The sequence below is a fragment of the Schistocerca gregaria genome, chromosome 3 (genome assembly GCF_023897955.1).
Source record: "Schistocerca gregaria isolate iqSchGreg1 chromosome 3, iqSchGreg1.2, whole genome shotgun sequence".
Lineage (NCBI taxonomy): Eukaryota > Metazoa > Arthropoda > Insecta > Orthoptera > Acrididae > Schistocerca > Schistocerca gregaria.
The window spans coordinates 637,519,804-637,591,892 of NC_064922.1; positions in this window are offsets into that span (position 1 = coordinate 637,519,804).

Below are 72,089 nucleotides of genomic sequence, written 5' to 3' on the forward strand. Positions count from 1 at the left end.
CACTTCGTTAGTGTTTGGATTTCCGAAAAACACTGTAACACACATTTCGTTCCAACCAAAGAACCAAATACAAATATACAGAGATGATTATAAAATGCTTTTATAATCAAATATTTTCGTAAAAATTTTCATCACTTCTTTAACCCCCCATAGGGACTGAATTTCCAAAAACAAAGTAAAATGAATCTTTTTATTTCCAACCAAGGAGTCAAATTCCATTTTCATAGATGTAGCCTTTCAAGGCTTCAGTTGTCCTTTAATATTAATTTATTTTCAAAATATTTTCACCTATTATTCTACCCTCTTAGTGGTTGAACATCCAAAAATGCTGTAACACTTTTTTTGTGTCTGACTGAGAAACCAAATACCAATTTTCAAAGCTGTGGCTTTAGAACTGCATTAATAGGGGCATTTTTTAAAAAGCTTCTCATCCCCTATTTCACCCTTTTAGAAGTGTAATTTCGAACAATTCAGTCTTAAACTATGCTCACACTATAACCCCGATCTCCTCTCCAAATTTCAAGTTCCTGATCTTAACTCTTTGGGCAGGGCGATGACTATTCTGTGAATCAGTTTTTCATTTTTACGCAAGACGACTTTTTTAACAGCATTTCCCCGGTTGAGAGATATTACCCAACAGCGATCACGAAAGTAGTTCAAATCTCACTCTCAGATACCACCCCAACCGCCGCTCTCGTCTAAATGATGGGAGGAGATAGAGAGCGAACATGTGCCCTACTGAATGGGCGGTTTGCTTCCCATTACCCGTTCGTGATACCGAAAAAAGGAGCATCTCCTTCTTTAGAAATTGCTCCTTTCGGGTTTCGGAAGTGCTTTTAAGAACGATTTTAGAGCCGCAAAACTGCGAAGAGGCAGATTTCGGCAGAAATTCCGGCTTGAGTTAATATCCAGGACGAGGAGGTTTCATCCAGGCGCATTCAGCGGCAGGATCTGTGCCGCTTGTGTCATAAACAGAAACGGGACTCCGGGACCGCGCCCTGCTGAGAGATGGGTTTTTAGCTTCGTAATTTTCACCTGTAAAGCTCCGTTCCAGGGCCGAAAAGAGAAACGCGTCTCGTTGGAGAGGTGCGTGCGGGTGGCGGCCCGTCTGGAGGGGCTTTGCGCTCTGCTCCCCTCTCACTTCCTCCCACTCATCTCCGACTCCCTACTCCTAGTCTAAGCGAGAGAAAGAGGCGTCCACGATGCGGGTCACACGGGCTGCCATCTTCGCCTTTGAGACTTTCTTCGACTGCACTCTGCACCACAGAAACAACTCGGAAGCTCACACCATTCAGAAGTGAACCTACCGTGATGACAAATGCTACTCTATGAGAAACTGTTGTGTCATTCCGCGCTCTGTTGGAATGTTCGTTTCCCCTGCATCTGCCAAATTAAGGCTAATGGGAACAAGTGTGTACACTGTTGTGACGATGTAACAGTTCAGTTAAGGACGGCGCAGTGAATGGGGATAAACCAAGAAACAAGCTTCTCAGGACTCACTTCTGTGTCTACTCATACACGTTTTATATATCAATCATCTTGTACTTCACATTCCTGAAGCACTATTCGTGCTCTTGCGGACGACACCAGTGTCGCAATAATTCCGTTAGTGAGAAAGCAACAGAATACAAAGTTGATGATGTTTTTCATAATTATGAAGTGGAAATGGACCTATCCCATTTATCTGTATAGCAGATAGTCCCGACAAATGATCTACCACATATATAAGAATCAGTAAATGAGGTATAAAATTTTTTGGGTGTACACATTGGTGAAACCTGAGCTCCGCAAGACAGACTACCAAGCTGCTAAATCAATGACGTTTAGGCATTTTAGCAAATTGTAAAAGTGCTAGACTTATTAAGGTGTGAATCAGCCTCTGTACGAAATATGTACCTTCCCTACTAATAAGGCCTTGGTACATATTTTGTACCATTCCTACGAATTTTCTGGGATAACTCATTGCTTATAAAAAAAAATTAAAGAGGACAGGAAAGCGAATAGTAAGAATAATACATACTATTTATGAAGAGTGATCTTGCAGGTACCTCTTCAAGGAGTTGAATTATTTGCATCTCTGCAATATATATGCTAATACAATTCGTCAACAGTAACCCTACACAATTTGAGGTTAAAAGCGATGTCGGTGCCTACACTTGCGGAAGAAAATTTGTACGTCATTACTAATTATTCAAACTGTAAGTGGCTTAGAAAGCAGTTCAGTAATCAATAACAAATTTATTTCATCTGCATAACAACATAAAATGTCTGACAGGTAGTTCAGCAAGTTTTAAATCTAGCCCAAAGTTATTCATTCTAGACAAAAAAATGATACATAAAAACCATGAGCAGAAACAAAGAGTAACTATAGTTCATTAGTAGGACCGAAAAATGGGACGCTAAATAATGACAAACCGATATAACTAGGAACTTGTGCTTTAGGAACTTGTAAATGTCCAGCAGCTACCCCATCACACAATGTAACCAAGTATACCAAAATTCTAACCTGTCGGATATGATGGTCGAGCGGCTAAGGTGATGCTCCAAACCCTAAACGTCATCTGATCGAATCCCGTTGTGACCACGAAATTTATCGTTCGTCCGTTAACGTTGCCTCCACCTTCAAACTAAGACAAAATCCAAGACGCGACACACTATAAGAGAACCCTCCTATTTTACGTGTATTCTGTCTGTCACTTAGTGATTTGTCAAATTTAGTGTAATCGAACATAATACTTACGTTTGTTTAACTGTGACAGAATGACGCCAGCTATCTAATGTACTTTACTTCCTTGTGCTTAATAACGTGCTTAATTGCCACCTTTAACCATACATTTAGCATACATGATGAACAGTTCTGGCTTGCTTAATTTTACACTCAAAAACTGCCTGTTGTTCGGCCGATAGCGTGGCTTTTTCTGCGTGGCATCACGTAAAATTGTGCCCTCGCCACACGCCTATTACAAAACTGTGCCGTCTGATTTCACCCAATTCACTATAGGCATTTATCTTACACTGTACAAGATGAGTATTAACTGGAACATTAAAAACCTTTCACCGCATATAGCTCAAAATGAAATTTAGTATTTTGAGACGAAAATACCACTTCAGCTATAAGTCATTTATTTATAGGCCCGACCGAATTCGCAAGATTTTTTCCTGCATCATCAGGTGCAATAAAATCATGAAATAACGTAGAAGGCCCCCGTGGTACCTCGAGTAACAGAATCTGGTGAACTAGTACGAATCTCTATCGCCGAAGTAGGAGTCAAAGCGCAGACGGCATTTGAACGTACACGGGTAATGTGAAATTTGAGCGGTGTACGGTTCCACATTTGCCAACAGAAAGCATGTGCTCTAGACCGTGTACTAACAGGCGGTATGTCACGACGCAAGTGCCAGTTGCTGCCAGTTAGGCCGGCAGCTGTGGCCGAGAGGTTCTAAACCCTTCAGTCTGGAACCACTCGACCGCTACGGTTGCAGGTTTGAATCCTGCTTCGAGCATTGATGTGTGTGATGTCCTTAGGTTAATTAGTTTTAAGTAGTTCTAGGTTCTAGGGGACTGATGACCTCAGATGTTTAGTCCCATAGTGCTCAGAGCCATTTTTTTGGCTGCCGGTTACCGTGTCGTTCGAAACACAAACGCCATCGCAAACAACGCTAGATAGAGATATGAGAAGTGGTCTGCTTTCGGCAGACGCTCCTGCCGACCCTGTGCAGATCAGTGCTCTACATCCAGAACGAGATTACATTTATCCCCTTAGATAAACAACAAGTGCCTAGAGTCTCTTGCACAGGCAGTCGATGAAGTCATTTGGCTCATGATATTCCCAGAAATGTCAACAAAGTGAAGGAGAGGCATGAACTGACTCATCTACAATGTGTAAGTTCCTCCCCTATTACCCTTTGTTTATTTGTAAGAAGCAGAACATAAGAATACCAGTTCGAAGAAAATACTACCTTTATTCATTGATTCCATACAACATTTGTCGTAAGACTTGTTGGTTCTGGTGTAGCCACGTGCCACCACTATACAAATAAAATACGAGCATATTACTCAACGCATACTTTTAATCAGTCCGTTTGTCCTCCCAGACACACACTTTCGCATACTACTGCAGCTCCATGGCGTATGCCAAAAACCCGGTTCATTGTTGTAGCTAACAAATAGTAAAACTTTCTCACGTTCTCTCAACAGAAAACTCTCCCTCTCTCCTTCTCTCTCTCATACACACACACACACACACACACACACACTGTGTGTTTCACTAATGGTTATCGGGACATAATGTTAAGGCCAATTACCTGATGACCAACTGGCGAAAACGGTGCAGCACTACTTACCGTCAACATACGTCTTACATACAGTGGCACACAGACCCGCCAAACGAGCAAAAAGAGAATGAACAAAGATAGTGGACACGGACCATTACAACAACGGCATATAGTCTATAGAGATTCAACAACAGATTCTTCCCGACCATTTGTTCCTCATCTCCGCATTCGTGCGAAAAAATATAGTTATTATTAACAGACTAAGAGACAAGCCCCGTTAATACTAATACAACAAAACGTTTCTTAAAAATAAATGCCTTCAGCATTGATGTCGACGTTGTACGTATACTAATAGAATATGATAATCAGTCATCAAAAATAATTACAGTGTCAACGTTTTCAAAGCAAAGGATTATATTTCTCTTAGGGTAGCTCTTTGCTCCATCAGTAGGCCAATGACGAATACATCTGCCATTTCACCAGTCTTTCTAAAAGGCTAGTTTAAAATTTGAAGACCTTTTCTTATGTTTCTGTACCTCAGCGGGTGTCTGAGGCAAATGTAAAACTGATAATGCATGGTACACTATGTGATAAAACGTATCCGGGCGCCTTCAAAACATATGTTTTTCGTATTAGGTGCATTGTGCTGCCACCTACTGCCAGGTACTCCATACTAGCGACCTGAGTAGTCATTGGATCGTGGGAGGGCAGAATGGGACACACTATGGAACTCACGGACTCCAAACGTGGTCAGGTAATTGCATGTCACTCGTCTCATCCGTTTGTACGCGAGATTTATACACCCCTAAATATCCCTATGTCCACTTTTACCAAAGTGACGGTGAAGGGGAAAAGTGAAGGGATACATACAGCACAAAATGTACAGGCCGACCTCGTTTGTCGACTGTCAGAGACCGCCGACAGTTGAGGAGGTCGTAATGTGTAAAAGGCAGACGTCTATCCAGCCCATCACAAATGTATTCCAAACTGCATCAGGATCCACTGTATGTGTGATGACTATTAGGTGGAAAGTGAGAAAACTTGGAATTCTTGATCGAGCGCTTGCCCATAAGCCGGTAAATGCCAAACGACGCCTCGCTTGGTGTAAGGAACGTGAACATTGGGCGACTGAACAGTGGAATAACGTTGTGTGGAGAGACGAATCACTGTACACAATGTGGCGTTTCGATTGGTTCAAATGGTTCAAATGGCTCTCAGCACTATGGGACTTAACTTCTGAGGTCATTAGTCCCCTAGAACTTAGAACTACTTAAACCGAAGGTCATCACATACATCCATGCCCGAGGCAGGATTCGAACCTGCGACCGTAATGGCGATTCGATGACAGGATGAGGGTATGGCGAATGCCCTGTGAATGTCATCTACCAGCGTATTTTGTGCCAACAGTACAATTCGGAGGCGGTGGTGTTATGGTGTGGTCATGTTTTTCAGGGAGGGGGCTTGCACACCATATTGTTTTGCGTGGCACTATCACAGCACAGGCCAACATTGATGTTTCAAGCCCCTTCTTGCTTCCCACTGTCGAAGACCATTTCGGGGATGGCGATTGCATTTTTCAAAACGATCGAGTACCTGTTCGGAATGCACGGCTTGTGGCGGAGTGGTTACGCAACAATAAGGCCCCTGTAATGGACTGGCCTGCACAGAGTCCTGAGCTGAAACCTTAAGAAAACCTTTGGGATGTTTCGGAACGCCGAATTCGTGCCAGTCCTCACCGACCGACATCGATACCTCTTCTCAGTAAGGACAGCACATCAGTTCTGGAAAAGAGTGGACTATAATAAATCACTTACAATTGAGGAAAAATATGTATAGGGCAATTAGGCCAGTCTATCAGCACATTATGCATCAGTTTCTGGGAACGTCATACAAACTCGAGAGTTAGAGAAGGTGAGCATACTTGCTTAATGATGGTCACAGTTATGACATGAGACATGAAGTTCGACACCATGTGCACAAAGGGAAGTAGATGAACCGCCTTGAACAAATCCAAGATAGTAAACGCTTGCAATTTTCCCATGTTTCATACAGAATGATCTGACTCAGTTTCGGGAACTGTGTAACCAGTGCTGACTGAAGATTCGGAAAACTAACTCAGACCGTTTTCTCTTACCCCTTCTACAAATACGCTGCACATTTTACTTTATTTCTCTAACTGTGGTTTCACATGCCCAACAGTTTGCTTTGTATACTTACAGTTGTTCTACTTACGACGTTAGCCTGTGTATATATCTCTATTGTTATGTAATACTTGATTAAGACAATATTATCTTTTTCAATCAAGGTCTTGAAACATATCACCAAAGGTTACCGTATGTTGCTCTATTTATTTTCACTTCTTAGAAACTGTAGTTTTTCAGTTACTTAATTAATTCATAGTGACATACTTTCTCAAAGATAATTAAAATTATTTCACATTGTTTATGGAAATGCTGATTTTTACTTTAAACTTTGGTCAAACTTTAGTAACTATTATCTTTGACATCGAACTGAGAGTTTTCTTGGCTGCCACTACTTTAACATCTTTGTCTTCATGATATGAATAGCCACAAATATTTATCTTTGCACATGATGCCCACACCGACTGAAGTTGATTAGTTAAATAATAAATACTGTAGAACATTAAGTATGTATTATATTTTTCATTCAATATAAAAATGAAGTCTGCTGCACTCAAAAAATTGTGCATGCTGTTCTCACTTAGGCACCGACTCATGTAGACAAGAGCGCGCACGCACGCACGCACGCACGCACACACACACACACACACACACACACACACACACACACACACACACACGCGCGCGCGCACGTGCTTGTCTGATATACGAACCTAAGGAGTATTTCGTACGGTGGCATGCATTTTGAAATCTGTGTTAGTATCCCCCAAAAGCAGCTCAACCGTAACTAACAGTATTTATGCTTGTATGTTGTCTGCCTGTCCTTTAAGATTTGGTTAGCAATATTCATCTTGACCTCAAAGCCCACTTTTTGTATCGGAGTTCGTGTCAGGCTGGGTTTTTGGGTAAACACTCTGCCGTGTGTAAGCAACCACATTATTGTTCTTTTTTGCCCTTACGGATGTCAATGATATTTCACTTTCAGCAATAGTTGCCTTGGCATTCTGCCACATGGAAAGTAAATGCTGCGTGTTAAGACAAATATATTTTCATTTGTTCCTCACGTTGAATATATTTCAACAAAATAGGACATTACTAGCATATACTATTGTACATGTAACTGTCTGCAGTACAGGTGATACTTAATTACAGTTCGTCAATGCACTGAACGAAGAAGGTTATGTTCAGTATTTCGACGAAGGAAGTAGCGGTTATACCTTAGTGAACAATGGCTGGAAATGTGGTTGGTGCGTGGATTTCACCTACAGTGAACCTGAACAATGTATGGAATCCATAACGTTAGCTGTCATTATACTGTGCAAACAACCTGCGGACATGCCTATCTTTCTTTCTTTTTGGCGACGAACTAGACTGCGTACATGTTATAGTGTACTTACTTGTATGTACATATATTAGAAAATACAAATATTATGTTGTAATAACTACCTTAAGAGAGTTTACATAACCTTAAATTTTTGGCAGGAGCTAATGCATGACGTTTGCCTATAAATACTGCAGATTTTGCAAAGTTGATCTTAGTGTCAGGCTGATTCCTTTGTTCTTCTGTAACCTATGAAACAGATTATGTCCAGAGTCTTTTAAATGACCATTCGCAGGAACATTATGTTGTTTTTAAATATTTTCTTCTTTTGTTTGTATTATCTTTAAACAACATTTACTATTACGAATTTGACAATTTCCAAATACACGCCAGACTTCTTGATTGAGCCTCATTATCTATCAGAGAACAGCTTGTACCAATCTCCATAGATGCCTAACCCACTCCTTGGCTATCTGATCCCACTCTAACGTTATCTGAAGAACCTTGAGGCTATTTGACGTGCTATTACTAGAACAGCATTCATTACCTTCTAGAATAGGGTGTGGTATAAATTAACCATAATTGAAATTATTTTTGAGCTTAAATTTCTATTCTCTTTTCTGGAAATAGTTATGTAAGCGATGATTTATGGCCTTCATGGTTAATAACAAATGTTGCATGATTTGACAATATGAAAAATAGTTAACTTCGTGTTATTTTAAAAAGTCGATTTCATTTTCGATAGTAAATGAGGAAAATGATAAACGAAGATAGAAATTTTGTTTACATGAAGACTGAGGATTAACAATAATATGTTTACTATAAAATCGTTTTTTAAATATTTAAGTTGACAATTTTTATTACTTAATTTCACTGTAAGAGATCGATATTACGAAATTAATTGATGTGAATAGTGATGTATATTTTCAGAAAAGGAATTTTTGGCAATCAGAAATGTTCAGAGATATCTTCAGATGAGAAATATCTAATGTAAGTGTGAAAATTAACACAAGTCTGGCCACAGTTTATACGGAATCTAATATTTCGCTTAACGTGTGAAAGCTTCATTGACAAAAGGTCCCCTTTCATTACATTATGACGTATTTGCTGTTTCAACATCCTTATTCTGTTATTAAAGCTGAGAAATCGTCTGATACATCGTACTGTTGTTAATTAGCATAGACTTCGTTTTCTGCGAAGAGAGTAATAGGAAAGGAAGCCTTCCTTCAAAGTAAGTTTCAGAAAACACTCAAAGAGTCCTACTGGCCGCTGGAGAAGAGTTGCAGGAGAGGCCAATCGAGTGTGTGAGAGAACTGTGACGCAGGGAATGTGAGCCGTCCAGCACGACGTCGGACTTGTAACGAATTCAGTGGTCATGCAAGAAACTTGCTGGGCCCAGGGGTTGCAGGAAGCCAAGCGACGAGCAGCTGGCCGTGAATAAACCATGATAGAACAGTCGTCACCCCTCGCACTGCGTCGGATTTATTTCACCAACCGGCGGGAGTCGTTCCGTTCCCCTCGTCGCAGGTCTTGGTTTACTGAAGTGTGGTCCTTGCAGCAGTGATACTACGTACCCCCCACACGGCCGCGGCAGTACGATATGTTATCTGGGTTAACAGAGCGGTAAAATTTTCATGGAGGGCAGTTTCCTGCACCTGCACAGCGTCTCCGTTCCAGGACGCCAACAACACGCCGCGAGGAAGCTCCGACCTGTCTCCAGTTAATAACGTGAAAGCCACCGCTAAAATCTAACATTATCGTGTGGGTAAAAAATGTATTACGTCTCCGTTTTTAATACACTGAAAATATTCTTTTATGTATGAAATTTGGCTCATAAATGAATAACAACACGATCCGACTACTTACAGAGAAATGCGAGGTAGTGGACTATTTTCATAGTACAACGAAAGATTAAAGCTGAAACAGAGATAAATTTTAACTAACGTCCTCAAATATCTTCTCATGTAGGTAAGATAGTTGAGGATCAGATGAAAGTTCGATAAAATATCTAACGAATGGAAAATAAACCGTTTCAGAGTAAAATCTCGAAGGATTCTCCATTGCAACACCTGTCACTTCGACTCGAAATTACATTGGTTAGCTGAAAATAATGTGGCAGTTGTAAGAAGTTTCTGGAGACATCTTTTCTGCTGAATGCAGTTGATACATAATCGAAGCAGACTAGGTACGGCATGTTTCGAAGCTGCAAAGGCTAAGGAGCAGAAGCGCCTTGATGTTGTGTGTTTGTGTGTGTGTGTGTGTGTGTGTGTGTGTGTGTGTATGTGTGTGTGTGTGTGTGTGTGTGTGTGTGTGTGTGTATATATGTGGTGGTGGTGGAGGGGGGGGGGGAGGGAAATACTCTTCTTATGAGTTTACACTTCATTAATGACACAATAATTGAAATGATTCCATACAAGTGACAGCATCTTCTATTAAAATTGGTACGCCAGCTAATGATAGCATCTTAGAGAACTTCTACGTATTAGATAACGAATTTAACGAATTCCTTAGAGGGAAGCCTACTTCTGTCATCCAAACAGTGCATATGAATGTTTGACAAATAAACGCAGGACAACTAAAACAAATTTTATGAGTAACCGAGGTCATGGCCTATTTTTCACTTAACAGCAACTAAAATACAAGACGACAACTTTTCCATTTATATCTACATCTAAATGACTACTCTGCATTTCACAGTTAAGTATCTGTTAGAGGACTCATCGAATCTCCTTCGGTTTATTTCTGTACCGGTCAACTCTCGAACAGTACGTGGTAAAAACTGACAGTAAAATGTTTCCGTACTGGCTCCAATTTATCTTACTTTTGATACGATGATCCTCACATCCAATCTTGGTACGAGATCAAATATTTAAGCATTTTGTAAAAGAAATTTGGTGACTGATATCTCGCGACACGACCTCGCCACTACGAAAATCACCCTTACTTCAGTGACTGCCACTTCAGCGCGCTTGTCATATCCGTGATACATTCTCTAGCCTATTTCGCGATAATAGTAAGTGAGCTGCTCTCTAACGGACTTTTTCGATATGCTCCGTCAATCCCATTGGTTAAAGATCTCTTACCGCACAGTAACACACCACGAAAGTACAGACGAGCGTAGCGTAAGGTTCAAATGGCTCTGAGGACTATGGGACTTAACATCTGGGGTCATCAGTCCCCTAGTACTTAGAATCACTTTAACCTATCTAACCTAAGAACATCACATACATCCATGCCCGAGGCATGATTCGAACCTGCGACCATAGCGGTCGCGCAGTTCCAGACTGAAGCGCCTAGAACCACTGGGCCACTGCGGCCGACGGTAGCGTACGGAATCTCTTTAATGGATCTGTAACACCTTCTAAGGGTCCTGCCAACAAAATGTTGTTTTGTCTTTTCCATAACATTATCTACGTGATCGTTCGAATTTAAGTTGTTCATAATTGTAATTCCTAGGTATCTGGTCATCCAAACGGCCTTACAGAAGCGGTTCAAATGGTTCAAATGGCTCTGAGCAGTATGGGACTCAACTGCTGTGGGCATTAGTCCCCTAGAACTTAGAACTACTTAAACCTAACTAACCTAAGGACATCACACACATCCATGCCCGACGCAGGATTCGAACCTGCGACCGTAGCAGTTTCACGGTTCTGGACTGCGCGCCTAGAACAGCGAGACCACCGTGGCCGGCACAGAAGCGGTAACTCCTCTTCGCGTCAGATCACATATGTTAAGTGCTTTTGGGATTTGTTAACACTTGTATAGGTGACCATCCAGACTGCCGACTGCTGTTGGCAAGCTGGGTACACTCAGCTTTTGTGAGATAAATTGAAGAGCTACTGCCGGCCTCGGTGGCCCTCATGTTCTAGGCGGTGCAGTCCGGAACCGCGGGACTGCTACGGTCGCAGGTTCGATTACGGCCTCGGGCATGGATGTGTGTGATGTACTTAGGTTAGTTCGGTTTAAGTAGTTCTTAGTTCTAGAGGACTGATGACCTTAGATGTTACGTCCCAGAGTGCTCAGAGCTCCGGTCACGAAAATAAAAATATTCTTGCAAATGGGTTTGGTCTTCTGATGCCTTTACCCTGCTGTAAATGACAGTCATGAGCAAATACCCTAATTACCCTAAATCGTTTAAGTAGCTTAGGAAAATATGAGAGCTTTGGGGAACACAAGATATCATTTTTGTGTTGCTCGATGATTTTTTATCTCAACGGAGTTTATAGTGGTTGAGAGTGAAGGACTGGGGTTTCAGTAACAGACGAAGGTGAACTAAAGAGTTAAAAAAAATTGTATGCTGCAGCGTCAGTAATCCCAGAGGCTGGAGTGGGGATTCAGTCATGGCTGCGGGACCATCAGCTTGGCAGGCGACGTCTAGTATCACTGATCCTCCACTAATGGACACCGACTCCTTTCGGTAACTGCGATCGCTATGAGAACGTTAGCAGCCTTGAAATGCGAAAGACACACAAGATTTGAGATTAGCATTGTGAGATTACACAATTCATATAAGACGTATTCTGAAGAATTTTGCATTTAAAATTACATAATTGCAGTATTAAAATTATTATATACCCTTAAAAAAAACTCTCTAAGATCCACAGATTCTCATTTAAGATAACATTTCTAAAGCTGACTGCAAAATCTACCCTTACTCAAAAGATTAACATCTGTCATTTGATAATACATACTCATTTTTACTGACTTGTATCAACACATGGATTATGTTATACCAAATTACCATCTCATAATGTTCACGGACTTGTGAATACCAGTTTCATTCAATCTACTCTCGTAGACGAGAACTACCGCAGAATAACAGTTTATGCTACATCTAGAAGCTAATGAATCTATGATGACCAAACGCCGCAGGACATTACACCACACAATTACTAGTGTCCTAGGCACCACCTTAATGGTACAGCGTTATACGCACTATGCTCTCTACATGCCAAAGCATCAGTCCCAAATAGTTGCATCTCGCGCAAAAGAACTTAAGTAGCTGGTCTTGAGACAAATATATTGGAAGTACACCGGCTTAGCAACACTAGACCTGCGTTGATACCACTTATGCAGCAACTGAGTGGATAGATACGACCAACTGTCAGAGTTGAGTGGAGAGGAGCCTCGTGTAGCCGTGGATGTAGGTAACTTGCAGCAGTCCTCAGCAATTAGGAGGCCTAGGTTAGTTGCAAAGTCTAGCAGAAAGAAGGTTCTGCTGCTAGGTAGTTCCCACGGTAGAGGTGTGGGAGAGAAGTGGCAGGAAGTGATGGGGAGTGAGTACCAGGTCACAGCATTGTGAAGCCTAGTGCAGGGTTGTCTCAGGTGACTGAAAGCATAGGGGAAATATGTAAGAACTTTACGAAAGAGGATCAGTTTCCTGAACGATTAAAGTACTCAGTAGTGAAGCCGCTTTATAAAAAGAGAGAAAGGGATAATGTAGATAATTTTAGACCTATTTCTATGCCATCAGTGTTTGCAAAAGTTATCGAAAAGGCTGTGTATGTAAGGTTAATTGAATATTTTATATAACACAATTTGCTATCAAATGTACAGTTCGGCTTTCGAAGTAGTTTGACAACTGAAAATGCTATATTCTCTTTTCTCTGTGAGGTACTGGATGGGCTAAACAATAGGTTTCGAACGCTTGGCGTATTTTTTGATTTAACAAAGGCATTTGACTGTGTTGATCACACAATATTGCTCCAGAAGTTCGACCATTACGGAATAAGGGGAGTAGCTCACAAATGGTTCACCTCCTACTTCAGCAACAGGCAGCAAATGGTCATTATTCACAATGTTGATAACGGCTGTGATGTGGGATCTGAGTGGGGTACTGTCAAGTGGGGGATGCTCAGGGATCAGTGTCGGGCCGCTCCTGTTCCTTATTTACATAAATGATATGCCCTCTAGTATTATGGGTAACTCTAAAATATTTATGTTTGCTGATGACACTAGCTTGGTAGTAAAGGATGTTGTGTGCAACATTGACTCGGTTTCAAGTAGAGCAGTACATGACCTAAGTTCATGGCTTGTAGAAAATAAACTAACGTTAAATCACAGTAAGACTCAATTTTTACAGTTCCTAACACACAATTCACCAAAACCTGACGTTCTAATCTCACAGAACGGGCATATGGTTAGTGAAACTGAACAGTTCAAATTCCTAGGTGTGTAGGTAGATAGTAAGCTGTCGTGGAAAGCCCACGTTCAGGATCTTGTTCAGAGACTCAATACTGCCATTTTCACAATTCGAACGGTATCCAAAGTGAGTGATATTTCGACACGTAAATTAGTCTACTTTGCTTATTTTCATTCATTTATGTCGTATAGTATTATGTTTTGGGGTACCTCTTCCCATTCTAGAAGGATATTTTTGGCTCAGAAACGGGCGGTTCGGGCAACAAGTGGTGTTGGTTCACGAACCTCTTGTCGACCTCGATTCACGAGTCTGGGTATTTTGACATTGGCCTCTCAGTATGTATATTCCTTATTGTCGTTTCTTGTTACCAATATTAGTTTATTTCAAAGAATAAGCAGCTTTCACTCGGTTAGTACTCGGCAGATATCGAACCTACATTTGGATCGGACTTCCTTAACTCTTGTGCAAAAAGGTGTGCGGTATACTGCTGCATCCATTTTCAATAAGCTGCCACTCGAATTCAAAAATCTTAGCAGTAATCCACGTGCTTTCAAATCCAAACTGAAGAGTTTCCTCATGGGTCACTCCTTCTATTCTGTCGAGGAGGTCCTTGAAAGTATAAGATGATTCTCATTGTATTGCTGATAGCGTTTGGTTAAACTTATGGACTGATTTTCTTTCAGCTTCATGAACGTTTATTTTTATCTGTTATTACTTTTTATGTTGTAAGTTCATGTACTGACACGTTCCATGACCTTGGAGATTTGCTGCTCAATTTGGTCCTAAGGAACTTGACATTTAAATAAATAAAAATAAATAAATAGCTGACCCCTGTACTAGACTAAGGAGTCGTGGTGCACCACATCTAAGAATTATGGGGCGGTCCTATGGCCACAAGAGGATTTCTTGTACTTTCAACTTAATTAAGCACAAAACTGGCAACCGACAGCAAAATGTAGCTGTGATTGCGCCTTACCACAAATTGAAAAGACAGTTCTTGGCTCACAATAAATGTGGCAAGCTGCAAATACAGATCCAGTTAAATTTCATCGGAATCCATCAGGAATGTAATACTTTCACGAGCACTGCCGCTGAGGTCCCAGACCACACCATTTACTGCGCGTATAGCACCGAAACATTATGGCTCTAAGCACTATGGGACTTATCATCGGAGGTCATTAGTCCACTAGACTTAGAACTACTTAAACTTTAATAACCTAAGGACAACACACATATCAATGCCCGAGGCGGGATTCGAAACTGCGATCGTATCAGTAGCGCGTTTCCGGACTGAAGCGCCTAGAACTGCTGTCCACATCGGCCGGCGTGCCGGAAAAGCAAGTCGTAACAACAATAATTGCAAATACAATCTTGCCCGACTAGCACACCTGTATAAAATCTGTAATAACTTTACGCGACAGTAATGTAAAACGGAACTGTAGCACACTTACAGCATTTAGGACCGAGAGATGAAGAGAGATAGAGAATTCACAACCCATGTCTTGCTACCGGCCTTAAGCCAGACCCACAGAATAACAGCAAAACCACGTGACAACACTGGAACACGTAACTGGGGTCAGCACTCAGCGCTAGCATGTGGCGTCAGACACAGACGACACTGACTTTATTCCGAGCTTTTTCATCGTCTATATGAATCACCGCACAAAGCTCGTAGTTAATTTCTAGTGTCAATTGCCCATGTGCTTCCACAAAATTCCAGCCCGGTTCGCAGCGTATACAATAGCACCTCTTTTCTGTATTTTATATTCAAGAAATTGTGAACACTCGCCAAAACAGTGAAACCAAGGAACTCGGAGCAGTTGAAACGATGGAGAAAGATCCAAACTGAGTACCACTCACAATTTCGAGCATCAGAATGCGTCTACAGACAACCAGTAAGTACGACAACTAAACTGAACTAAAACACCTAACAGCAGCGCTGAGTACTGCACAGAACACATCAGACTCAGTACACATGATCGGTCTCCATTCAGTAAGAGCGTAGGTGTCTTTGCATCACTGACCCCACACACAAATGTAGTACTCTCCAATCAAACAGATATTTCAAACGAATCATGCGGAATCACCAGTGCAGAAGCTGCACATCGACGATGACGCCACGGACACCAATAACTAAGATCTTTCCATACTGTTGAGAACAGCGTGAGAGTGTGTTCATTACACACCACGCTTCCACAACAAAACTGAGAAACCTCAGTGCCAAGCAATATCACTGGGAGCTATACTCTGCGTTCTAAACTGCTGACCAAGGCAGGCCTTACACCAATCACGCAAGATACGGTTATACTAGCAGAGGTAAACACTTACTACAGTTCCTTCGAGTGATACAAATGCTTCAAAATCCGACATACTGGCAGGTTTAGTAGACGGTGCTTGGAGTAACAAACTGAGGATAGGAACCCACGTCCGAATTTGTCATCCAAAGACTACACAGTGTCAACTTATAGCGGCTGGCGCCCACCATTACGCAACTCCTTGGGCGACAGATGTAACTGTGCACACTGATGGATCGCAAGCGCTAAGTCTCACTGTGTTGTTTGTTATTCAGTGGCACGATCATCAGTAGAGAAGGTAGGGCTAGCTGCTACGTAGATAGCTTGTATGTAATCACGTGCTGTCTCGCTTGTTTATCGTCTGGGATCCTCTGAAATAGCCATTGTTTATGGCATACAGGGGAATAAACTGCCGATAGACACTCGTGCCCGAAATAGTCATCCACCAGACAACAGAGCATTCGTAGCAGGCAAGACTAGTTCCTGCCTCTCGACTGATGATTGTGGCAATCACTCACGATCACTGAGTAATTCCATCAGCGTATAAAGTAGCGTTGGCGCCTTTAACTTAGATGCTCCGTGGTGTCGTTGAATGACGTTTCCGCTCAAGGATTCCTTTCCTCAATTTGTTCCTCAAGACACCCTCTACAACCATTCGAAGTTTAACGGTATCGTTTCGTAATACCCAGTACGTACGGAAATTCGTTTACAATAGACGTTTCTCAAATTGATAACTTCAGTTCCCATGCACAAACTCAAATTATGACTACAGATAAGCACTATTGGCTATCGATATTCATGTAAACCATTAATCTGTCATCCTCGTAAAATGACATGTGCCTACATATTTATTTATCTGCCTCTTTTTCCATGCACTGCACACTGTACGCGTAACTGATGGATTCAGGGCGCAAACGAATCAAGTCACTTTTCATTTCGAAATCAGTTTCCAGTGCCAGTTAGTTCTTCATCGAAAGGACTACCGTCTAAGGGTATAAAATAGAAATACAAACTGATCAAGGATTTATTCGTCGTTAAAGATTCGACATACAGTGGAAGAAGAAGGTAAGTCAACTTGTAACACGGGAATGAAACACAATAGAACACGAGTGAGAAATGAGTAGCTGCCAGGATCAAATAGGCAAAAATACAAAGCTCAGTAGAAATCTCTTGATGACAATCCAGATATTGAATAACTGACGAAAGGAGAAATCATAAAATCAAAAATAAAAAAAGATGTACCAGGTTAATGGGAATACGGAATTGATATTGACAGAGAATTACAACTGGCAGAGTAAGGAGGGCTAGAGGAAGATTTTAAAGCTGTACGATCATGCATGGTGAAGGGATCGATGGATGCTCCGTTTAGGATAAGTAAACTGGTCTTTGGAGTCCAGGGAAGCTACTGTAAATGTGCAGTAGGCAAGCCAGCCCATTCAAAGATGGGAAATCTCGAAGATGAGCACTATATGACGTAATAAAGTGGAAATGAACGCTAACTTTAAGAAAATGGAATTAAAACCATATAGGAGACACGATGCTGTGGCGAGTATCACAAAAATTGAAAGTTGAATGTCAAAAAAGTCCTCCTGCACTAAACTAAATTCTCTCAGAATTTTTTATGTATTTTAATGAATACAACATGACTAACTAATCCATCTGCGGTGCAAGATACATGAGACGGGATAAATATTTCTAACTGGAAGAAAAGAAATAATTTCTCTTCAAAGAGAGCAGGTATTGAGAAATATTACGTGTGATGGGTACATACTGACACCAATTGTTTTCAGAAGAATGAAAAAGCTGACATCAGCGATGATGTTCAGGTTCAACGAAGCAATACTGAACGCTGTTATCTTACAAGAAAAAAAGGAGAACCTGTGTTTACAGCACCTGTTGACTTAGAGAAAGACTTTGAAAAGTTGTCTGGAATGTAATGTTTGAAATTATGGCAGTGTCATTACAAAACTAATGGAGCAAAAGGTGACGTACGCCTTTTACTGGTACCAGATTACAGTTATAAGTCGAAGCACACGTAAGGAAAGCAGCCGTTGAGGTGAGCGTGAGAGATGGTTATGACTTAGTTGCGATGCTATGCAGCCTGTATTTTGAGAAAGCACAGAATAAAACCAAAAAGATATTTGGAAAGGGAATCAAAAGTCAGAGAAAAAAATAAAAAACGGTTTGGTCACGGCAATGGCGTAGGAAGAATGGCTGAACAATGTGGGTTGTCTCTTGAGATGAGGTTATAAGATGATAATCAATGACAATAAAACAAGACTAATGGAATGCTGTTGAACTGAAACGGTTAATGGTAAGGGAATGAGATTAGAAAGTGACCTGCAAAAAGTCGTAGATTAATTTTGTTAACGATGGACCACAATAGTAATGATGACGGAAACATAAAATATATAAATTTATGACAGGTACAGCAAGAAATTTCTCATAACGGGACATTTGTTAACATCGAATGTAAATTTAGGTATTAATATGCTTTTTCTGAAGGTGTGCTGCTTGCTGTCGGTCAAAAGCGAGGTTGCCAGAGTTTACTGAAGGTTTGTCTCTTTCTCACTCTCTCTCTCTTTTTTTTTTTAGTCTCTAACCAGATACGGAAAAGATATGAGGGGTTATAAACAGTTCAGACAATAAGAAAACAGAAGCCTTTGAAATGTGGTGCTACAGAAGAATTCTGTACATTAAATGGGTAAATCCAATAACTAGTGCGGAGGCACTGAATCTAACTGGAGATAAATGAAATCTGTCGTAAAACTTAGGTAAGTGAAGAGCTCAGCGTATAGGACAAGTCCTGAGTCATCAAGGAATCGATAATTTGGTAATGGATAGAAGTGTAGGGGATATAGATTGTAGATGTAAACCATTGCTTCAGAACCTTAAGAGCAGTTACTATTGAAGATATGCTGGAATGCTTATGCTGATATGAAAAGGCTGTTATATAAGAGAATAACGTGGAGAACTGCTTCGTACAGATCTTCATCTATCAGACCATAATAGCAGCAATAGAAAAAACAACAAAAATACACATTAAGAAATTAGAGGTCGTCTCATGTTTTCGTGGGACAAACACAATGTTACATATCTCCATCCTGGTTAATGTACTGCTGTTAGTGATATATTCTGCGAGCCACTCAAATACCAGCACCAATACTTCAGATAATCGAATTGTTACTGTTACAAGTCGAGTGCACGGTAGAGTGAACAAAGCTTTGCGAAACTCTAATAAAACTTAATTTTCTTGTTCAGTTGGCATTATTGTTTGTAAGAAATGGTTTATGAATAAGACAAGCCGTGTTTCAAATCAGCAATTTATCTTGAATCCATACTAATTTAGTGAGGGGTTTTGTTTTCCACAAAGCACGTCATGAGGTTTGAGCTTAAAATATGGTGTAGGGAATAGATAGTGATCGGTAGTTCCGTGGATTCAGTTTTACCCATTTTGTAAAAAGAGTGAACAGTACTTTTCCTAGTCAAGCAGAATTGTTTCCTGCACAAGAGACTGAGAATAAATAAGAACTTGTCTCCAATGCACTTAGTGTACAATGAAAGAGGATTTCAGTTAGATCTCGGAGATGTATTTGTTTTAAGCATTGTTGCTTTCTTTATCAGATGAATTAATAAAGAATTCACTTATTTGTGAGTAAATGCGATTTTATAACATTTGGGCGGTAGTCTCCTTACAGGTAGGTTCATCTTGAAAATAAGAATTTAGAATTTCTGTTTCCTGTCTGCTGTTTTCTAACGGAGAATGAAATTCCTACACTATATGTCCGAAACACATAGGCAGTTTTTGTGAAATGACAATTCGTTATGAGGTGCATAATATCCTCAGAACAGCGTGTTGGTTTCTAGTTATCACTTACTTCTGTAACCCTCATAGTCACCCTATTAGTGGTTCAATAATTGAAACTATCTGAAAATGCTTTTTTTTTTTTTTTTGGTCTTTCAATTTTAGATGACCGACATTTGACTCAGTGACATTTTCTTTGCTGTTTTGCAACTGTAGCGAAGTGCTGCTTGCTTGAGCTAGTGGAAATTACATTTGTTGCAAGAATATTTATATTATTTTGTTTTTATTGATCTTCCTGTAGGTGAAAACAATGTGCTAACTGTTTCCGTGGAAATGGTGCAATCACGACTGGTCGTATGTACAAATAATCATAATGAAATATTGAAACTTATTGAATTCTTGGTGGGGTTGCCCCAAATTTCCTCTAAGATCCCCTTCGTTAAGATACGTTGCCGCAAGTGTCTTTTATTGAATTTTTACAACCAAAAGAAGCCTCTCTTAAATAGTTTTTGCTCGAAACGTTCAAGAAAGTTTGAGGTTTGATGAATACCAGTGCTAAACTACAAGGATTTTTATAGGCATTGTCACTGAAATCACAGCAGCACAGTGAATAATGTTTTTTACCTTTTGAAATGTCTTTATGTTTTCTAAATTTAGCTATTTAGCACTGGTCACAAATTGGAAAGTCTCGTAGCTAGTACTTAGCCGTTTCATAAAGAGCAGTTTTACACATTTGTATAATTATTCTTTTCTATTGCATTTACACCGCAATTTGTAAAGAGCTAGTAGTTTCATTATCTGACGTGTGCAGAACAGCAGTATATCATTTCAGTATTTTACTGAAACAAAACCGAATCAAATGTTATGAAATATTGTTTTAACAATTTAAAGTACACCAAAGAATAGTACAAGAATTAAGTACTTCTTTAAAAATGTATAAAACAGAGTAGACGCTGAAAACATACAGAACCTTGTACTTTAAAATCGCAACTGTTCCTCACATACTTCCCTCTGACTCTATTTCAGACACTTACATAAATCATTACTCCTAATCGATCGAAAACGTAGTACCTGATTTTTCAAAACTATTTATGTAGAAATTAAATAAAATATATGGAGTTACACGCATTGTTGCAATACAGTATTTTACAGGAGGCAGATAAACAACATTAAGCAGACTCGCAATGTGTCTGGATTAAAAGTTGGATACACAAAACTCTTTAATGAGGCTAGCATAGCTCTTAACCGCTACTGGGCCATGTGATAAATTGCGCAGACGGGTTTATCTAAATAAATTATTCGAAAACCTTACCTATTCATAATGTTAAAGTACGGAAACTCCTCTTTAAGTACGGTGGCCTTTGTAGCATGTAAAAACACAGATGTGTATTTTGAAACTGTACGAGACTTTAACTTTGCAGTCAATTAACTGATGCCGCAACAGATCATCCTATACCCATAATTTGAATTCCTTTTCGAACCAAACCTGAATACAGTAAGAAGTTATTGCTTCAAAGAAGCACGTAATTTTGTTATAACCGTTCGCCTTTTTGTGGTATTAACATGGAACTGTTTGGTTCTAAATTTGGAAAATTGTTTGCTATTATTACCAGTTTAGCATCCTATAAGTGTTTCGTTACTAAAACTTTTCTTTGTCTGCTATTAGATGTTGATGACGCTGAATTATATTTGTACCTTAACATTTGCAGACGGAAATTCTAGTAAAATTGAAATGCCCACATTTAGGTAGTCGTATAGAAATACCTTAGAACACTATTACAGTAAACATCGTCTGGTAATTTTTGAATTTATTTCCCACCTTCAACACCAAAATATTTGATTTTATAACGAGGTTTGCGTCTCTGTTGATGTTCTGGTACCTGACGTTACCTTTCGTCATCAAAAGTTTAGATGGCTTAACACATCTTTCACACATTTCTCGCGATTTTGTGCAACGTAGTATCTACGTATTTCTATAAATCAATAACTTTCTCGCCCGATTTGAACCATTTGTTTTAACTACAATGTTATTTCCACGCATATTTCCTGGCGCCTTGCATAAAACTTGCTCATTTCTTCAGCTGGTGCTTTCGTCTTTTAACCATCCAGTACCGCAGCTGCTTCCAGTCCAACATAAATATGTTCTTCATTTAGGTGACAATCTGTTTTAGCGACATCCAGTTTTATAATACTGTTTAAATCAGATATAGAGCTCACGTACGCTTCTTTGACGAAGTGACATTGAGAAACCTGGAACATCTTGCGAACCATCTCCAGCCGTATGTAAAACTATGATGAATTTGTTGAGCGAAGGTATTCAGATCATGATTTCGAAGAGGACATAGCTCATGAAGAGTAATAACGCATTTTAAAGGAGTTATTAAGACTGTTCACAATATAATCGTAGTATTTTATGGATTCCCAAAACGCTGCATTGGTCAAAATTATTTTGGGGCTTTATAATGATCGTATCCTGTCGACTAAAGCAATGTGATAGCAGAGAGTAATTTATGTTTATTAATCTTCAGGAAATATTTAAACAGTTTCGGACTCACATAGAAGTATGCACGTTTATTTTAAATTTTTAGGTAGTCTTGGAAGAACGTTACGTCGCAAGATGAACTAAGTCATGAGCAACATACAACAACAAGATATGGAAATTTCATTTGGCGTAAGGGGTGAGTCGAACAGCGCCGTATCTGATGTGTTTCCGAAGACGTAAAGAAGTCGTACTTCATAGCTTGTAAATTCATCTTTTTTTCATTAACCGATGTCTTTTGCCATCCTGTCAATTATATGGACCACATAAAAAATCACCATTCCATGCTTTTCGAAACTTTTCCAAGAATTTAAAAATGAGTGAAAATGTTATATTGACAGACAAGCGTTTTTCTATAGACAGATCTATTGTTTCATCTGTTATGGTGTAAAGCATTTGTCCTTTGTCATACCAATAATTATTTGTTGACATGTCGATCATGTGACCTGACGTAAAATATTTGTTCTTTTTTGTCCTAAATATTTCGACTCCAGAAACAAGTTTTGATTTAGAGCGTTTTATGAAGTAGGAGTATAATTTTTTGCAATAAAAGCACTGATTTTAATTCTTATTCTAGCCCCTTAGAGATAGAAACCTGATTTGTGGTAAAAAATATTGACATGTAACCGCATTTTGGTATAACAATCACCGGTTCAAAGTTTTGGACACTTTTCTCTTGTCTCAGTAATTTAGACACTCCACACACCAAATGGCAATCACAGATATTACAGAAAGCTTTCTCTCAACTTTGTCACAGCCCTTCAGACGAGACTTAAAATCAGGGTGCTCCTATCTAAAAGTTTTTTTATTTTTTGCACTTTTTTTTCTCTACTTAACATTAACCTTGATTATGTAAAAGTTTTGTAAATTACCGCTACCAATCACAAACTTTGTTAACTATTATATTACTTAATTATTTAGCGATGTTTCGAGGGAATACCTCATCTTCAAGCTAAATGGCAGTGCAAAAACAATTTTACAGTGAGGTCACGCCGATTTTACATAGCCCTTTCATAAATAGTTTGGTTATCTTTGTTCTTCTGGCGTGGCAGTCTCCTTGTGATGAGATGAGGTGTTTCCATTTCCGTGGCTCTCTTGATTACTGTTCACAAATTTTTACTACTGTAACGTTAGTGAAAATTCGAATCGACTACTCTGGTCACATGGCATCCAACTTTAGCGACCTAACTCTTGTGGCTCTACAATGTATATAGTTTAACAACTGCCTTATTTAATTTCATTTCTATAAATAGGAACCACTTTTGAAGATAAGGGCCTGTACAATTGGCATTAAAGAATCCACGTTACTTACGTGCGCCATTTTTCATAAGCCATTTGATGGGTACGAGGCTCCCACGGCCATAAGTGGTCACTCTGGAAGACCATCATGAACACATTTCCCTTCTCGCGTCCCGTTGCCGCGCAACATCATGTCTCCTTTTGCTCTGTACTTCACACAAGACTGAAACCTTCAGTTCCATCAGATTCAAGATCAAGCGAGAACCCGAAGGTGTAACCCCGACCCACCTCCTTGGTTCATCATATAGTTCAAGATCCACCAGAGTGTCTGGAAAATCTAACACTCAGTTTTAAAACACTACACATAATAAGCTCCAAGGTTGTGAGGGTAAGGCAGAATTCCGACACTACTAGACACCAAACAACACGAGTGCCATCAAAATGGTGCAACAAATTGCGTAGAGTTCGATCACACATAGGATTAGTAACCGATTTTAATAGCTCAACACTCTCTAACAGAGTGCTACGTGGCGTTAGCAATAAGAAAACCTAAACAGCCTACTTACAACCTCAACTGATATCTAAAATTAGACGGACTAAATTAAATTAGAGTTACGCGGGATCCCCTTTCATAAATCGGTGCGGCCATGTAGTAAAGTAATACACTGAATGGTGCCTGTTGAAAACACGAAGGTTATCACCAGAAGTTCTATTTTACCCGATATTATCCTATTTTCCTATATTCCAGTGAAATAAAAGAGACCTAAACCACACCTGGTAAAAGATCTTTCTCCTAAGAATAGGTGAAACACCTAAAAGTGGAAAAAACAGGGATCTAGTAATCATGAGAGAATGGAACGCTGAAGTCGGTGAGGGTTAAAAAAATTGTTCAAATGGCTCTGAGCACTATGGGACATATCGTCTGATATCATGAGTCCTCTAGAACTTAGAATTACTTAAACGAAACTAAAATAAAGATATCACATACATCCATGCCCGAGGGAGGATTCGAGCCTGCTACCGTAGCGGTCGCGCGGTTCCAGATTGTAGGGCCTAGAACCGCTCGGCCATTTCGGCCGGCAAGTCGGGGAGGAAACTGAAGACAAAGTTAAGCGAGAATATGAGCAGAGTAGTAGAAATAAGTGAGGAGATAGACGAAATGTGTTCTGCAAGAATGGCAGCTGATAAAAGCGAACAAACTGTTAAAAATTGCAGGAGAAGGAGGAGGTACGTACATGTGGAAACGTCTGAAGAGACTGGAAGATTGCAGCTGGATAATATCTTACAGATGCCGCTAGAGGGTTGTAGGATGTACTATGGTGCCTATACAGATTCTGATCACAAGTTACTAAAGAATATCGGGCCGAAGTATAAGAGAACGGTCATGAATAATCAATGGGGATAGAAGTCGAATAACTGATGAGGTATTATTAGGTGTGTTCGACTTTCTCTACTATGACAACGAATCCCGCAGCTGGCAGTTCGTTTCAAGGTGAACATACATTTTTAAAAAGAGGAATGACGAAAGTAGGACACATGGATGTAGATATAAGAAAGGTAATTGTCGTTAAACCTTTGTTAAAAGAAATGCGATAATGTGATGAAACAGAAAAAGACAATGGTTGTCAAAAAGACAGTTTCAGCCTATGGAAGAGTAGTATCAAGGAAGACTGTACGTTAAGAGTGCAAGAGAACTTCCGCTGCTACACTCAGAGCAGAGATTGTTTGAATGTATGTATGGAAAGAGTACATTTACCTGCACGTGGGAGAGGTACATTCTGATATAATGAAGGAATGAGAGGTTATATTGAGGATTTAGGGAAGTTATTATCAGAGAGAGGGTTTGCCGGCGCCTATGCGGATTCGAAAGCCAATTAAGGTGAGAAGTGGTGTCTTTGGGCTTATTGTCATGCACGCAAATCTGAAGGTAACAATGGATTAACTGTCGCGCTTTCGGTTCTTGCTTCGAAGCTGCTGACAAGAAAAACGCAAAAGAAATATACGCAGAATACTGGAAAAGTTGATCAGTTGGATGATAAATATGGCTTCAGGAAAGGCACAGCTAGTAGAGAGGCAGTTGGGACGTGGTGCTTGATAATGGAATAAAGAAGCATTCATAGGATTTGTCAACTTAGTGAAGCCTTCGACAATATAAAATGATGTGAGAAGTTATTCCTAATATGGTCTGTCTTTTCGACTATGTTTTGTGTTATTTTAACAGTCGATAATAAGAAATTCAGTCTCTAAACCTTCTTCAGGGTCTTGGCCTCATAGTTCTGAACGAAGACTTCGTGGAGAGTTGTTATTGCCTTTGATTTGAGCTAGTATTGTGATTTACATCAAGAGTAATCTTCATTAAATACTCATCTTAGATATTAATAAACGGCTGTATTTAGTCCTTTACTTTAGATCACTACCGGTTTTCGTGCCACTAAAAGTACTGTGAATGACGCTCTGAAAATAGAACGTTATGGTTAGTGTTTAGTACTCTCTCCTGTCCTCCTTATAATCTCTTGCATTCTAATTGGCACACATTTCAGTCGAGGTTCCGTTCATTTCATTGTAATTTTATGCAATTCTTGTAATAGAACTATCTTTTGAACGTTTGTATTGGACATTGATGTATGACAATGTCTTTTGTCATGTACATTCCACAAATTCTGTATTAGATTAATATCTAGCGATTGTGGTGCTACCGGTACGCAGCAGGGAGTATACAACAGACACAGCCTTGCAACTACAGCAGTGCGATTTGAATCATTACCTTGTATTTGAACTTAATGCTCACGAAGGCCCTTACTATTGACGCTTCTGGACAAATGCTTTTTTAGAATTTTTATATAAACCTTGTGGTCCATACATCCATCAATATTCCCCACACCACTAGCACTCATGCAGCCCCTGACAAGCACTAACGCTTCTCCATGTCCACCTTAGGCTGTTATATTTGTCCCTTCAAGTTCATAGTTCTGTTTGGTCCATGCTGTTACTCGCCCATTTCACTTAAGCAACTCGGATCAACTCTTGGCATTAAACACAGCCTCTTTTCATAAATCAAACCCATCAGATTTATGTTCTTTCACCAATACATCCCTCATTCTTTTGTTGGTTTTATTAATGTACGATTTTATGTGGGCTGTTCAGCTTCCATATCCAGATTGATAAAGCACGTTTCTTATTGTCTGTGCCGAGACAGGCTTCCCGATATTTATTTAAACTACAATCCTAGGATTTGGATTTTTCTTGACTTTTCAAAGTTGCTGTTGTTTTCCCATTTCTCTTAAAATTGCAGGAGGATCGCTTCGTGCTTCGTTTTCTTATGCTCTGTTCTGATCAATACTGCGTATTATAGGCTGCATTGTACTGGTAGGTCTGCCAATGATTTCTTGAAAAGATTTTCCTTTTTACAATAACATAATATTTCAGGTTCGTAATTTCACAGTGTTTTCGAACCTTGTTACTCAAATACGCGCAGTGGGTTTGAAAGCAGAGAGGGAACTGTTCACTACAGTGGATGAAATACAACTGCCTGAGAAAAGGAGAGGAGCGTGTATGAGTGTGCGTTCCTACCTTGGACCTTCTATAGTAAACGAATAATTGTTTGACATCAGTTGGGGCATGACTTCAAATAATGGGTATTTTTTCACAAATTAAGCAACGTCTGAACTCAGATGGCATTTTATTTCGAAATGTAGCCACTAACTGATTTAGGGAAATACTTTTAGTTCATTTCTTAGCTATATTTTGACGACGTTGCTGAATTGTAGTTTAGGGAGCTAAACAGCAAGGTCATCAGCACGCATTTACATTTTTATGATTGTGCTTGTTATATTCTATGAGATACGTTCGGACAAGTACATTTTGGAGTCAGTGTGTTCCCGTCTCGTCTCGGCTAGCGCTGTGGGGAACACAGACATGTACGCAATTATATTGCAAGGGTGTTCGAAAATACACCAGCCTTGGATGTATTTACACATGTCATTTGCATTTAGTGCAATATATCTCGGTTACGTGAATATCAGGGAAACATGAGTATCTTCTAATATACAGTGACAACAGCTCTGTTATTCATATATAATTTTGTTACTTCACTTCTCTGTGTGGCTGGAGTAGGGTATTCCTCTGCCGATGGTGAAGAGACAGTGCATTTTATTTAGCAGGAAATCATTGTACAGTTGATGTTCGCTAACACTGGATCAAACAACAGCTATAGTACTGCCGTCTTTCCGCACCAGGAATCGAGGAACATGATTTAATGTGTCAAATTATTGAGAATGTGCCAAATTCTGTGGATTCCTATATTTTTATTTAAAACTTGTCTAAGTTAGTTATAACCGTCATGTGTTTATACATGTCGATTATAGGAATACGTTTTCTTAATGTTTCTCTGCATGCGATGTGACATGGCAGTCAGAGAGTGTGTGCCCCGTACTGACGACTTCATCGCAGTGCACGCGAACGATTCCTTGTGGACCAGAGCAATATTTGGGTGGGGGGTGGGGGGCGGTTGGCGGATGAAGCATGGAGATCAATTCATATTTGATGACCTTCGCTCTCTGTCCCTTCCCCACCGTTCCGCTTCCCACCCTTCCCTTCGTTGCCAAGTGAAAACTCAAGTGCCAACTGGCCTTCAATATTGACTTGAAAATCTGTAATACGACAGTAACCAAAAAATGCTATTAGATGCTGAGTGACTTTGGGCAAAATTCTCATTTCCCTTCTACTCAGGGGCATTAAAGAACTCTGGCCTCTTTGATGAACATGTGGAAATTTCAAGGCTAAGATTCCTAGGCCACCCATGGTTATTATCTACCTAAAGTCCCCAACGATAGCGCACAATTGAGACTGATTTTTAGTGCTTTTCGTTGTCCTACATTTATGCTAGCAAAGTACCGTTACTACACTGAGGGGAAAAAGTAATGGCACTTAGAGTTGTGCGACGCAAATGAAAGTTCTTACACGTGTTTCTACATGTGATAGATGGTTAGTACTCATATTTCACGCTAGTCGAACAGGTGTGGCCGTAGTACCGCCATTACGAGTTTGCAAGTTAGGTGTGCTTTAAATACTGTGTGTAATAGTCGTAGGCGTTACTTACCTTGGAGATTATATGTGGTGGGTTGACTGTAGTCAAGAATGCAGTCAAAGCAACAAAGACGGCAGTATTAACACCTCACTGAATCAGAAGATGGACAAGTAACAGGAGTAAGAGAAATTGAATATCCCTGCAGCGCCGCTGCGGAAATACACGCCTGGAAATGGAAAAAAGAACACATTGACACCGGTGTGTCAGACCCACCATACTTGCTCCGGACACTGCGAGAGGGCTGTACAAGCAATGATCACACGCACGGCACAGCGGACACACCAGGAACCGCGGTGTTCGCAGCATTTGTGCACCGCCGCCGTCAGTGTCAGCCAGTTTGCCGTGGCATACGGAGCTCCATCGCAGTCTTTAACACTGGTAGCATGCCGCGACAGCGTGGGCGTGAACCGTATGTGCAGTTGACGGACTTTGAGCGAGGGCGTATAGTGGGCATGCAGGAGGCCGGGTAGACGTACCGCCGAATTGCTCGACACGTGGGGCGTGAGGTCTCCACAGTACATCGATGTTGTCGCCAGTGGTCGGCGGAAGGTGCACGTGCCCGTCGACCTGGGACCGGACCGCAGCGACGCACGGATGCACGCCAAGACCGTAGGATACTACGTAGTGCCGTAGGGGACCGCACCGCCACTTCCCAGCAAATTAGGGACACTGTTGCTCCTGGGGTATCGGCGAGGACCATTCGCAACCGTCTCCATGAAGCTGGGCTACGGTCCCGCACACCGTTAGGCCGTCTTCCGCTCACGCCCCAACATCGTGCAGCCCGCCTCCAGTGGTGTCGCGACAGGTGGAAATGGCATGGCAAGCTGTTCCACAGGACTACATCCAGCATCTCTACGATCGTCTCCATGGGGGAATAGCAGCCTGCATTGCTGCGAAAGGTGGATATACACTGTACTATTGCCGACATTGTGCATGCTCTGTTGCCTGTGCCTATGTGCCTGTGGTTCTGTCAGTGTGATCATGTGAAGTATCTGACCGCAGGAATGTGTCAATAAAGTTTCCCCTTCCTGGGACGATGAATTCACGGTGTTCTTATTTCAATTTCCAGGAGTGTACATGGTAGGACTCTAGACACTGTACAAGATTGCCGGCAGCGGTGGTCATGAAAATGTATGGTCGTAAGAAGTACGAACTCCAGATGGCCACATGGCACTACAGAGAGAAATGATCATCGTGTTTGGCTTGTGGCTCTGGTGCATCATACTGCATGCAACAGAAATTGGAGATGCTGTTGCGACGACAGTGACATAATGATCTCTTTCAAATTGGTTACTTCAACGACCACTTCGAGCCAGTCGCCCTGCAGCGTGCTTCCCACTGACTCCAAACCACCACCACTTGCGACTATACTAGTACCAAGCGAACGTTGATCAGAGGGCTGGGTGGAGGTTTGTCCTGATTCCGATGAAAGCTGTTACAGCCTTGGTGCCACTGAAGGTTGTGTTTTGGTTACAGGGAGGCCAGTTGGGGGCTTGGAACCAATATGTCTGTATGCTAAGACACGCTGAGCGTACACCTGGTCTGGGGTGAGATTTTGTATGACAAGAGGAGCCGCACCGTGGTTCTACAATACGCTCTCACTGCGAGTTTGCACGTCGTTCTCGTGATTCGAGCCATTATGCTACCATTCATGGACAGTATTCCATGGGGTGTCTTCAAACAGGATAAAGTTTGCCTGCATACCACTGCTGTTACACGGTACCCAAAAGAAAAGAACTTTCAATACGACGGACGAACTCCCCCGAATGGGGCCTCCCGGCCAACAATGCCATACGATAACCTCCATTTACCCATGTGTCGACATGTAGCCTTTTACAATACATTGAATGCCACTATTCTATTTAAATTCAACCTTCTGGCCGTTACACTGGTTGTTAATGTACTAGTGTTATACATGTGCAACGGCTTATCTTGCTCTTACATTAACATGTGGTCTTGCAATGCCAATCGCTTAAATATTTTACTTTGACAAGTGTATTCCAGAAACATCACTAGTCTATTTAATTATTTTTTTTTGTAGTTGCGACATTTTTCGTCAGTGTAAATTACTGATACAGGGAGTCAGCCATTGTAGACGTCACCCGATGAACTCATAAACCTTTGTTGATATCATAAATTGGAATAGGCCCGAATGAAGTCATGGTCAGCCTCAAAACGGTGGCTCTGCTTGTAACTGGCAGTGGAAGACACAGTGAGACCACTGGCTGCTCATTTTCCCACCTGAAGTTTTGCAGTTATTTGGGTTCAATTTAAAGGCCAATTACTTTTTTGAACGAAATTAGAATTAGTTTAATACCTTCAGCTGCTGACAGGCGTTGACTTATATCAACGGGGACAAGTGAAAATGTGTGCCGCGACCGGGACTCGAACCCAGGATCTCCTGCTTACATGGCAGACGCTCTATCCATCTGAGCTACCGAGGGCACAGAGGATTGCACGACTGCAGGGACTATCTCGCGCACGCCTCCTGCGTGACCCACATTCTCGTATGTCCACACACTACATTCGTAGTGTCCCACACCAACAAACTCATTACTCGTGGAAGACATTCTTACCAAGTTCCGTAAGAGTTCGGGAAGTATGTGTGCATCAGCACAGAAGAAGAAGGTCATGGCCGGTATTGCCAGAACTACACACTTACATGAATATGGTGTCTCTTATTTCGGACATATACTCTTGATGGCAGTTGAAGGGATTCTAACAGAATAACTCTTAACATAAGAGGTGGAGAAGGAGTAAGTTACCTTCTCTTGACGTGTTGGTCGAACTGATGTCACATAGATGACGAGGGCTTTCTGTGTACAGGAGACTTAAGCATTAGACATATATATCCACCCTCCAGCTATGTCCAATACCTTAAAACACAAAACGAGCAGTATTCCGGACAAAGACCACACGGCTGCAATGTTAACAATCTGACGCCTGGGTTCAGAAGGAACAGGAGCTTTGTCTGTGATGTTATGTCAATGCTGTAGAGCAGACCAAGGTACGATGCTGTTCAAACAAGCAAAGAGGCACAACACATAACGTGATTCTTGTTTTTCTATGCCACAGTTAGTTAGATAGAGCCCTAAACAGACAGTGAATCAAAACACTCTTCTGGTCGCCTAGGAAAAATTAAAGAAATTTTGCAAACTGTTAAAGATACTCTCAGCCCCATAGTTCCTGGAAGTTACAATATTCGTTACTAGTGTGGCAAAATGTATGTGGGCCCGTCTGTAATCCCTTCATTATCGTCTGAGTCATCCTGATTACATGCATTTAGAAAATTCTGTGATATTTCTTTTTTCTGTACTGTAATTTCATTACACTGAACAGCACAGGATGGCAGCAGCGATGCTGATGCTCTTCAGACCACAGTTCTAAAACCGTATCGATATTCTTAATAATCACATAAAGCTGAACAAAATGGTACTTTTTTGGTCGTAAATGTTCCTACTGGTTTGATGCGACCCTGCAGAACTTCCTCTCCTGTGCAAACCTCTTCTTCTCAGAGTTGCATTTGTAACATACGTCCTCGATTATTTGCTGGATGTATTGCAACCTCTGTCTTTCCCTACAGCTTTTGTCCTCTACTGCTCCCTCTAGTACCATGGACGTCATTCCCTCATGTCTTAACAGATGTCATATCATCCTGTCCCTTCTCGTTGTCAGTGCTTTCCACATATTCCTTTCCCCTCTGAATCTGCGCAGAATTTCCTTATTCCTTACCGTAACTGTCCACCTAATTTTCTACATTCGTCTGCAGCACCATATCTCAAATGCTACGATTCTCTTCTGTTCCGGTTTTCCCACAGTCCTTGTTTCACTACCATACAATGCTGTACTCAAGAAGCACTTTCTCAGAATCTTCTTCCTCAAATTAAGGCCGATATTTGATACTACTAGACTTCTCTTGGCCAAGAATGCCCTTTTTGCCATTGCTAGTCTGCTTTTGATGTCCTGCTTGCTCCGTCCGTCACCCGTTATTTTACTGCCTATGTAGCAGAATTCCTTAACTTCATCTTCTTCGTGAGCATCATTCCTAATGTTGAGTTTCTAGCTGTTCTCATTTCTACTACTTCTCATTACCTTCGTCTTTCTTCTATTTACTCTCAATCCGTACTCTGTAGTTATTAAACTGTTCATCCCGTTCAGCGAATCACGTATTTCATTTCTTCTTCACTTTCACTCATTACAGCAATGTCATCAGCGAATCGTGTCACAGATATTGTCTTACCTTGAATTTTAATTCCATTCCACAACCTTTCCTGTGTTTTAATTAAATGCTTCATCGATAAACACATTGAACACTAGGGGCGAAAGGCAACACCCTTTACTTACACCATTTTCAATGCGTGCACTTCGTTCTAGGACGTCCACTCTTATTTTTCCATCTTGTACATATTGTAGGTGACCCGTCTCTCCCTATAGCTTACTCCCACTTTCCCTCAGAATTTCGAACATCTTGTACCACGTTACATTGTCGAACCCTTTGTCCAGGTCGACAAATCCTATGAACGTGTCTTGTTTCCATTATTAACCGCAACGTGAGAATTGCCTCTGTCGTGCCTTTACCTTTCCTAAAGCCAAAATGGCCGTCATCTAGCTCATCCTCAATTTTCTTTTCCATTCTTCTGTATATTAATCATGTAAGCAATTCGGATGCATGAGTTGTAAAGCCGATTTTGCAGTAATTCTCGCACTTGTCAGCTCTTGTCATCTTCAGTATTTCGTGGATGATACTTTTCCGAAAGTCAGATGGTATGTCGTTAGATTGATACGTTCTACACACCAGCGTGATTAGCCGTTTTGTTAACACTTAGCACAATGTTTGTAGAAATTCTGCTGGAATTTTACCTATACCTTCTGCCTTATTTGAAAGTAAATCTCCAAAGGTCTCTTCAATTCTGGTTCTAATACTGGATCGTCTAGCTCTTCCAAATCGATTCCTGTTTCTTCTTCTGCCACATCAGACATTTAGTGCACTACATCTCGGTTACGTGAATATCGGGGACGCATGAGTATCTCCTAATATATACTGACAACATCTCTGTTATGGATGTGTAATTTCGTTACTTCACCTCCCTGTGTGGCCTCATTGAGGTTTTCAATGTATTCTTTCCACCTATTCGCTCTCTCCTCTGCATTTAAGAATGGAATTCCTGTTGCCCTCTTAATGTTATCACCCTTGCTTATATTGTCCTCGAAAGTTATTTTAACGTTCCTCTATGCTGAGTCGGTCCTTCCGACAATCATTTCTTTTCGGATGCAGCCATTTCGTCTTAGCTTCCCTGCAGTTGCTATTTATGAATTCCACAGCGACTTATTTCTCTATTTCTGAGTTTCCGAAACATTTTTGTACTACCTCCTTTCATCGATCAATTGAAGTATTTCTTCCGTTACCTATGGTTTCTTCGCAGTTACCTTGTTTGTACCTATGATTGCAGTAATGTAAGAAGCATTCTGGCTCGCAACGTTCGGGGAAAACATGTAATTTCGAATTTGATGGTATGCCGGTGACGTTCATGTTGTTGTTGCTGTAGTCTTCAGTCATGATACTGGTTTGATGGTGCTCTCCATGCTACTCTATCCTGTGCAAGCTTCTTCATCTCCCAGTACCTACTGCAACCTACATCGTTCTGAATCTGCTTAGTGTATTCATCTCTTGGTCTCCCTCTACGATTTTTACCCTCCACACAGCCCTCCAATACTAAATTGGTGATCCCTTGATGCCTCAGAACCTGTCCTACCAACCGATTCCTTCTTCTGGTCAAGTTCGGCCATAAACTTCTCTTCTCCCCAATCCTATTCAATACTTCCTCATTAGTTATGTGATCTATCCATCTAATCTTCAGCATTCTTCTGTAGCACCACATTTCGAAAGCTTCTATTCTCTTCTTGTCCAAACTATTTGTCGCCCATGTTTCACTTCGATACATAGCTACATTCCATGCAAATACTTTCAGAAATGACTTCCTGACACTTAAATCTATACTCGATGTTAACAAATTTCTCTTCTTCAGAAAAGCTTTCCTTGCCATTGCCAGTCTACATTTTATATCCTCTCTACTTCGACCATCATCAGTTATTTTGATCCCCAGATAGCAAAACTCATTTACTACTTTAAGTGTCTCATTTCCTAATCTAATTCCCTCAGCATCAACCGACTTAATTCGACTGTATTCCATTATCCTCGTTTTGCTTTTGTTGATGTTGATCTTATATCCTCCTTTCGAGACACTATCCATTCCATTCAACTGTCTCTGACAAAATTACAATGTCATCGGCGAACCTCAAAGTTTTTATTTCTTCTCTATGGATTTTAATACCTACTCCGAATTTTTCTTTTGTTTCCTTTACTGCTTGCTCAATATACAGACTGAATAACAACGGGGAGAGACTACAACCCTGTGTTACTCCCTTCCCAACCACTGCTTCCCTTTTATGTCCCTCGACTCTTATAACTGCCATCTGCTTTCTGTACAAATTGTAAATAGTCTTTCGCTCCTTGTATTTTACCCCTACCACCTTTAGAATTTGAAAGAGAGTATTCCAGTCAACATTGTCAGAAGCTTTCTGTAAGTCTACAAATGCTAGAAACGTAGGTTTGCCTTTCCTTAATCTTTCTTCTAAGATAAGTCGTAAGGTCAGTATTGCCTCACGTGTTCCAATATTTCTACGAAATCCAAACTGATCTTCCCCGAGGTCGGCTTCTATTAGTATTTCCATTCCTCTGTAAAGAATTCGTGTTAGTATTTTGCAGCTGTGGCTTATTAAACTGATTGTTCGGTAATTTTCACATCTGTCAACACCTGCTTTCTTTGGGATTGGAATTATTATATTCTTCTTGAAGTCTGAGGGTATTTCGCCTGTCTCATACATCTTGCTCACCAGATGGTAGAGTTTTGTCAGGACTGGCTCTCCCAAGGCAGTATCGTATCTCCCATTTCATCTTCATCTACATCCTCTTCCATTTCCATAACATTGTTCTCAATTACATTGCCCGTATATAGACCCTCTATATACTCCTTCCACCTTTCTGCTTTCCCTTTTTTGGTTATAACTTGATTTCCGTCTGAGCTCTTGATATTCATACAAGTGGTTCTGTTTCCTCCAAAGGTATCTTTAATTATACTGTAGGCAGCATCTATCTTACCAGTAGTGAGATAAGCCTCTACATCCTCTACATTTAGCCATTTTGCACTTCCTGTCGATCTCAATTTTGAGACGTTTGTATTCCTTTTTGCCTGCTTCATTCACTGCATTTTTATATTTTCACCTTTCATCAATTAAATTCAATATTTCTTCTGTTACCCCAGGATTTCTACTAGCCCTTGTCTTTTTGCCTACTAGATCCTCTGGTGCCTTCACTACTTCGTCCCTCAAAGCTACCCATTCTTCTCCTACTGTATTTCTTACCCCCATTCCTGTCAATTGTTACCTTATGCTCTCCCTGAAACTCTGTACAACCACTGGTTCTTTCAGTTTATCCAGATCCCATGTCCCTAAATTCCCACCTTTTTGCAGTTTCTTCAGTTTTAATCTACAGGTCATAACCAATAGATTGTGGTCAGAGTCAACATCTGCCCCTGGAAATGTCTTACTGTTTAAAACCTGGTTCCTAAATCTCCGTCTTACCATTATATAATCTATCTCATGCCTTTTAGTATATCCAGGGTTCTTCCATGTATACAATCTTCTTTCATGGTTCTTAAACCAAGTGTTAGCTATGATTAAGTTGTGCTCTGTGTAAAATTCTCCCAGGTGGCTTCCTCTTTCATTTCTTAGTCCCAATCCATATTCACCTACTACATTTCCTTCTCTCCCTTTTCCTACACTCGAATTCCAGTCACCCATGATTATTAAATTCTCGTCTCCCTTCACTATCTGAATAATTTCTTTTATTTCATCATACATTTCTTCAATTTCTTCGTCATCTGCAGAGCTATTTGGCATATAAACTTGTACTACTGTAGTAGGTGTGGGATTCGTATCTATCTTGGCCACAATAATGCGTTCACTATGCTGTTTGTAGTAGTTTACCCGCATTCCTATTTTCCTATTCATTATTAAACCTACTCCTGCATTACCCCTACTTGATTTTGTGTTTATAACCTGGTAGTCACCTGTCCAGAAGTCTTGTTCCTCCTGCCACCGATCTTCACTAATTCCCACTATATCTAACTTTAACCTATCCATTTCCCTTTTTAAATTTTCTAATCTGCTTGCCTGATTAAGGGATCTGACATTCCACGCTCCGATCCGTAGTACGCCAGTTTTCTTTCTCCTGATAACAACATCCTCTTGAGTAGTCCCCGCCCGGAGATCCGAATGGGGGACTATTTTACCTCCGGAATATTTTACCCAAGAGGACGCCATCATCATTTAATCATACAGTAAAGCTGCATGCCCTCGGGAAAAATTACGGCCGTAGTTTCCCCTTGCTTTCAGCCGTTCGCAGTACCAACACAGCAAGGCAGTTTTGGTTATTGTTACAAGGCTAGATCAGTCAATCATCCAGACTGTTGCCCTTGAAACTACTGAAAAGGCTGCTGCCCTTCTTCAGGAACCACACATTTGTCTGGCCTCTCAACAGATACCCCTCCGTTGTGGTTGTACCTACGGTATCGCTATCTGTATCGCTGAGGCACGCAAGCGGATGTCCCACCAACGGCAAGGTCGATGGTCCATGAGGGGGGGGGGGGGGGGGGGAGGAGGATATTTACTCGAGGGAAGAATTGAACCAAGGATCTCTCGTTCCGCAGTTGCGCACGCTAACAACGGAACCACGGCGCTGCTACTTCTTTTCGTATTGGTTCTTCCTAACTAATGACTTAAACTTCAGCCTCCTCTGCGTCACTCGTATATTGTGTTCTGAGTGTGTCTGTTCCTGGGTACGCAGTAGTGCTGAAAAATAACAGGATGATGCTGCTGTGGTAGAACTGCTGGTCAAAGCTGCTGAGAGAAGACGTGTTTCAAGAGATGCTGGTTGAGGGCAGTGAGATTTCAAGGTTTAGTGGGAATTTACTAGGCGGCTGGGTCACCTAAGGAAAGGAGGAAGTGGGAGTGATTTTGAGAATATATCGAAGTTTCACTCTTAATTAGATACACAATGGGCTTCCAGGGTTCTTGAAGGACAACTGTGATGAAGCGGATGTTGTCTTCAGCTATCCATGTAGGATATAAGGAGTTGTTTGTATGGAGCGGTGTATTGATAAGGCAGAATCGGAGGGTTCACCTTTGGTGGGAAATCGTTTGCTGTACACTTACAGAAATAAGTGGAGTATATGTTACTGATGGCTTTGGCGGAATGTTGACACTGTGTTGGTACAGGTGGCTGGCTTCGGAATGTGGCTTAGTTGTAGGGTCTTTGCTGTCTGTAGTTAGATGATTATTGTAGATGGGCCGTTTATGTCAGCGGTAGGCTTTGTGTCAGGGGGTTCTTCTTTGCATTTACAGTGACAGATTAAGGTTCTATTCTGAAAGAGGTGACCTATGGTTGAGTGATCTTCATAAAAACCATGGATGAAAAATGTAGGAACAGATTGGTGATAAACTCAAGTAGCTTTCGCTACCCCATGCAACCTCATGGTCAGCCCACCTTGCCACATCAGTAGGAGTTAGTGGGCTGGGGTGGGGGAGTTTAACTTTGTCTGGGTCATGGTGGACTAAGCAGATGGAGAAAGGTATAGGGCCTAAAAGTGATAGAAGGCAGTCTTCGTGGTTAGTGGGTTTCAGAATTAGGATCAGAGCACGTGATGATTATGGAATATTTGTGGGGTATGGGTTTTTCAAGCTTGTGTTTGGATATTGTTTTAAGTTTGGGAAAGTGGATATCAGGATATGATTGGATGAAAGAATGTTTTGTAGGAGAGGGGGATGGAAGCAGACGCTATAGGTCCTACTTTGTGGAGATAAAAAGGGTGTTTTTGGGTGTCAGAGGTAGTGGGGGTATCTGTACTGAATGGTTTCCAGGGATAGTTTGGGCACAGGTTGTAGGTGCATATTGACTGCAGAGCGCCAAGCTGTGATGGCTCTACTATTATATTTGACCCACTATACTACCTACTCTGCTCTACTCTACTCTACTAAGCTGCATCCTGCAGCGTTACAAGTCTGCCAGCAGAATACAAACCTACTATCTCTTGGCTGTGCCCACCGAGATAATCCCAGTGGCCATGCCCCTGGCACTGGGCTGGCCTTAATCGGAATCGCTGCAGGTCTTTCAAAAGTATCCTAAGAACTATTTTCTACTAATAAGTTGTAACTACTATGTCGTAATTAGTGTGCAGTGTCTAAGTTCGGTAAGTTATTAATTTTTTTTTCTTGTCATCAGTCTATTGACTGGTTTGATGCTGCCGCCACTAATTCCTTTCCTGTGCCAACCTCTTCATCTCAGAGCAGCACTTGCAACCTACGTCCTGAATTATTTGCTAGACGTATTCCAATCTCTGTCTTCCTCTACAGTTTTTACCCTCTACAGCTCCCTCTAGTACCATGGAAGTCATTCCGTCATGTCTCAGCGGATGTCCTATCATCCTGTACCTTCTCCTTATCAGTGTTTTCCACATATTCATTTGCTCTCTGATTCTGCGTAGAACCTCCTCATTCCTTACCTCATCAGTCCACCTAATTTTCAACATTCGTCTATAGCACCACATCTCAAATGCTTCTATTCTCTTCTGTTCCGGTTTTCCCACAGTCCATGTTTCACTACCACACAATGCTGTACTCAAGACGTACATCCTCAGAAACTTCTTCCTCCAATTAAGGCCGGTATTTGATATTAGTAGAATTCTCTTGGCCAGAAATACCTTTCTTGCCATATCGAGTCTGCTTTTGACGTCCTCCCTGCTCCGTCCGTCATTGGTTATTTTACTGCCTAGGTAGCAGAATTCCATAACTTCATTGACTTCGTGACCATCAATCCTGATGTTAAGTTTCTTGTTGTTTTCATTTCTACTTCTTCTCACTACCTTCGCCTTTCTCCGATTTACTCTCAAATCATACTGTGTACTCATTAGACTGTTCATTCCTTTCACCAGATCATTTAATTCTTCTTCTCTTTCACTCAGGATAGCAATGTCATCAGCGAATCGTATCATTGATATCTTTTCATCTTGTATTTTAATTCCACTCCTGAACCTTTCTTTTATTTCCATCATTGCTTCCTAGATGCACAGATTGAAGAGTAGAGGCGAAAGTCTACAGGCTTGTCTTACGCCCTTATTAAAACGAGCACTTCGTTCTTGATCGTCCACTCTTATTATTCCCTCTTCGTTGTTGTACATATTGTATACGACCCGTCTCTCCCTATAGCTTACCCCAACTTTTTTTCAGAATCTTGAACAGCTTGCACCATTTTTATATTGTCGAACGCTTTTTCCAGGTCGACAAATCCTATGAACGTGTATTGATTTTTCTTTAGCCTTGCTTCTATTATTAGCCGTAACGTCAGAACTGCCTCTCTCGTGCCTTTACTTTTCCTAAAGCCAAACTGATCGTCACCTAGCGCATTTTCGCTGTTAAGCTGATTGTGCGATAATTCTCGCACTTGTCAGCTCTTGCCGCCTTTGGAATTGTGTGGATGATGCTTTTCTGAAAGTCAGATGGTATGTCGCCAGACTCATATATTCTACACACCAACGTGAATGATTTTAGAAATTCTGATGGAATGTTATCTATCCCTTCTTCTTTATTTGACCGTAAGTCCTCCTAAGCTCTTTTAAATTCCGATTCTAATACTGGATCCCCTATCTCTTCTAAATCGACTCCTGTTTCTTCTTCTATCGCATTAGACAAATCTTCACCATCATAGAGGCTCTCAATGTATTCTTTCCACCTATCTGCTCTCTCCCCTGCATTTAACAGTGGAATTCCCGTTGCACTCTTAATGTTACCACCGTTGCTTTTAATGTCACCAAAGGTTGTTTTGACTTTCCTGTATGCTGAGTCTGTCCTTCCGACAATCATATCTTCTTCGATATCTTCACATTTTTCCTGCAGCCATTTCGTCTTAGCTTCCCTGCACTTCCTACTTATTTCATTCCTCAGCGACTTGTATTTCTGAATTCCTGTTTTTCCCGGAACATGTTTGTACTTCCTCCTATCATCAATCAACTGAAGTATTTCTTCTGTTACCCATGGTTTCTTCGCAGTTACCTTCTTTGTACCTATGTTTTCCTTCCCATCTTATGTGATGGCCCATTTTAGAGACGTCAATTCCTCTTCAACTGTATTGCCTACTGCGCTATTCCTTACTGCTGTATCTAGAGCGTTAGAGAGCTTCAAACGTATATCCTCATTCCTTAGGACTTCCGTATCCAACTTCTTAGAGTATTGATTCTTCCTGACCACTGTCTTGAACTTCAGCCTACTCTACATCACTACTATATTGTGATCTGAGTCTATATCTGCTCCTGGGTACGCCTTACAATCCAGTATCTGATTTCGGAATCTCTGTCTGACCATGATGTAATCTACTTGAAATCTTCCCTTATCTCTCGGCCTTTTCCAAGTATACCTCCTCCTCTTGTGATTCTTGAACAGGGTATTCGCTATTACTAGCTGAAACTTGCTACAGAACTCAATTAGTCTTTCTCCTCTTTCATTCCTTGTCCCAAGCCCATATTCTCCTGTAACCTTTTCTTCTACTCCTTCCCCTACAAATGCATTCCAATCGCCCACGACTATTAGATTTTCGTCCCCCTTTACATCCTGCATTACCCTTTCAATATCCTCATACACTTTCTCTATCTGTTCATGTTCAGCTTGCGACGTCGGCATGTATACTTGAACTATCGTTGTCGGTGTTGGCCTGCTGTCGATTCTGATTAGAACAACCTGGTCACTCAACTGTTCACAGTAACAGACCCTCTGCCCTACCTTCCTACTCATAACGAATCTCACACCTGTTATACCACTTTCTGCTGCTGTTGTTATTACCCGATACTCATTTGACCAGAAATCCTTGTCTTCCTTCCACTTCACTTCACTGACACCTACTATATCTAGATTGAGTCTTTGCGTTTCCCTTTTCAGATTTTCTGGTTTCCCTACCACGTTCAAGCTTCTGACATTCCACGCCCCGACTCGTAGAACGTTATTCTTTCGTTGATTGTTCAATCTTTTTCTCATGGTAACCTCCCCCTTGGCAGTTCCCTCCCGGATATCCGAATGGGGGACTATTCCGGAATCTTTTGCCAATGGAGAGATCATCATGGCACTTCTTCAACTACAGGCCACATGTCCTGTGGATACACGTTACGTGTCTTTAATGCAGTTGTTTCCATTGCCTTCTGCATCCTCATGTCGTTGATCATTGCTGATTCTCCCGCCTTGAGGGGCAATTTCCCACCCCTAGGACAAGAGAGTGCCCTGAACCTCTATCCGCTCCTCCGCCCTCTTCGACAAGGGCGTTGGCAGAATGAGGCTGACTTCTTATGCCGGAAGTCTTCGGCCGCCAATGCTGATTATTTATCAAAATTTAGGCAGTGGCGTTTCTTTTTTTTTTTTTTTTTTGCAGGTTTCGCCAACGAAACAAAAATTAAATATGCCTTCCCCCTAATCCAAGACATGACGGATTCCTCGCCCCATTCAGGTTCCTCTGAGCTTCAATAGCACTTCAGAACAATTTGAAGATTTCCGGGAATCAGAGGGTCTGGTGGCAGTTTTAACCCAGTAACGGAAGGCAACGCACCTACTCCAAGTGGGGCCACACAGACCGCTTTCCTGTGTGGGGTCTATTACTTTTTTTTAAAATCTTTATTTCCAAAATCTTTATAATTATACAATTTTAACCACTAACTAATATGATTAGTGGGGCCCGGCTTTGGGAGGAGGGAGTTGCAACCATGAAAGGGAGCTCAATTTGAGTCCCCCTATCCATTGTAGGGAGGTCATTCTGAGTGCTCATATCACTTGTTTCAATTTTCGTGGCGCTCGAAAGCAACCTTAGGAATTACTTGAAAGCACTTGCCCTCATTGCGTCCCTCCTCCTTTCGCTTGGGGATTTCCTTTTAGGCATCCTGTTAGCCTTATCACTTCCTACCATAATCTGTTCTTGATATCAGTCTTTGTTCTAACAACCTGTATGTAGGGCAGTTGCGTCTGGTGGCTCCACAAGGTCTCTTGCCCCGTCTTTTGCATGGGATGCAGACTAGTGCAGCCTAGCAATCTTTTCTAGTATGACCATCCTCACCACATTTCGAGCAGGCCACCCTTGGTAAAGTGCCTCAGAACGTGGTCAAGGTCCCTCCAGTTGTGGCAACGTAATACCACAAGATAATCTCTGATGTTGACCACATGGAATCCAATGTACAGTTTGCCCATTGCAGTGATGTTCTTCCACATGTGTGCGGAGACCTCGGCAACGTGATGGACCACATCATGGTCCTGAGGCCCCATTTTAAATCTCAACTTGAAGCTGTCCTTGAACTCTTCAAGTCCTCAAAGTTTTGAGCCCTTATAGTGTCATATAAATCTTCATTTGTTATGATAGTTGGAACATCATGTAGGATGACTAAAGAATTTCTTTTTCTGGGTGGTTCACATTTGACCACCGAGTTCACCTTAGTATTATTCAGAAGCTTTTCTTTATCCTCTTCAGAGGCAACCTCATCGATTACTGAATTTGTACTGTGTTTCACTCTACTTATTTTGATTTTATCCTTAATTGGGTTTATTGTAGTTGTTAGCAGTTCCTGAATTTTTATTACACTTGTATCTGGGCCAGGCAGGGTCCTGAGAAAGACTGTTGTGTCTGGCCGATTTGTTATGCGTGTAATAGTATCTCTGGTGGTTTGCGGTTGGGTGGCGCTAGTGCGACCACTCCCGCCCAAGTCTTACTAGGATCTCTCATTCTCTTTCTCCAACTCTTCCACGTGGCCATCGAGTTTTTCATTGGCGATGGCCCACGCCACCAACTCGTTCTTAATAATTGTCAGTCCGCTTGACTAATTTTCCCATCCGTTATATTCTGTTCCAAGTGCAGCGTGTCTCTGGAATGTCTCTGTAAGATATTATCATCAGGTGACTGTCCCAGCTCGTCATGTGGAGTGGGTTCAGGCGTCAAAGAAGCCCGTGAAGGCGCAGTTGTATCATTCGCTTCGGTTGTGACCATTTCACCCGACGGTTCTCGGCAGGTTCACCCCGCACTCCGTAGAGGTGGATGCAACTCTCGCCCATATCCGCTGACTAGCCCGAGTTTACACCTCTCGGCCAAGGACCCATTCCAACTCAGGCTTCCCTTCCCCCTGTGATGACAGCCGCGGCATGCCCGACTAGAAGCCATACGTCCTAGTGCGAGCCTCTGTGCTTATGGCGCGCCGGTGAAGGACAGGGACGCTCCTAACTACCTAGGTTGCTAATATCGATTAGATCGTGTGCGCAAGCTAAAATCATTGGTAGCGGCGCGTTTGTTGTTGGTTTGCCGTGGCCTGGAAAGTGAGTTGGTTGGAGGGCACATGGACGCCAAATTGTGGCTTTTGTGGGACTCGGGCTGTCCGGTGCAGGTCTCTAGAAGCCGCGTTAAGGTTAAATCGGTCAGGGGCGCGTCTGGACGACTCTCTTAAGGACTGGTGACGCGCGGTGTGAAGACCTACAGACATCGCGTTAAAACTGGTCGGCAAGTTCCCGGTTTACTCTGCAAGCTTAAAGCTTTCACCCCTAAGATCACCAGTATGGATTGTAGGCAATACGACCGTGGCAATAAGACCGTGGCTGAGATCCGGCAAGTCACTGATTTTCACTTCTCAGTGGAGTTAAATGTTTTTTCCTCATTTTAGAGCACTTGATGTTGTAAGAACTTATCTATGTTATGTAGAGTTGGAGCTATCATATTAACGTGCCTACGAGTGACTGAACGCATGTCCAGAGGTCATTGTTACAAATTGGAATTAATGTTCCAGGTCATATGCAAGTGTAAGAGTATTCCCTGTTATATGTCGCATGAAGGGAATCAGTTATAACATGATCTGTGTGGGAGGCAAGTCAATCTTGGCACATGTGTGGGCTTGTGTTATTGCATCAGCAAGTGCTAACATTTTCGCTTCTGAGTAATAGTAATTTTATGGAATGTTAAATTTTACCTTTATGGGCACTCACTTGTGCTATTAGTCGATATTTTCTTTCATTCATTGGTGATTCTTTTGTGAAACCTTATAATTGTAGATTACTATTCCCCTTTTGATTTATATTGGCAAGTTAGCTTGGGCAGCCAACGACACGTTCCTGTTCTCTGTGCCCAGAGCAGAGCCATGTTTGCATTTTGGCGCAGCGGCGCTTCCATCGTCGCAAGCCGTCTGGGTTGACCAGCAGCTGCCGCCTCTACTAGTCGCGTCCGTGGTAGCTGAACTTAACTAAAGCTGATCGATGCTTGCCACGGCGGAGTGTCGCCATTTAAGTGCAAGCTAGTGGTTTGCTCGATTTGGTAAATTAAGCTCAGGAGGTTAAGGTATGTTTGCCAAGCCCGAGGTTCTTCCTCATTTTACCTTTGTAACTATTCTTTTATACTTTCCACCCTGTTTACTACTTATCGGCGTGTTAGTTTAAGACCGGTTCTTATCAATATAAACTGCCGAGCCTTACCTTGATTCCAAGTCATTAACAACTACATTTATGAAATTTGGCTGCTCGTTCCTTGCTGGCTTTGACAGCCATCTGTTGTAGCTCTCAGCTTATTTTCAATTTTTGGCAACTCTACAAATTGTACAGGATGTGTCAAAGTTTCTGCTTGTAGTTCCAACTTATATTGAATTTTGGGCTATTGTGTATTTATTAACGGTTGTATCAATGTTTCTGCTGGTGTACACCGGTTGGAAGTACATTTCAGTTGCATGTACACTATGTGATCAAAAGTATCTGGACACCTGGCCATCGATAATGCGGGAATTCAATATGGTGTTGGCCCAGCCTTTCCTTGATAACAGCTTCCACTCTCGCAAGCATACGGTTAATCTGGTACTGGTAGGTTCCGTGGGGAGTCGCAGCCCATTCTCAGCGGAGTGCTGCACTGAGGAGAGGTACCGATGTCGGACGGTGAGGCCTGGCACGAAGTCAGCGTTTCAAAACATCATAAAGGTGTTCTATAGGATTCAGGTAAGGACTCTCTGCAGGCCAGTCCAATACAGGCAGTTATTGTCGTATGACCACTCCACCACAGGGAATGCGTTATCAACAGTTTCTCGATCGTGTTGAAAGATGCATTCGCCATCCCCGAATTGCTCTTCAACATTGGGGAGCTAGAACGTGCTTAAAACATCAGTGTGGGCCTGTGCTGTGATAGTGCCACGCAAAGCAAAAAGGGGTGCAAGCCGCCTGTATGAAAAACACGACCACACCACAACACCACCGCCTCCGAATTCTACTGTTCGCACTACACACGCTGGCAGATGACGTTCACTGCGCATTCGCCATACGTTCACCCTGCCATCGGATCGCCACACTGTGTGCCGTGATTCGCCACTCGACTAACGTTCTTCCACTGTTAAGTCGTCCATTGTTTACGCTCCTTACACCAAGCGAGGCGTCGTTTGGCATTTACCGGCGCGATGTGTGGCTTATGAGCAGCCGCTCGGCCATGATTCCAAGTTTTCTCACCTCCCGTCTAACTGTCATAGCACTTGTAGTGGATCGTGATGCATTTTGGAATTCCTCTTTGATGGTCTGGATAGATGTCTGCTTATTACACATTACGCCATTCTTCTACTGTCGGCGGTTCTTGTCAGTAACCAGACGAGGTCGGCCTGTATGCTTTTATTCTGTACGTGGTCCTTCACGTTTCTACTTCACTACCATATCGGAAACAGTGGACCTATGATGTTTGGGAGTATGAAAATCTCGCGTACAGACGTATGACACAATTGATAACTAATCGGCTGACCACGTTCGAAGTCCGCGACTTCCGAAGAGAGCTCTGTTCTGCTCACTCACAATGTCTAATAACTACTAAAGTTACTGATATTTATTACCTGGTGGTATTTTCTTGCTCAAGAGATTATTTTATAAGGGTTATATATTTCTACATGGCCTTCCAATAATAGCAATTAGTGGTGTTTCTTGTGACCGTTCCTGTATTTCTGTGAATTTTGTCCATTTGTGTAAAGGTTACCTAAGCTTTCAAATAGTTACTTCATTTAATGGCTATTACTGTAGTTCAATTGGTTGATAAAAGTGCTTGTTGAACCTGATTGCAGCCGTGTCCAGTTGGTTTGACTTTTCTTGTTTTTGAGAACTGTGTATGTTGTGGTTGGCAGGAGAGCCAACACAGGGTTACTAAAGGAGGCCGAAATGCACGCGTTTTAGCTCACGCAGGCTGGCGTGAGGTCTGGAACATGACAAGGGAATTAGAATTGAGAAAAACGGACGTAACTGGGGGATTACTTAACTTTAATCCATTAATCACGAACGTCGCTCTTGATGGTACGTGATTTACAGTATCAATAGAAACTGATGAATGCTAACTATCGTCTCGGCAAATGAGAGCGTAATTTGCAGGTGAACCATCGCTAACAAAGTCGGTTGTACAACTGGGGTGAGAGCTAGGAAGTCTCTCTAGACCTGCCGTGTGGCAGCGCTCGGTCTGCAGTCACTGTTAGTGGCGACACGCGGGTCCGACGTATACTACCGGACCGCGGCCGATTTAAAGGCTACCACCTAGCAAGTGTGGTGTCTAGCGGTGACACCACATTCCTCCCACGCAAATCGGAGTACGGTTGTGGCATAAGTATTCCGTCCGCAGTGGAGAGGACCGCATGTTGACGTATGCGACGAGGCGGGGAGCCTAACAACAGGCGAGGCTGTGTCACCCGCATCCTGCCATTCGGACCGCGGGGAGCTAGGAAACGCCTGAAAACCTGCTCCAGTGTGCACGCCAACATGCGGTGTAAGCGCCCGTAGAGAGACAGGAGGGGCCGAAGGGTCGACCTCCATCGAGCCGGGGCACCCGACGGGCGAAGGCGACATATGGTCCGGAGCGGGCAAGAGTTCCATGTCGGAGGACAACTGGTCACGGGAAGCTATCGGCGGTGCGTGACCCAAGGAGGCGGCCGGCGGTTGCAGCGACGCGTCCACTGCGGGTGTTGCCGGCGGGAGAACAGACGGCGGCGGCGGTGGCGACGGCGCGTCGCCATGGGGCAAAATGGAAGGCAGCGTCGGTAACACCTGGGGCTGAGGCGAGCTAGTAGATGGGTCCCCGGGGAGCTGACCGGACGGCACAGTCGCTGAAACAGACGGCGAGCGGAAGATCCCGTGCGACGACAGGCGCAGCTGATTCAGATGCCGACGCACTTCACCAGAGGCCCCCAATACCAGATACATAGCGCGGCTGAGGCAGCGAAGAATCCGCCCTTCGAGCCAACGCCGTGAACCTCGATACTGGCGATAGTAGACAACGTCGCCTGGAGCAAAAGCAGGTGTCTGGCGCTGCACAGGAACCTGATGCGGCGGATGTAGCAAACACATCAAGGTTCGATGGGGGCGACCGTGGAGCAACTGAGCCGGCGAGCGACCATCTCGGGGCTGAGAGCGATACGAGGACAAAAAGAGCAATAACGCGTCCTCCCGAGAATACGACTCTTTTAACTTCAACATCTGTGACTTGAAAGTCCTGACCAATCATCAGCGGCACCGTTTGACTGTGGCGAAAACGAGGCGGACATCAGATGTTGAATACCATTGGCTTTGCAGAATGACTGAAATTCTGCGGACATGAATTGTGGGCCATTGTCGGAAACAATAGTCTGTGGAACACAGTCAATGCAAAAGATAGCGGATAACGCTTGGATGGTGGCAGATGACGTCGTGGAAGACATCCGGACCACAAAAGGAAAATTACTGAATTGATCGACCACAACCAACCATCGAGCATTCCAGAATAGACCAGCAAAATCGATGTGTAAGCGTTGCCTATGAGAAGTGGCTTTTGGCCATGCAAAGAATTTCCGCCGTGGTGCTGATTGTTGTTCGGCACACACCATGCAAGAAGAGCACATGTTCGTAATCGCGGCATCGATTTCGAACCAAGTACAGTGCTGACGAGTAAGTTGTTTCGTTCTCACTATACACCAGTGTCCTTGGTGGAGAAGGACTGTAACGAACGTGGTACCATGACCCTGGACTGATCATTATCAGAACGCAACAGCAAAACACCACGTCGTACAAAATGTCTCTCCTTGTGAGCAAAAAATCGGCGAACCCGCAGGTCCCCGATCCGTGACTTTGACAAGGGCCATTGCGTAGCTACATAATGCAGAACGGGAGCAAGAACAGGGTCTGCAGCTGTGGTTGTAGCTACACGACGAAAATCAATCGGAAACGATTCGACCACGTCATCGGTTTCCGCATCAATGAACATGCAAGCAAGTTCGGAGGAATCGATTGCCCTATCCTCAGCAACAGGCAAGCGGTACAACGCATCTGCGTTTCTATGCTTAGCAGTGAACCGATACAAGATATTGTAGCGGTACTGCGAGAGGAAAATAGACCAGCGAATGAATTTCTGCGCTGTACGTGGAGGTATAGGCTTGGTCGGATGAAAAAGCGATGTCAAAGGTTTGTGGTCTGTGATTATGGTAAAGTAACGACCATACAAGAAATCATGAAACTTTGTAACACCAAATAGGAGAGCCCATGCTTCTTTCTCGATCTGCGAATAATTTCTTTGAGCAGACGAGAGCAATTTGGACGCAAAGGCAATAGGGCGATCGTGCGATCCATCTTTGTGCGCAAGCACAGCACCGATCTCGAAATCAGATGCATCCACCACCAACAAAAGGGGTTTCCGGGGATCGAATGGCGTAAGGCAAGTATTGGAAAGCAACGCCGATTTCAACTGGCGAAAGGCGCGTTCGCATACCGCATTATAGACGAACACATTTACGGCGTAAGCGATGAAGCGGAACTGAAATGGAAGAGGCATGTGGAATATATCGGCGGTAATACGTGATTTTTCCCAGCACACTCTGTAGCTGCTTCAAATTCTGCGGCGAATGCAAGTTTTGTATGGCACGGAGGTGCGTTGGACTGGGATGTATGCCTTGGACATTGAGTACATGTCCCAAGTATAGCAAATCCCGAGCAAAAACACCAATTTTTCCTTCCGCAAGCAAAGACCATTTTGTCGCAAGAGCTGAAATAATGTTCTCAGATTAGCCAAATGTTCTTCTTCCGTCTTTCCGGAGATCACAATAACGTCCAGACAATTTGCTGCAGTAGGGACCGACGCACAAACAGTTTGTAGATATTGCTGAAACAATTCAGTTGCGGATGCACTCCCGAATGGTAGTCGTTTGAATTGATACAACCCAAGATGCGTGTTAACCACCAAAACGCGCTGGGATTCTTCGCCCACCGGTGTTTGCAAGTACGCATCTGCTAGGTCCAACATCGAAAAATATTTACTCGGGCACAGTTTTTAAAAAAGATCTTCCGGGCGGGGTAAAGGAAATGTTGCAATCACTAGTTGTGGATTCACTGTTGCCTTGAAGTCCACACAAAGTCTCAACTTTCCGGAAAGTTTTGGCAAAATTACTAAGGGTGATGCCCTGAGAGAAGCCTTCACATGTTCAATTACACCTTGTGATTCCAAATCGTGTAATGTTTTTGCGACCTCATCACGCAATGCGTGGGGAACATTGCACGCTCTGAAAAATTTCGGTTGAGCGTTTACTTTCAGTTTCAAATGTGCTTTATAGTTCTTATCGCAACCGAGGCCCAGTGCTAAAATGTATGCAAATTCTTCACATAGACGAGAAACACTGTCTGAGGGCACCGCCTGGTTCACTGAGAGGACCTGATTTACTAAAGACAAGTTAAACAACTGAAATAAATCGAAACCAAACAAGTTCACTGCAGATAAAGATCGAAGGACGTGAAATGACACAAGTTTTGTTTGTGCTCTGTATGTTGCAAAAAGGATGCACTATCCTAACAAAGGGATCTCTTGTCCTGAATAGCTATTTAACGTAACATTTGCGGCATGCAACGGAGGTGTGCCCAACATTTTGTAAGTGTCTGGATTGATCAGTGAAACTGCAGCTCCGGTATCGAGCTGGAATGGTATCACTTTGCCGTTAATGTCCAAGTCCTCAAAATATTTATTGTCCTGCTGACGACAAGAGCGACTGTCTCGCGCAACGAGAACTGACACTGCTACATAATCACTAGCGACTTGACGGGAGTTCCGTCGATGTCGACGCACACTATTTTTGGGACGAACACAGTCACTGTTAGAGAGAGTGGCACTGGGCGGAGTGGAATGAACTACATGAATTTCCATGGGCGAAGTGTCGCGAGCCTGAGTATCCATGGTTCTATTCAGATTCCGGCGCGAAGCAAAGGGCCCGGAACGGGTTTGAGCTTCCGATCGAAGCTTTTTCTGGCAAACTCTCTGAACATGTCCTTTTTTATTACAATAAAAGCAAATAGCTTGGCGTGACGGGCAATTCTCACGCGAATGCTTAGTAGCACACCGTGGGCATGATTTGATCATTGCATTTGCTTGCCGGCGCGACACACGTGGCGGGGAGCCTGGCGGCAGCGGCGCGGCCGGGAGCGAGGGCTGTTTACTTCTCCATGCAGCTCGCCCGGCGGGCCGGTTAACCTGCCACACTGCTGGCGAAGATTCAAATTATTCCTGAGCAAAGTCAAGTGTGTTCAGCCGATCCATTATGTCCATCACGTGTTGAAGGGAGGGATTTACTAGTTTCAAAGTCGGTTCGCTTATACGAACATCAGAAACGTTCTGTGCAATTGAATAAGGCAGTCCACATTGACACTCAAAATCACAATCCCTAGTAAGGCCCTGCAAGGTTGCAACCCACTCCCGATTAGTCTGACCTGCCGTACGTTTTGTACGAAAGAATGTATACCTTTTCGCAACTACATTGACTGATTCTTTGAAATATGCATCTAATGCAGACAAAATTTCCTCGTAGGACAGTGTTGCTACGTCGCGTTGGGGAAATTATTTGACTATCACACGGTACGTAGTCACGCCTGCTGAGGATAACAAAAAAGGCTGCCGCTCGTTACCTTGAATTCTGTATGCGGCGAGATGGGATCCACATTGGCGTGACCAGTCCGTACAGCTTTCCAGTGCAGCATCAAAAGGTCGAAAAGTTCGTGCAACAGCGTGTTGTAGCTGCGTTAGCGGTGGAGCGGCTGCTGGCGCATCGTTTTGCATCGCACGGTGACCCTGGACGAGCTGTTCAAGGGAATCCAGTAAGGCCTGCGTCTGCTGTTTCTGTAAGCGATAAAATTTGGACAGTACATCTGGAGATTGTGGCGAAGCCATTACACAAGTAAATCAGGGCAATTTAGATAAGAACACTTTTACTCTCGTCGCCTTCTTGTGGTTGGCAGGAGAGCCAACACAGAGTTACTAAAGGAGGCCAAAATGCACGCGTTTTAGCTCACGCAGGTTGGCGTGAGGTCTGGAACATGACAAGGAAATTAGAATTGAGAAAAACGGACGTAACTGGGGGATTACTTAACTTTAATCCATTAATCACGAACGTCGCTCTTGATGGTGCGGGATGGTCTGCAATGTCAAAGGGTGCTTGGCAATTACATGACGTGCTTGGATCAAGGAACAGTCGGAATTATAGTTGTAAATTGTTGTAGTTGCGCTGGAAAAGTCCCTGAGCTTCAAGCGCTAATAGAAAGCACAGAAGCTGATATCGTTATAGGTACAGAAAGCTGGCTAAAGCCTGAAATAAGTTCTGCAGAAATTTTTACGAAGTCTCAGACGGTGTTCAGGAAAGATAGATTAGGCAGAATTGGTGGTGGAGTGTTTGTGTCTGTCAGTAGTGGTTTATCTTGTAGTGAAGTCGAAGTAGATACTCCGTGCGAATTAGTGTGGGTGGAGGTTATACTTAACAGCCGAATTAAGTTAATAATTGGCTCCTTCTACGACCCCCAGAATCCGATGATACAGTTGCGGAACAGTTCAGAGAAAGTTTGAGTCTCGTAACAAATAAATACCCCACTCATACGGTTATAGTTGGTGGGGACTTCAACCTACCCTCGGTATGTTGGCAAAAATACTTGTTCAAAACCGGTGGTAGGCAGAAAACGTCTTCCGAGATTGTCCTAAATGCATTCTCCGAAAATTATTTCGAACAGTTGGTACACGAACCCACGCGAATTGTAAATGGTTGCGAAAACACCCTTGATGTCTTGGCCACAAACAATCTAAAGCTGATAGAGAGCATCATGACTGATACAGGGATTAGTGATCACAAGGTCATTGTAGCTAGGCTCAATACCATTTCTTCCAAATCCATCAGAAACAAACGCAAAATAAATTTATTTAAAAAAGCGGATAAAGTGCCACTAGAAGCCTTCCTAAAAGACAATTTCCATTCCTTCCGAACTATGCGAATGTAGATGAGATGTGGCTCAAATTTAAAGATATAGTAGCAACAGCAATTGAGAGATTCATACCTCATAAATTGGTAAGAGATCGAACGGATCCCCCGTGGTACACAAAAAAGGTCCGAACGCTGTTGCAGAGGCAACGGAAAAAGCATGCGAAGTTCAGAAGAACGCGAAATCCCGAAGATGGGCTAAAATTTACAGACGCGCGAAATTTGGCACGTACTTCGATGCGAGATGCCTTTAATAGGTTCCACAACGAAACATTGTCTCGAAATTTGGTAGAAAATCCGAAGAAATTCTGGTCGTATGTAAAGTACACAAGCGTCAAGACGCAGTCAATACCTTCGCTGCGCAGTGCCGATGGTACTGTTATCGACGACTGTGCCGCTAAAGCGGAGTTATTGAACGCAGTTTTACGAAATTCCTTCACCAGGGAAGACGAATTGAATATTCCAGAATTTGAAACACGAACACCTGCTAGCATGAGTTTCTTAGAAGTAGATACCTTAGGGGTTGCGAAGCAACTCAAATCGCTTGATACGGGCAAGTCTTCAGGTCCAGATTGTATACCGATTAGGTTCCTTTCAGATTACGCTGATACTATAGCTCCCTACTTAGCCCTCATATACAACCGCTCGCTCACCGATAGATCTGTACCTACAGATTGGAAAATTGCGCAGGTCGCACCAGTGTTCAAGAAGTGTAGTAGGAGTAATCCATTTAACTACAGACCTATATCATTGACGTCGGTTTGCTGTAGGGTTTTGGAGCATATACTGTATTCAAACATTATGAATCACCTCGAAGGGAACGATTTATTGACACGTAATCAGCATGGCTTCAGAAAACATCGCTCTTGTGCAACGCAGCTAGCTCTTTATTCGCACGAAGTAATGGCCGCTATCGACAGGGGATCTCAAGTTGATTCCGTATTTCTAGATTTCCGGAAAGCTTTTGACACCGTTCCTCACAAGCGACTTCTAATCAAGCTGCGGAGCTATGGTTCAAATGGTTCAAATGGCTCTGAGCACTATGGGACTCAACTGCTGTGGTTATTAGTCCCCTAGAACTTAGAACTACTTAAACCTAACTAACCTAAAGACACCACACACATCCATGCCCGAGGCAGGATTCGAACCTGCGACCGTAGCAGTCGTACGGTTCCGGACTGCGCGCCTAGAACCGCGAGACCACCGCGGCCGGCGCGGAGCTATGGGGTATCGTCTCAGTTGTGCGACTGGATTCGTGATTTCCTGTCAGGAAGGTCGCAGTTCGTAGTAATAGACGGCAAATCATCGAGTAAAACTGAAGTGATATCTGGTGTTCCCCAGGGAAGCGTCCTGGGACCTCTACTGTTCCTGATCTATATAAATGACCTGGGTGACAATCTGAGCAGTTCTCTTAGATTGTTCGCAGATGATGTTGTAATTTACCGTCTAGTAAGGTCATCCGAAGATCAGTATCAGCTGCAAAGCGATTTAGAAAAGATTGCTGTATGGTGTGTCAGGTGGCAGTTGACGCTAAATAACGAAAAGTGTGAGATGATCCACATGAGTTCCAAAAGAAATCCGTTGGAATTCGATTACTCGATAAATAGTACAATTCTCAAGGCTGTCAATTCAACTAAGTACCTGGGTGTTAAAATTACGAACAACTTCAGTTGGAAGGACCACATAGATAATATTGTCGTGAAGGCGAGCCAAAGGTTGCGTTTCATTGGCAGGACACTTAGAAGATGCAACAAGTCCACTAAAGAGACAGCTTAAACTACACTTTTACGAAATTTCAGTCACCAACTTTCTCTTCCGAATGCGAAAATATTACACTACACTCGTGCGTCCTCTGTTAGAATATTGCTGCGCGGTGTGGGATCCTTACCAGGTGGGATTGACGGAGGACATCGAAAGGGTGCAAGAAAGGGCAGCTCTTTTTGTATTATCACGTTATAGGGGAGAGAGTGTGGCAGATATGATACACGAGTTGGGATGGAAGTCATTACAGCATAGACGTTTTTCGTCGCGGCGAGACCTTTTTTACGAAATTTCAGTCACCAACTTTCTCTTCCGAATGCGAAAATATTTTGTTGAGCCCAACCTACATAGGTAGGAATGATCATCAAAATAAAATAAGAGAAATCACAGCTCGAACAGAAAGGTTTAGGTGTTCGTTTTTCCCGCTCGCTGTTCGGGAGTGGAATAGTAGAGATAGTATGATTGTGGTTCGATGAACCCTCTGCCAAGCACTTAAATGTGAATTGCAGTGTAGTCATGTAGATGTAGATGTAGATGGTACATGATTTACAACATCAATAGGAACTGACCATGGCGCCTTGCTAGATCGTAGCAAACAACGTAGCTGAAGGCTATGCTAACTATCGTCTCGGCAAATAAAAGCGTAATTTGTCAGTGACCCATCGCTATCAAAGTCGGCTGTACAACTGGGGCGAGTGCTAGGAAGTCTCTGTAGACCTGCCGTGTGGTGGCGCTCGGTCTGCAGTCACTGATAGTGGCGACACGCGGGTCCGACGTATACTACCGGACAGCGGCCGATTTAAAGGCTACCACCTAGCAAGTGTGGTGTCTGGCGGTGACACCACAGTGTACTTCCAATTTTCATACCCCACTCTTAATGGTACAATAGTTGTAGTTACTTATTAATGAATTTAAACTGTTGAAGCTTTGGTGAGAAATCTGACTCCTTTAATAAAGTTTAAGTTTGTAATGATAATGTTGTTTTTAAGTACAGTGCATTACGTGGAACAACGAATGACGAATTATGTGAGTCCATCTTCAGTGTGTTTTCTCTGAAGCTCTCCCAAACCTAGTTGGGAGGTATCAAGTGCGTTGGGATTTCCCATGGCTTTTCCAATTTTTCTTAGATAGAGCTGATGGGGTCGAGTCTGATGGAGATATAGCTGATGCAGTCACTGTTATGACATATGAGGGGTTCGTGTGTTTTGGTTGATGTTAGTGTATGAATGCCCAGTGTTCCTGCCTCTAGCCGGCAGGTGTGGCCGTGGGGTTCTAGGCGCTTCAGTATGGAACTGCGTGACCGATACGGTCGCAGGTTCGAATCCTGCCTCGGTCATTGATGTGTGTGATGTCCTTAGGTTAGTTAGGTTTAAGTAGTTCTAAGTTCTAGGGGACTAATGACCTAAGATGTTAAGTCCCTTAGTGCTTAGAGCCATTTGAAGCATTTTTCTTATCTTGTTGTGATTTGTACCCTGCTCCAGAACCTATCCAATATTCGAGGTAGGTGGCGAAACTGTTTCGTAATGACTCTGAATAATAAAAAGAAGTGAATTCGGTTTGTCATACAGGTATTTTCCTTACCACTGTATATTTTGGAGCAATATCCTGAGCCCCATCACAATACACAATTAAAGATTTCGGAGAAATAGTGACAGCTTCCCAAATCCAAAGATGACATAATTGGGTGTATATGTAGCTTCAGAGGATTCTGCGTTGGCCGGCCGGAATGGCAGAGTGGTTCTAGGCGCTACAGTTTGGAACCGCGCGACCGCTACTGTCGCAGGTTCGAATCCTGCCTCGGGCATGGATGTGTGTGATGTACTTAGGTTAGTTAGGTTTAAGTAGTTCTAAGTTCTAGGGCACTGTTGATCACAGCAGTTAAGTCCCATAATGCTCAGAGCTACTTGAACCATTTTTCTTTATTCTGCGTCATCTTCTCATTTGTATTTTGTTCAGAGAAGAAATGCTTTAACCTCAGCATGAGCCTCTGTTTTTTTTAGTGGACGGGGGGAGGGAAGGGGAGACCCTTCGTGACTGCACGTTAGACGAAAGGAGGTTTCACTGGTTGTTTTATACTTTGTAATATGTAAAAATTTAATTAGATTCAACTGGTAACTACGTAATTTATTAATCATTTCCTTATCCTAACTTGCTTTCTAAACGTATATTTTCAGCAATAAATGTTGTAAAGTGTGAATGATGTCTGTTGTTTTAATATGGTGATGCCACTGAGTAGGCGCCATTGCAGTAGCTTCAATTGCACATCACCAGATCAGTGCTAGAACTTCCCTTCGCTTAAGATTATCATCATGAAGTCCGATATTATTTTAAAGACTCTTTTCAAACAAAGCCCATACTGGCATTAAAATTCTTAATTGTGTGGTCACAGTCACGCATCACTTCCTCAATGTAATCTCCTTACACCAACATTTAAAAATCTGTTCAACTGGAAGGGTACGTTACAAGTGACGAGAATGCATCTGGGTCTAGCATTATATGTTTTCTATGTTTTTGTTCAAAGCTTTCGTGATGATCAACTATTACGAAAGGCAAGCTTCGTCTAATTCTGACCTCATTAATTCCTCCGATGACGTTCATTTCTTGGAAGGGGGGCAATAAAAGCAGCCAAGCCAAATCTTTAAGATATAGTGATGGAACTGACATCACAAATGTGTTAACTATGGATCACAATATGTGCAAGCGTCGTACAGAAGTCTTAATAAAAGCCTTAATACACGCCACAACGGGAAAAGTTCCACGTATAATTGCATTAGAAACAGGTGTCTCTATCAATGTCATAACACAGAATTTATTTAACAAGATTAAAGAAATGCCAACCTTCCTGGTACAAAACTGTTTCCCTACTAGGTATAAACATAGCTAATGTGTTTATTATGGTACTACACACAGTTCCAAGCATCGACTTCTGATTACCTGAATCCATTCATGTCCATTGTCCATTCCGATGGAGTTGGGCAATTCCAACAGGACAATGCGACACTCCACACGTCCATAATTACTAAGCCTGTCTCCACGATCACTCTTCTGAGTTTGAACAGTTCCGGTGGCCACCAAACTCCCCAAACATGAACATTGTTTGCCATATCTGGGATGAATTACAATGCGTCACTCAGAAGAGGTATCCACCCTCTAGCACTCTTACGGATTTATGGATAGCGATACAGGTTTCATGGTGGCAATTCCCTCCAGCACTTCTTCGGACATTAGTCGAGTCCAAGCGAGAGTAAACTGTCGCAGCGCCGCAAATATAAGCTCGGAACAAATTCTGTTCACATTCAAGGTAAGAAAACTATAGCCCTGCATCTATCGATTACCGAAACTTTGTAGTTGATTACTTGCAAATGACCGTTATCGTTCCATGGCCGAGTGAATGGGTGAATCTGAATATAAAGAGGTGGATCCCTCTCTTCCACCTTCTTCTGTTTTGTCTTTTTCCGCGATGTCCCGCGCTTCGTTTGAAAATGTTATTTGTTGCGGCTGTGCAAGAAGACGATTGTCGCATGGAGAAAAGTAGGGGGATCCTGCGGAAATTCAGTATCGGATAGAGGTGGGCGGTGCTATTCCTGAGAATCAACGGAATCGGAAACTGACGGTACGTCTTTTACATTTGCCACATCTGAGGCTGGCACATTTGGGCCGATCGGGGTTCGATAAGCAGCGGCTTGTGGCACGCTTTCCCCATCCGTGGATGCAAGGACGGGAGGGATTCAGCTGGCTAGTCCGTAGATATAGTACGAAGCTCCGGAACAGGTTTATGCTCATATGATTCCAAAGAGGTGGTCTCGGGCTTGAGAGTGAGATCGGAGGGAGTGCTGGACGCTTTCTTGAATAGCAACAGACATGTTGTTATCCAGTCTAGACTCAAGGAGTGGAGAGGCCTGCTCCACCGATATCTTTTCAGTAGAGCGGAGATGCGAAGAGGAATCATCGGACTCTTCACCATCTTGCGTCCGTTTATAAGTGGAGGTTATGGCGGTACGGAAGCTAGTGTGGCAATGCCCCGACATGAGACTAACGGTGAAAATGCTCTAGGACCATCACGCAATGACTCTCCTTGCCCATTAGAGACGTTACTTATGCACATGGCTGGCACGTGGGGAGCCAGATCACTAAAGTTAATTGTTCAAAATTGGATGTTAATAGCGTGACATCACGCAGGCAATTCGTACGGAGGTGTTAATTCTCGTTACACATGAAACAGGTCTCTTCTAATCCTGTGTAAATTGTATGTACCCGGTATCCACTCACGAGAAAAAAATGGTTGAAATGGCTCTGAGTAATATGGGACTTAACTTCTGAGGTCATCAGTCCCCTAGAACTTAGAACTACTTAAACGTGACTAACCTAAGGACGTCACACACATCCATGACCGAGGCAGGATTCGAACCTGCGACCGTAGCGGTTGCGCGGTTCCAGACTGTAGCCCCTAGAACCGCTCGACCACCCTGGCCGGCCACTCACCAGAAAATGAGAGGGAATGTTGCGTTTGACCACCATGTTCACGGATCTAACTCAACTATAAACATGTAAACCATGCTGAGTAGACCACCGTTTCCCCTTTATATTCCGGTACATACCCAAACGGAAGCAGGACCGTCTTGAGAAAACTGTCATCAATGTCTGGCGGAATTTTAAATATATCCTAACATTCGTATATTCTAAGTCCGATCTGTTGTCCGTGCCGCAAAAGGCGGCATATTCGATTCAGAATCCACCTAAGCGACCTTGATCATATCTACAAGCCAATCATGAATTTTCAACGAACCTGCCTGCACATGACCCTTGCCCGTTTCGACGGTGCCTGTGCATGGAATGTTCCTGGGAGCCATGGACGACATCACGGCAATACAACGCCGTGTCAAAATGGAATCACAAACACGAGGCGCCGAGAGACAAACTACGATGCGGCAGGCACAACGACTCACACGACAGTGGACAAACATGGAAACTCTCGCAGTGTTACGATAAAGTCGGGAACAGGCGGAACCTCCTCGCCCGGCAGGGTGGACTGTCGCTAATGATTTATGTGTACAGACATATTATATGCTATTCCAAATCTGTGATAAGGAACAGAAAGTGACAATCGCTCTTTTTGAGCTGTGTATTATGAACTTACAAACAATCGGTAAGGAAAGTACTCGATGGTATTTGACTATTTAAATATACCTTCTGTAATTTGTGAATATTTTGTTAAGTATAGACTAAAATACTGAATAGCTTATCGAAAATTAAGTTCAAAAATAGTTCAATTGGCTCTGAGCACTATGGGACTTAACATCTATGGTCATCAGTCCCCTAGAACTTAGAACTACTTAAACCTAACTAACCTAAGGACATCACACAACACCCAGGCAACACCGAGGCAGAGAAAATCCCTGACCCCACCGGGAATCGAACCCTGGGAAAATTAAGTACTTGAATGAATTGTTGTGTAATGAATGATATCTGAAAGGACAAAAATTATTTTGTAACAAGTTTCACAGTGTGTACAGTTTATCACTAAATTATAAGGGGGTTAGTTTTTGTTGTGGCCAGGGATGATGATTACAAGAATATTTTATCAGGAGTTTCAAGCTGTGGGTCCTTGAGGTACGGCAATATGCGAACTCGAGAAGTAAGTTTCAAAAATGTGTGTGAAATCTTATCGGACTTAACTGCTAAGGTCATCCGTCCCTAAGCTCAACAAACTACGTAACGTAAATTATCCTAAGGACAAACACATACACCCATGCCCGAGGGAGGACTCGAATCTCAGACGGACCAGCCTCACACCCCATCACTGCAGATCCCTAGACCGCTCGGCTAATCACGCGCGGCTAGTGCTCCTTGCCAAGTGTTCCCATCCCAATGCTTGTTCTTCAACGTACTCAGTTTCTTGTCATATTATCTTAACATCGGTGAGCTCACTTTACTATGTCTATGAATAAACAAACAATGCTCTTTAATTCTGGGGAGGGGGTCATTTCGAGAAAAACACTTGCTATTGGCTGGAGTTACCTGACGTCACGATGAGACCGCATAGCGAAGCGTAGCAGAATGAGCACTCAGCTAATACGACCCACTAATGAGACTGTAACATGTTTGTCGTTAATTTTGCTTTTGGTGTGGTTCATTACATTGTTGGATAAATCGAATCCAATAACATGGCATTTGGACTAAAAATTTTATAGTTAAGACGAAAACTAACACTCTCGTTTGACGAAAAAGCAGATGTAGTAGAAAGTACCAGTATCTTCTTAAGACAATTAGAGGATCAGGCGGTTGTCAAATAGTTCAGATTGCTCTAATCACAATGGGACTTAACATCTGAGGTCATCAGTCCCTTAGACTTAGAACTACTTAAGAATAATTAACATAAGGACATCACACACATCCATACCCGAGGGAGGATTCGAATCTGCGACCGTAGCAGCAGCGCGGTTCCGGACTGAAGCGCCTAGGACCGCTCAGCCACAGCGGCCGGCACATGGTTGTCTATAAGAAATTAGCAACGCCAAATTATGGCATCTATTTGCAGAATGACCTGCGCAGGAGTGTTGAAGGTAGCAGGCTCTGGCAGTTGACCCTGGAGGTAAAAATCACTGTATATGAAAAACAATAGCCCGACCCACTGCTCACTCACTGAATCATCACGAAACTTGAAATTTGCTGATGTTCTTGGTTTTATACTGTAGGCACCGTCCAAGAATGGATTTTTCGAAAGTTCACCCTCAAGGGAGTGAAATACGATGGCTGAAAGTCTTTTATAAAGTTGTCGCTAATCAGGCTGTTTTCAAGATATAGCTAAAAATTGATATTTGGTTTGACGGTCAGAATTAAAGAACAACACGGTTAAGAATTTTTGAAAATTTAACCTGTGAGTGGGAGAAAGAGTTGGAAGAACTTTATCTCAAAATGAATCGTTACGAAAGAATATCTAAGGTATTTTTAAATGCACACCTATTAAAAATTAGTATTTTACTTCTCAGTTACAAATACAAAAATGTTTGTTTCACTTTTGGAATTTCAACCCTGAGCACGTAACATAAGAGATGATATGTTTTACGGACTTATTTCATTCTAAACGCATTTTGGAAGATAAATGCATGAAAATTTGAATTTGGATTCTCGGTTAGAAGTAAAAACATACGTATTTCACAGTTTTGCAATCAACACCTATGGGCGTAAAGTAGAAGATGAAACTTCTTATGGAAACACTTTTGAAGCTAAATCTATGAAAAACCTTATCTGTGTTCGCTGTTATAAATACAAAAAACAAGCATGTCACGGTTTTTGGAAATTCAACTGCTGAAGTGGAGAGATAGGGGTGAAACGTGTTATGAAAATATCCCATTGTAAAAACAATTTGAAAGCTAAATGTACGAAAATCGTACTTGTGTTCTCGGTTAGAAGTGAAGAGATAAGTGTTGCACTTTTTAGGAAATTCACCCCCTAATTGGTGAAATAAGATCAAACTGACTGACTGACTCATCATTGCTCAGCCCAAACCGCTACGGAGAGAAACCTGAAGTTTGGACATGGTGTAGTCCTCATACTTGAGGTATAGTTTTAGAGGGGATTGATCGAAATTCCATTCGTAACGGGTTAATTGAGTAATGTAAGCCTTTTAGAAATTATATCGCTATTAAGGCAGCTTTGAAGCTAGAGAAATACTTTGTTCTGTGACAAGCAAAGAAAAAAAAAACTTGTTTAGGCTTTTTGGGAAATTCATACACTATGATCGTGAAACAGTTAGTGGAACTTTTTCTGAAAACAGATCGCTTTTAAAGAACTACTAAAGCATTTTAAAGATATCTATGAAAGCTGGTATTTGACTTCAAGGTTGCAAATAAAAAAGCACACGTTCAAGTGTTTTTTGAAGTTCGACCCCTAAGAGAACTGAACCGTGGTACTCGTCAGTTCTTTAGAAAAAAATTATAATTTCACCACGATTATCTAAGAGGAATAGGAAGCCCTGGATCACTGGTGATGGACAAGCTTGTGATTGTTTTACAGTTTTAATTTGACTCAAAACAGACTTTATTATAAACTTCAATTCGGACATATGCCCTCTTACTGATGCAATGTACAAAACTTCACTTTAACTGAATTACATAAACACGAATGAGAATCATATTTAGCGTCCGCAACCAAAATCATAGATAGTATGTGTTGTGTTGTTGAGGCCGATATGCACGCGTTTTGGTTCACGCAGACTGGCATGAAGAGGGAAGAACTATACTAACATGAGGTCTGGAACATAACAAGGAAAGAGAATTTAAAAAGCGGACGTAATTAGTTTGATACTTAACTTTAATCCATTAATGACGAACGTCGCTCATGGCGGTACATGATTCACAATGTTATCTGTTCAGAATACATTCATAGTAACTGAAAATAGCGCCTTGCTAGGTCGTAGCAAATGACGTAGCTTAAGGTTATGCTAAACTGTCGTCTCTGCAAATGAGAGCGCATGTAGACAGTGAAAGATCGCTAGAAAATTCGGCTGTACAACTGGGGCGAGTGCTAGGGAGTCTCTCTAGTCTAGACCTGTCGTGTGGTGGCGCTCGGTCTGCAATCACTGATAGTGGCGACACGTGGCACCGACGTATACTAACGGACCGCGGCCGATTTAAAGGCTACCACCTAGCAAGTGTGGTGTCTGGCGGTGACACCACAGTAGGCACGGTGAATAATCAATCATAAAGAATTATTCTTGTTTAACCATATCTTAAACGACTAGTAACACCATACACTTCCAACCTAAAGTTACACAGCCACATAATACGACAACTTTATTAAAATAAAAAAAATAAAAAAACTGGGTCTCGAAGCTTAATAAAACTGAACTCCCCACGTAAAGGTCCACAGTGAAACATACATATACTAAAACTGCAAAGTGGGCCAACTAAGGTCGCAAAACTAGCACTCAGGAAAAATAACAATTTGCACGTTCTTTGAAGACACAAATGATTAACATATGTGTTAGATAAGAACGGGTAATAATAAGTCAACCAGTAAAATACCTTACAGAAACACTGATATTAACAAAGTGGGCTCACATAACTTTAGAGAACAGAGTTAAGGTCCCCAGCAACATTTGGAAGTTATAATGCTACGGCCCGCAGGCAATACGAGCGTTCACTCCCCACGGTCTGTGCACAGGCTCACTATCAGGCGGTATATATTTATATATAGTCCGACCGTCCTCACAACGAGTGGTTTAGACAAGAATACATAGCATCACCGACGTCAGGAAACGAGCAAACTGAAATGGCCTGCAGCACAAATAGATTGTAATGAAAACAAGCTCAAATCACAGTCACACTGGAACATATGGTAAGCGTGCTCTAACATTACCCGTCTCCCAGAAAATTAGCAGGAAACATAGGAACCTCTTCCAGTTGCCTTAAAGCACTTTCACCATCAAACAAACATACCAAATCCTTCCGTGACGCCTGCCGTTGATGCTAAGCGGTTCTAGGCGCTTCAGTCTGGAACCGCGCGACCGTTACGGTAGCAGGTTCGAATCCTGCCTCGGGCATGGATGTGTGTGATGTCCTTAGGTTAGTTAGGTTTAATTAGTTCTACGTTCTAGGGGACTGATGACCTCAGATGTTAAGTCCCATAGTGCTCAGAGACATTTGAACGATCCTTCCGTGACAAATGATTAAGCTATTAACTCTACGGCTGCCGGGCTCGTACACAACGGCAACCAGTCTCCAAGCGGTCAATATGCGCTAAAAAAATTAAAACTTGCATAAAAACCACTTAAAACACACACTCCACAGACGATGAGAAACTAAATGTGGAACATGAGCCTCCTTAAAATAGCCACTGTGGAACCAAGTTCAGAAACATCTCCGGCAGCTAACCGCGTCACAATAAGTTTCAACAATCTTGTTAGTTAACCACAGAGTAAAAGTAATACGTAACTTGGAGCTTGCTAATTACGAGCTGGAAGGCTATTCAGCGCGAAACTCCGAATCTACCACAATTTTGCACGTCCAGGCGTCCAGTGATCGTCACCGTACATCCGGCTCTACAAAAGACAAGGGTGGCAAGCACGGCGAGGCCCCTGCACCCCGGTTAGAGATGTCGGTTTGTTTACAAAGCAAGTGGCTCGTTGAACGCCGACCAGAGACTCTCTCGTAACACCTTCAACGATCACAAGGAAACCACACGGGGGGGGGGGGGGGGGGGGGAGCACTCAAAGGAAGATGGCAAGACAGCGGAATATCGATATTAGCGATGCATGTAGAACACCCTACCGCTACCCGCCACAGCTCAACCATGCCCTCCTATTCGAGAACTACCCGCCATAGGAGCAACAATCAAAACAAATTTCACGTCAACTTAATCTGGCTCAAGTGTACCTTTGCGAATGAAGACTACATCGCCAATCTTTCCCCAAATCACCCTTTATTGTATATTAACCGAGTACGCGAACAATAACGCATTATGTGTGATGCCAGTGACCTCATGTTGAGCGGAATTAAATGCCTGATTAGACCAGGGAAGACTCAAATCCCACCTACTCAGTGACTTTGAATGGTATATCATCAAGGTCGCCTTTAAGTTGCGGTTGACCGTTTCCGCAAAGGACGTACTTGGGTAATTAGGAATGGTGGTGATATGCTTGATTCCGTGGTTGAAACAAAAGGTCTGGACTAAAAGGTCGGAGCATTATCACCCGTCAAGGACTTAGGCGGTCCAAACCATGACATTGCTATAAGCAACTGGAGAGCGGTAATTTCAGCCGTAACGCCACTAGTCGGTAGCAACCACACAAAGCGAGAGAAGGCATCAACTACCTCTACATCTACATCTACATCCATACTCTGCAAGTCACCAGACGGTGGGTGGCGGAGGGTACCTTGAGTACCTTTATCGGTTCTACCTTCTATTCAAGTCTCGCATTGTTCGTGGAAAGAAAGACTGTCTGTATGCCTCTGTGTGGGCTCTAATCTCTCTGATCTTATCATCATGGTATCTTCGCGAGATATACGTAGGAGGGAGAAATAAACTGTTTGACTCCTCGTTGAAGTTAAGTTCTCGAAACTTCAACAAAAGCCCGTACGGAACTACTGAGCGTCTCTGTTGCAGAGTCTTCCATTCGAGTTTATCCATAATCTCCGTAACGCTTTCGCTATTACTAAATGATCTTGTAACGAAGCGCGTTGAACCTTCTCTATCTCTTCTATCAACCCTGCTGGTACAGCTCCTACACCGATGAGCTGTATTCAAGCAGTGGGCGAACAAGTGTAGTCTAACCTACTACCTTTGTTTACGGATTCTGCCAATGAATCTCAGTCTGGCATCTGCTTTACCGACGATTAATTTTATAGGGTCATTCCATTTTAAATCTCTCCTAATGCCTACTCCCAGATAATTTATCGAATTAACTGCTTCCTGTTGCTGACCTGCTATATATATATATATATATATTGTAGCTAAATGATTAACGATCTTTCTTTCTATGTATTCGCAGCACATTACACTTGTCGACATTGAGATTCAATTGCCATTCCCTGCACCGTGCGCCAATTCGTTGTAGATCTTCCTGCATTTCAGTACAATTTTCCATTGTTACAACCCCTCGATATACTACAGCATCATCCGCAAAGAGCCTCAGTGAACTTACGATGTTATCCACAAGGTCACTTATATATATTATGAATAGCAACGGTCCTACGACACTCTCTTGCGGCATATCTGAAATCACTCTTACTTTTGAGGACTTCTCTCCATTGAAAATGACATGCTGCGTTCTGCTATCTAGGAGCTCTTCAATAAAATCGCACAATTGGTCTGATAGTTCATAGGCTCTTACTTTGTCCATTAAACGACTGTAGGGAACTGTATCAAACGCCTTGCGGAAGTCAAGAAACATGGCATCTACCTGTGAACCCGTGTCTATGGCCCTCTGACTCGTGGGCGAGCAGCGCGAGCTGGGTTTCACACGATCGCCTTTTTTAAAATCCACGTTCATTCCCACAGAGCGGGTTTCTAGTCTCCAGAAAAGTCATTATACTCTAAGATAATACGTGTTCCAAAATTCTACACCTGATCGACGTTAGAGATACAGGTCCAGTTCTGCACATCTGTTCGACCACCCCTCTTGAAAACGGGTATGACCTGTTCCCTTTTCCAATCTTTTGGAACGCTACCCTCTTCTAGAGACCTTAGATACATCGCTGCACGAAGGGGGCCAAGTTCCTTCGCTTACTCTATGTAAAATAGAACTGGTATCCCTCTGTCATCTATTGCGATATCTACCATTACCTCTCCTGTGCCACAGTCTAGAGAAGGAACTACAGCGCAGTCTTCCTCTGTGAAACAGCTTTGGAAAAAGACATTTAGTATTTCGGCCGTTAGTCTGTCATCCTCTGTTTCGGTACCATTTTGGACACAGACAGTATGGACATTTTGTTTTGATCCACCTACCGTTTGGACATAAGACCAAAATTTCTTAGGATTTTCTGTCAAGTCAGTACAAAGAACTTTACTATGGAATTCATTAAACGCTTCTCGCATGGCCCTCCTCACACTACATTTCGCTTCGTGTAATTTTTGTTTGTCTGCAAGGCTGTGGCTATGTTTATGTTCGCTGTGAAGTTGCCGTTGCTTCCATATATGTTTTCTAACTCGGTTGTGGAACCACGGTGGCTCTTTTCCATCTCTTACGATCTTGTGTGGCACATACTCATCTAATGCATATTGTACGATGGTTTTTAACTTCGCCCTTTGTTCCTCAACGCTATCTGTACTTGGGATAAAACTTTTGTGTTGAGCTATCAAGTACTCTGAAATCTGCTTTCGGCACTTTTGCTAAACAGAAAAATCTTCCTATCTTTTTTAATATTTCTATTTACGGCTGAAATCATCGATGCAGTAACTGCTTTATGATCGCTGATTTCCTGCCCTGCTTTAACTATTTCAAGTAGTTCGGGTCTGCTTGTCACCAAAAGGTCTAATATGTAGATTCTCTGCTTAACTGCTCAAGGTAATTTTCAGATAATGCATTTAAAAAAAATCACTGGATTCTTGGATCCTGCCACGCGTTATAAGCGTATGAGTCTCCCAGTCTATATCTGCTAAGTTAAAATCTACACCAACAACTGTAACATGGTCGGGAAATCTACTCGAAATATTTTCCAAATTTTCCTTTAGGTTCTCTGCCACAACAGCTGCTGAACCAAGGGACCTATAGACACATCCAATTAACACGTTTGAGCTTGCTTTAACCGCGACCTTCACCCAAATTATTTCACATTTCCGATCTCCGTCAATTTCCTTCGATACTATTGCACTTTTTATCGCTATAAACACGCCTCGCCCTTAACTGTCCAGCCTGTCTGTACGGTATACCCTCCAAACTGAGTTTATAATTTCAGCCAACTTTCCGTCTCTTGTACCATGTGGGCATTATGTCCATTTATTAATGAGAGTACACCTGGCACCTTCTATAGATGCCCCCGCAGTTCACTATTACCACATTAATATTGTCATTCCCTGATGCGATTTGTCTGCTGCTACCTTCTCGCATTTCAGGAGGCGTCTTGTCGGCCCTCGGAAGGGAATTCTCTAACCTAAAATACCCACATGTGCACTCCTCACGTACTCCGCTTCCTTCGTTTAGTGCACGACTGACCTATTGAGGGGGAACCTACATTTCTCCAACCGATAGCGAAGGCAGAGAAATTTGCACACCAGATCACCACAGAATCGTCTGAGACTCTGGCTGAAGCCTTCCACCTTGCTCCTAAGCAGAGGACCGCGTTCGGTTCTGGGAGCAGTACTACAAATAGCTCAGATTCCACCCCGCGCGCGAGGCTTTCCGCCTTCACCAACTCCACCAAAATATGTTTCCCCCTTCTAGTACGCTGCAACGGTCCGATATAGTCAAGAAAGAATTTCAAGAGGATAACCTTCCCTTTTAGACTGTAACAGCCCGTGAGGAAAACCCAAGCTGAGTTTCGCCCTTTTACATGCCTGACAACTAGCAACTAACCGACGCACATCGCCATACAGTGAGGGCGAAACAAATCCATCACGTAGCTTGGCTAAGGTCTTCTAAAGGCCTACGGACTCGTGAAAACACTTGAACACCATAGGTGCCAAAGTAATCGGCAAGCGAATCCTTAACTGCTAGTCCTTGTCCACCTGCTTACAAAGGACGATACGACTGAGGCAATAACTCGGATAAGGCTACCCTACCCTTAACGTCTCCCTCACCGGTCCCCAGAGCGGATATTCTGACTGTTTTTCTTGCAGATCACAAAATAACTCGGGAATATCCAACAATATAGCTCTCACCATATACTGCGGCTCATCTCTTGGGACCTCGGAAGGCTCCTCAGTGAACATACGTCTCGACGCGTCAGCTACTGCGTTATCGGACCCCTTAATGGGTTTGTCATCAACGCGAAACCCTGAAATACGCACAGCCCAAAGAGCAGTTCGTCCAGTTTTCCTTAGCCCAGCCCGACCCAGATCTAAGCCTGCTTATCAGTCTCCTGGAGAAATTGCTTTTGCTCAAGATAAAAGATAAGCTTCTCTAAGGCAAATATGACTGCCAAAGCCTCCAGTTCGTTAAAAGAGTAGCTAGACTCGGGACCAGATAAACGGTGAGACGCGTGAGCTAAAGGCTTCCTTTCTCCCTCCTCCTCCTGGAACAAGACAGCAGCAACACCCACATGAGACGTGTCCGTTTGTACAACCCAATTCTTATCGAAATTCTGTATGACCAATAAAGTTGGACTAGAAATGGCAACCTTAAGTTTTTGAAAGGCTATGTGCTGCGACTCACCCTAAACAAATTCCTCATCCTTATGAAGATTGTTGAGGGGTGCCACTAATTGGGCAAAATTCGCCATTCCCACAAAACGGGCAATTTCCTTCTTACTCCTGAAAAACCTTACTCCTTTCCGGATCAATACTGACCCCTTTAGCTGAGACCAAGTGTCCCAGAAGTGGGATCTCGGACCTACAAAGGGTAATCTTCCAATGTCTGACGGTCGGTCCTGCCAAACGTAAGAGGGCAAAAACGTGATGTAAATGGCGTATGTGATCCTCTAGGGCTCGACTATAAACTACCACATCGTCAAGGCAATTACACACATAGAAACTCCAAATCAGCGCGAACGGCATCTAGTAATCAAGATAATACTGCCGCACCTGTGGCCCAATAAAGAGGGACCCGGTTGAATTCAAAAAGATTCCAGTCGGTGCAAAACGTCGTGACCGGCCTTGACACTTCCGACAAAGGAATTTGATAGTACGCCTGGTTTAAATGAAGGATAGTAAAGACGGTTGCGCCAGTAAACCAGGTACAACAAATGTGTAAATCAGGCAGTGGCACCGACACGAATACCACCTTCTTGTTAAGACAACCATAGTCATGACACCTGAAAATCTTTACCCCTTTACTGGGGCAACATACGGCGAGGTGGATGGATGAACTACACCTTCCTGGTGGATATTATTAAATTTTTGCCTTAGTATCATCTTCGGATGTGATTATCTATATGGCGCTGGTGCAAAGGAACACTATCAGCTAAAATTATCTTGTACACCAGCAGTTTCATTTCGCCTAGCAGCTCGGACAACACTTCAGGATAGCGCTCTAGGACCTTCCTCAATCCGCGCACTTTCTCGGTGGAAAGCTGTCCCATCTCCAGCTGTACATTATCGAAATAATCGATACTGGTGCTCATTGTCAGACTGCACGAACAAAGCGACATGACGGAACCAGTAGCAAACTTCAAACGAAAAACCCCTGCTGCATAATCAGCAACCAGCCAGGTGCGTGGCGCAAAATCCCATCCCAATATCACTGGAGCCTGCAATTACAGGCAATATTAAAGCTCTGTGGCCATGAAACCCCATTAATATGCAAATAACCCCGCACTTCCACCTGCAAAGGCAACTCACGGCCGTCAGCGACCCGACATCTTTGCACAGGAGGGAGCGGTAAAGAAAATTTACAGAAATATACCACATCCGGTCAATTAAAGATACCGAACTACCGGAATCAACTAAAGCACAAACTGGCTCATCTCCAATCCAACAGCAAAAATAGGGCAAGGGAGAAAGACTGGCACCCTTAACTGCCTTACAATTTGAAGCCAGTTACGACTTTTCTTACTTCTATCCCGCCTCTGGCGTCAGCTGATCGGCCTATGGCTTCCGGACCCGGGACACTGCTGCAGTAAGTGATAGGTAGCCTGACAACGATAAGAAAGCAACGCAGGAAGACTATTGGCTCCCAATTCTCGATTTCCCCCCCCCCCCCCCCCCCCCAGGAATTCCCACACAACGTTGTGTAATTGAGCTGCGGCCGTTGATCGTCGACTAAGGAGACCTTGTCTACATATTCAGTTAGCTGCTGGAACTGTGCGACTGAAATCGGCCGCTGAGCAAAAGTTAAGCGGGACCGACCTTGAGGGGGTATTCTCCTAGATAAGATGTATAATATTATTCAGCTTTGGTACCGACATGTAAAGAGCAACTACTGCATTACGATCTCTATCAAAATATTGGGCTACTGTCTCATCATCGGCTTGTATTCTCCAATAAGAATCACACTCCAAGTGCAATCGTGTTCGATGCGAGATCTTCCTCGCCGAAATCTTTCGGCAGCGTTCCACCAAAGATCCTTAACGCTGCAGTTCCGCCGCTAAGGTCTTAGTGTCGTAGGACCGTTGCTATTCACATTATACATAAATGACCTTGTGGACGACATAGGAAATTCACGGAGGCTTTTTGCGGATGCTGCTGTGGTGTATCGAGAGTTTGCAACAATGGAAAATTGTACTGAAATGCAGGAGGATCTGCAGCGAATTGGCGCATGGTGCACGGAATGTCAATTGAGTCTCAGTGTAGCCAAGTGTAATGTGCTGCGAATACAAAGCAAGAAAGATTCCTTATCATTTAGCTACAATGTAGCAGGTCAGCAACTGGACGCTGGTAATTGCATAAATTATCTGGGAGTACGCGTTAGGAGTTATTTAAAATGGGTTGATCACATAAAGTTGATCGTCGGTAAAGCAGATGCCAGACTGAGATTCAATGGAAGAATCCTAAGGAAATGCAATCCGAAAACAAAGGAAG